The sequence below is a fragment of the Grammomys surdaster genome, unplaced genomic scaffold (genome assembly GCF_004785775.1).
Source record: "Grammomys surdaster isolate TR1022 unplaced genomic scaffold, NIH_TR_1.0 65, whole genome shotgun sequence".
Classification (NCBI taxonomy): Eukaryota; Metazoa; Chordata; class Mammalia; order Rodentia; family Muridae; genus Grammomys; species Grammomys surdaster.
Genome location: NW_021604567.1, coordinates 1,936,002 through 2,007,304, shown reverse-complemented (window position 1 = coordinate 2,007,304; position 71,303 = coordinate 1,936,002). Strand labels below are relative to the sequence as shown.

The 71,303-nt window shown below is 40.9% G+C and overlaps 3 protein-coding genes across 13 annotated transcripts in view; 2 read left to right on the top strand and 1 right to left on the bottom strand.

Moving 5' to 3' along the window:
• The window catches only part of Mycbp2 (MYC binding protein 2), a 227,615-nt gene extending 204,459 nt beyond the window's left edge, over positions 1-23,156 (top strand). For 5 of the 8 annotated variants that reach the window (XM_028771203.1, XM_028771212.1, XM_028771221.1 and 2 more), the window contains 15 exons: positions 1,308-1,388; positions 2,609-2,875; positions 3,336-3,619; positions 6,084-6,180; positions 7,588-7,707; positions 9,643-9,744; positions 10,443-10,571; positions 10,890-11,022; positions 13,238-13,341; positions 14,237-14,425; positions 15,100-15,207; positions 16,584-16,793; positions 18,687-18,794; positions 19,569-19,734; positions 22,328-23,156. In XM_028771203.1, the coding sequence (XP_028627036.1) occupies positions 1,308-1,388; positions 2,609-2,875; positions 3,336-3,619; positions 6,084-6,180; positions 7,588-7,707; positions 9,643-9,744; positions 10,443-10,571; positions 10,890-11,022; positions 13,238-13,341; positions 14,237-14,425; positions 15,100-15,207; positions 16,584-16,793; positions 18,687-18,794; positions 19,569-19,734; positions 22,328-22,443 (2,214 nt within the window). In that variant the 3' untranslated portion in view covers positions 22,444-23,156. The remainder of the gene's footprint in view (positions 1-1,307; positions 1,389-2,608; positions 2,876-3,335; positions 3,620-6,083; positions 6,181-7,587; positions 7,708-9,642; positions 9,745-10,442; positions 10,572-10,889; positions 11,023-13,237; positions 13,342-14,236; positions 14,426-15,099; positions 15,208-16,583; positions 16,794-18,686; positions 18,795-19,568; positions 19,735-22,327) is intronic. The other 3 variants (XM_028771228.1, XM_028771195.1, XM_028771178.1) reach the window with 1 other exon arrangement.
• A 10,734-nt stretch (positions 23,157-33,890) lies between these two features.
• Positions 33,891-50,991, top strand: Fbxl3 (F-box and leucine rich repeat protein 3). 4 transcript variants are annotated; one of them, XM_028772129.1, is made up of 5 exons: positions 33,891-34,031; positions 37,863-38,211; positions 41,073-41,195; positions 44,368-44,539; positions 50,263-50,991. In XM_028772129.1, the coding sequence occupies exons 2-5, from the start codon at positions 37,864-37,866 to the stop codon at positions 50,904-50,906; spliced, it is 1,287 nt and encodes a 428-aa protein (XP_028627962.1). In that variant the 5' UTR covers positions 33,891-34,031; position 37,863; the 3' UTR covers positions 50,907-50,991. The 4 variants fall into 4 exon arrangements, with proteins under 4 accessions (XP_028627962.1, XP_028627954.1, XP_028627972.1 ...); XM_028772121.1 differs by lacking the exon at positions 33,891-34,031 and adding an exon at positions 34,104-34,210; XM_028772139.1 differs by lacking the exon at positions 33,891-34,031 and adding an exon at positions 34,470-34,579.
• A 5,607-nt stretch (positions 50,992-56,598) lies between these two features.
• On the bottom strand, positions 56,599-66,640 carry Cln5 (CLN5 intracellular trafficking protein). The gene is made up of 4 exons (XM_028771377.1): positions 66,507-66,640; positions 63,831-63,996; positions 62,215-62,440; positions 56,599-59,057 (listed from the first exon to the last, which is right to left on the bottom strand). Exons 1-4 carry the CDS (start codon positions 66,638-66,640, stop codon positions 58,549-58,551), a joined length of 1,035 nt encoding a protein of 344 aa, XP_028627210.1. The 3' UTR covers positions 56,599-58,548.
• Between the last annotated feature and the right edge of the window lie 4,663 nt (positions 66,641-71,303).

Sequence of the window (71,303 nt, the reverse complement as noted above, 5' to 3'; positions counted from 1 at the left end):
GCACTGTCGTCACATGGAGCGGAGCTGCAGGACAGGCAGCTTGCCTCGTTCTCGATCCAGAAAGAAAGCCTGATGTTATTAGAAGGTTTTTTTTATGTTTTGGTTTTTTTTGTTGTTTTTTTTTTTTAGACGCTGTTAATGAGATTGAGGGTGTTTTCTTCTTTCCCTAGTCTGCTGAGCATTTACCTCAGAATGGATATTCTTACATATTTCTCTTATGTTAACTGCTTAACTGTCATTCAGTAGAATAATCAGTGCTATGAACTTTAATCAATGTGTTATTGGTATATAGGTAGTTTTTCAATAATAATAATGATATAGCAATAGCATTAGAAGATGATAGGTACACAGCACAGTATCTCATTGAAGATGATGGAAATGATCTCCAGTTAACTCAGGTGTACATATCTGTGATTATACCAAAAACTATTGAAATTGCTCAGTTCAAAGAGATATATGGCAGATATGTCAACATAGTTTTGTTTTAAAATAAAAAAAAATAAATGAGATGTAAACACAGCTAAGATAAAAATAACTCTCTGGAACAAAGCTGTGCATAATTTAGCCCACAGAAGGTAAAGGGCCACCTCCCTCCAGGATTTGCTTTCTTTACTAAATGTGGGACTGTTTCAGTGCCCATTTCTTCTTGAGACAGCCTTGGTAGTTGTATTAATTAATCTGTTTGCTTATGGAACTTGTTGGCATAAATTGTTTACAGTAGTATCAATATCTTTAATATCTGTAAAATCTATAGTAAAACCTGTTTTTATTTCTTGTGGCGGCTATTTGTGTGTTTCCTCTCTTCATGGGTAATGCAGATTGAGCTCAGTGGTTCTGAGGAAACAGTTTTAACTTTTATAGTTACTTCCTTTTTTTTCTTTTATTTATTTTATGTATATGAGTGCACTGTCACTTTCTTCAGACACACCAGAAGAGAGCATCAGATCCCATTAGAGATGGTTCTGATCCACCATGTGTGGTTGCTGGGAATTGAACTCAGGACCTCTGGAAGAGCAGTCAGTGCTCTTAACCACTAAGCCATCTCTCCAGCCTGGATTACCTCCTTTGAAGTTATAGAACTCATCTTTATCAGTGTGTTCCACATATTTGTTTTGATTTTGATTTCTTCCCTTAAGCTTCAATTTAACATAAATGTACTTCAACATACATACACATACATATATATGCATATATGTGTATATATATATAGGTATATGCTTAATTATTTCTCAAGGCACTCTAAAATGTCAAATATACACATTTTCTCTAAATAGTCTACTTCTTTATTTTTATTTTTCTATGTAAAGGCAACCTCCGATGCTGACCTGAAGGAACACATGGTTGGAATCATATTCAGCAGGAGTAAACTGACTAACTTACAAAAGCAGGTTAGTTACCAGCTGCCCCGCTGCCTTTGTCTCTTAGGTTGTCTAAGGACTTTCAGTTTATAAAATGTCCTCTAAATCTGTGAAGGCTTTGGAATGCTCCCTCTCCACTGGTCCTGTAGAATATGTGTCTCCTCCTAGAACGGAATGGGCGCATTGCCATAGCTGCATCACTTTGAAGTCGGGCATGGTGCCCTGTGCCTATGATCCAAGCACTTAAGAAGCAGAAAATTGAGCAGAGGTTGCAGCATGTGAGGCCAGCTCAGCCTATGTAGTGAAATCTTGTCTCAAAATAAAGGAGTGGGAAAGTATTACAAATGTGAACTCTCTTACTTCACTGTCTTTGTCGCTTCACTGTTATCTCTGTTTTCAGTAGGTGGGTAGGTGGCTACCAAGCACCTTTAGTGGGTTGATTGATTGATTGATTGATTGGAGGCAGAGCTTCACTGTGGTAGCCAGACCTGCCTTAAACTCACAACCCCCCTCTCTTGGGATCCCAAATGCTGGGATTATATTTGGGATCTGTTACACCCACCTGAGTACATTTTTTTAAATTTTAGTCATAAATAACCAGGTATAACAAACATGACTTTTGCATTTTATTATTTCCCTTTTTCCTCTTATTTTCTCAATCAGGAAGGAAAGAACTAAGCAGTTAATAATGTTAACTATACCAGTATTAATACTTTTAAACATAGATTCTTCATATACAGGAATGCCAGGTAACATTAAAAATAGCAATTGAGAATACGGATGGAAACCGGCACAAAGGCTCTGCGCTCTCAGCTATGTACATGATAGAGGAAGGAGGGCTTGAGTTTAATGATAGCCTGGTTAGCATAGGGTAGCTCCATCAAACAAAAAAAAAAAAAATAGGGAGATGAAAAATACTGATTTTTTTTTACCCTGCCTATTATTTTTTCATAACATTAAATCTCTTTTTAAAAAAAAAAACAGCATAAATTTATATTTTATTTTCCTGTCTCATTAACTTGGCTATTTTTATCAGGTGATTTAATTATTGAAGTTTGTATCATAGTTTCCCCTAGTTTGTTCCATTATTTTTAAGATGAGTTAAGAATATAATATAATGAAGAATATACTGGCAAAGAAACATATTAAGTCAGACATTAACCTGCATATTTTACATTTTTTTGTTTATTTTAGTAATAGTAAAGAAGACCCATAAATAAAATTTTGTATTTTCTGTTTCCTTCACATAGGTGTGTGCACACATCGTCCAAGCTATTCGCATGGAAGCCACAAGAGTCCGTGAAGAGTGGGAGCATGCCATATCCAGCAAGGAAAATGCCAATTCTCAGCCCAGTGACGAAGACGCCTCCTCCGACGCTTACTGCTTCGAGCTGCTCTCCATGGTCTTAGCACTGAGCGGCTCCAATGTGGGCAGACAGTACCTGGCTCAGCAGCTGACTCTACTTCAAGATCTCTTTTCCTTGCTCCACACAGCCTCTCCGAGGGTCCAGAGACAGGTGACTGTCATGCCACTTACTTCTGTTTCTTCCCTGTCACTTGAAAGTCAGAAGACCGTAAACGTGAACTTTTAATACTTTATGTTTTATTTCTGATCAAAACTTACCTCCATTTTTGTATCGTTTAAGATTTGTTCCAATTACTAGTGTAGTGTAATAAGTAGTACTCTGGGTATTGACTGACTTCTTTCCAAGAGATATATTATGCCATTTAATCCAGAACAAAGATAAAAGGCTTGTATTTTTTTTTTTTTTACATTCTGTCTTTGGTGTTAGCTACCTCTCTAAAAATGCTTAAGTCATATTCTTCTCAAAATTAAAAGTATAAATTATTAAAAGTATTAAATTAATTTCTGTTCTTCCCATAGTTTTTAAAGCTACAGAATAGTAGCTAAGCATATTTTAAATGATAAGTATAAAGTAGCGGTATTTAAATGTATTTTTTCAATCTTATAATCAGGTGACCTCCTTACTAAGACGTGTTTTGCCTGAAGTGACTCCTAATCGTCTGGCCAGTATCATAGGAGTGAAGTCTCTTCCCCCAGCTGACATCAGTGACATCATTCACTCAACTGAGAAAGGAGACTGGAATAAGCTGGGTATCTTGGACATGTTTCTGGGATGCATTGCCAAGGCACTCACTGTCCAGCTCAAAGCCAAAGGGACCACCATCACGGGGACAGCCGGCACCACTGTGGGCAAAGGAGTTACAACAGTCACCCTGCCGATGATCTTCAACTCCAGGTTTGTCATTCTCTCAGTTTTAGTATCGAAACTTAAAACATCACAAATTTTACCTGTTACCTCACTCACCAAATCACATTGGTGAGCAGCTGGCTATATGCATAAATGGAGTGTCGGGCACCAGGATGGCTCAACAGGGGAAGACACCCACATGCAAGGTTGGTAACCTGCGTTTGATCCCCAAGTTCACGAAGGTGTACTCTTACTTCTGCACACATTGTGGTATGGACACATCTCTTGAATGCATGCGCACCCTCACACGCAAATATTAATATTTTCAATTATTTAAAATTACTAAATTAGCTGAGCAGTGGTAGCACAAGCCTTTAACTCCAGCACTTGGAGGCAAAGGCAGGCAGATCTCTTAAGTCTGAGCCAGCCTGGACTACAGAGTGAAGAAAGCCAAAGCTATACAGAGACACCATGTTTCAAGGGAAAAAAAAGCAATCAATCAATCAATCAATAAATGAGACAAAATTAATAAAATTTTAAGGAGGAGTATCATAGAATATAGAAAGTAAGCTTTTTAGGTAACATTTGCTATTTGTGTATCTGTTGAAAAGGATTGACTCTCACTGTATAGAAACATAAATTTCAGGTTTATGTTAATGTTTTCCACAATATAAATAAATAATAGGAGATTATATTACCTAATACATTGTAATTCTTTTAAAACTCTACAAAGACAAATTATAGAAGAATGTTTGTCTAATCTTAAATTTTCAAAACAGTAATGCCAAATGTTATGTAGAAAAAGATTCACAGATTTGATACATAACAGTGAGTGTATTCGGCATATATACTATAAAAATTTTTCTAAATTGAAAGAACTACTTGGAAAATATCTACAACTACATAATAGACTATTGGCCATAAGATTAAAATAGTGTTTACAAAAGGGCAAAGGACCGGTAAGTGTCAGTAACAGTTTGTAGAAAAGGTTAAAGATGTCAGTTAACAAAGGAAGAGACACGAGGCAAATACAGATCCAACAGCTGAGGGAGGCAGCTCAGCTGGCCACATGCTTGCAGCACAAGCACGGGACACAAGGTTAGACTGCAGTCCATAGTTCTATAGCTGCCGGAACTTAGGCTAAAAGCAGTGGGTGTGAGCCTGTGTGCTATCCCCGAGACAGGAGGCAGAGACAAAGACTCCTTAAACAAGCCGCCAGCCAGACGAGTAGCACAGCCTGAGCTCCAGGTTCCATCAGAGACTCCCTCCACATAAGGAGGGATGGTTAAGGAAGACACCAGGGTTAGTACTGGGCCTACATAAGAACAAGCATACCTGTACATACCCCCTCACACACACACACACACACACACACACACACACACTTGTGTAAAAATAGTTGTTTAAATAGCAAAATATGTGTAGAGCTTAAGAACATGATGAAAGAATAGACATTTTTAAAGGATTTTGTTTATTTTTATCTGATGTGTATCAGTGCTTTGCTTACATGTATGTGTATGTACTACATGCATGCAGTACCCATGAAGGCCAGAAGGAAACACTGGCTGCCCTGGAACTGGAGTTACAGCTGTGTGCTACCTGCACCATGTGGGAAATTGAACCTGGACCCTCTGCAAATGCAGCAGATGCTTTTAACCACGTAGCCATCTCTCTATCCCCAGGCATCTTCATCTCATATCAGTGTTGGGTGCCAGTTACTTTCATATCTCCATGTGCACTGGAAACAGGCTGTAGTCCTTGGCCTAAGAACTGGATAGGAGTGATCTGGAAGTATTATACAAGCAAAAATATTAGAAAAGGAACATAAATAAGGATACTTGTTCTCTTGATACTAAAGAAAGAAACTTAGGGTAAAAGACTTTCTTTTAAAATACCTCAATTTTGTGCTAGAGAGATGTTTAGTGGTTACCAGGGTTTTTTTGTTTGTTTTTGTTTTTGCAGTCATTACTCCAGTTCCAGAGGATTATACACCCTCTGCTGGCTTTTGTGGGCTTGCATGCCTGGGTACATACACATGCATGTAAGCGTACACACATACAAAAATAAAAAAATGAAGAAAATAAGTAAATAACAAAATAAAATGTCTTAATTGGATAGCACACCTGTAATTCCAGCAGTCATGCAAATAAGGAAGGAGATTTAGTAAGTTAAAGGCCAGCCTAGATTGCCTAGCAACACCCTGAGTCAGAAATTTAAAAAAAAAAAGAAAAAAAAAAATGAAACCCTGAATCCTAGTGAGATGGCCCAGTGAGTAAGGGCACCTGCACACAAGCCTCCCAGGCTGAGTGTGAACCTCTTGGTACTCACAGTGGAAGGAGAGAACAAACTGAAAGTTGTTCTTTGTCTTTCTGAATCCCATAGCATACTTACACATACCTATACACACAAAATAAATTAATAAGAGTGTAATAAAAATCAAGAAACATTCTAATCGATTCAGTCAGTAAACAGTTCAGATCTCTGTGCTGACATAATGTTGCTTTCTCTGTAGTTACCTCCGAAGAGGTGAGAGCCATTGGTGGATGAAAGGCTCAACACCTCCTCAGATCTCCGAGATCATCATCAAGCTGATTAAGGATATGGCAGCAGTAAGTCCTTTTCCTGACTACAACCACGGTCCACTGAGCAGGAGGCTGCTTGATACAGAAAACAGTGTACTCTGCTAAATTAATAAGAGGACATTAATGTTGAAATTTTATTTAAAGACTATTTTTAGGATGCTCACTACTGTATCATTGGTCTTGTCAGTGAATGAGAAATTTGTCACCAAAGTGTGTTCATTTTAAACTTCCAGTTAATTTACCTGACAATTTAGGTAAGTTTTCCAGGACCTTAAAACATAAAATGTCTTCTTTCTAAGAGAAGAAAGAACTTGTGTTGAAGCATGTCCCTCCCCCCCCCAAAAAAAAAAGAACAAAAAAGATTCCTAGAAGTTTCTTATTTCCTGCTGTTCTGAGTGTTTAGGCCTTTAAATTCTTTACTTATGTCCTGGACTGCTATCTTAAGGTATTAGCTTTGGGGGGAAACCTGGGGTGTAAAGGACAGGGAGCTACTCCATTGAGTGCCTGGGTCCCTAAGGTCACTTTGCTCCCCTCTGCTTTGTGTCTTTAGAAGACAGCCTGAGGAGGAGTCAGAGGGAACATTTTAAAGGAGGTCTCACCAATTACCTATTAGCGGATTGACTACATATGAGACGAGAGATTCTGGGGAAAAGTTGAAGTTATAATTTTTTTCTTAACTGTGGACATTTTCATAGGCTTCATAGCAAATAGACATTCTCTAGGAAGCCCATTGAACTAAAATGCCTAAGAAGAATGTTTGGAAGAGCTGAATTCTGTAACGAAGTGTTGGTACTCATTAAGTATCTGTATAGCTGGAACTGGAAGGGTAGGTAGCTCAACAGTTGAGAGCATCAGCTGCTCTTGCAAAGGATCTAGGTTCAGGTTATAGTGCCCACAGGATGGCTCACAACTGTCTGTCATTCCAGCTCCAGGGGATCAGCATCCCCTACAGGCCTCCAAAGGCACACACACACACACACACACACAGACACATACACATACATACATATATACATTTAACCAAACATACATATAAAATAAAAATAAATAAAGTTTTAAAGGTATTTTTACTGGGGACTGTGCCCAGAATTACAGGGTGAGCCTGTGTGTGCTCTTAGGCTCCAGAAAGAACATCTAGGGCAATTAAGTTAGTTTAAATATTGAGGTTCCCAAGCATGGAAACCTTATTTGTACCTTTTATTTTTATCCAAATACAGAGGCCTTTAATTTTTATTTGCTTTACAATCATCAGAGTAGAGATTAGCAACTGAAATATTTCATAAGATTGTGGAAGATTTTTAGTTTGTGTCCTCCTCTAAAAGCACATGATCTTGCTATAAATATTCTCTTTGAGAGGTGTTTTTTCAGAGAAAAGGGTTTGCTATAATGACACAATACTGGTTTCTTAATAAGATATTCTTTCCTGCTCAATAGGGTCACCTGTCAGAAGCTTGGTCCCGAGTGACAAAAAATGCTATTGCAGAGACCATCATTGCCTTGACCAAGATGGAAGAGGAATTCAGGTCTCCAGTGAGATGTATTGCAACAACTAGAGTAAGATTCTGTTGTTGTTTTAAATTTGGTCTGTATCATTATATGTAATCAGTAAGTCAACTTAGCCACATTTTTAAGTGAATAAGTATTCATCATAAAATGAATTATGTATTAAATATGATAGCAATCACTGTTCACTGTTGAGTGTGTCTATCAACTTTTGTTATTATTTAGGAAGCTGAAGATATACTGGTTAGAAAAACCTAAATTACACAGTGTTTATTATCTTTCTACTGACCTGTTTACTGTAGCTTACCTTAGTCAGTCGAGTGGTAGCTGCGTTATGCTATGAGAGACTGAGGGTCCTTCAAAGACAAGACTGCCTCTGCACAGTCCTCCCAGTGAGAGTCCTAGCTCAGCTACTTTGCATGCTTTGTTTTTTAAAAACAATACTTGGGCCTAGAGAAATGGATATCAGTTCAGGACACTTGTTACAGTCTCACAGAGGGTTGGGTTCAGTTCCCAGTATTCACTTGGTGGCTCAAAGCTACTGTAACTCCAGTTCCAGGGGATTTAACACCTACTTCTGACCTTCACAGGCATGCAAATGGTGTGGGTGTGTGTGTGTACAGGCAAAATGCTCATGCAAATAAAATAGAATAAATAAGTCTAAAAATGTTTTAAAACAGTACATCCTAATTTTAGGTAGGGTTGAACTTTTGAGGAAATAAGACTGCATTCTTTAAATGAGACATCTAATTTTTAACATACCAGGTTTTATGAGCCATGCACCTACAAAGGTGATGCAAGCTATTACTGAAGAGGGAAGTATGACATTATTTTGAACCATACACACTACTAGAAATCATTTAGATTAATTCTCTGAAGTCTGTAAAAGAAGTAAGTTATATTTTATTAGAGCAGAGAAATCCAGTTTATGCCACCATGCTAATGGGTGTGACACTTAAAACAAATATGTTTTACTGTTACCCCCTTCCTACCACTCAAGAATTCTTTCATTCCACGTTCCCTTTTCACTTGCATAGATTTTCTTTCTCTCATTTTTCCATGTTTTATTACTGAATGGACATGTTGTTCTGTGTAAAACTGAAGTTCATTCTTTATATCCCTCAGGAATGTTAGTGTTTCATATACATGTGTCTTGCATGTATGTATATCTGTGTGATGATATGTGTGTGTGTGCAGATGCTTGTGTGCCCTTGGCACATGTATGAAGGTCAGAGGACAGCCTCTAGTATTGATCCTCATCTTCCATCTTGTTTGAGACAGAGCCGCTTCATTGTTTACAGCTGCTGCCATCAGCAGGCTAGCTGGCCTATAGGCCTCCTGGGCGGCTCTGCTTCTCCTCTTACACAGGAGCACTGGAGCACTGTGATTACAGGCATGCACTCTCTCGTGCTCAGCTTGACATGAATTCTAGCAACTTGCACTCTGGCTCTCACACTTGTATAGCCATCTGTCTCATCACCTCAGATTTTCTAGAATTTCTGAACTTTATTAGACATTTATTTATGGCAGTGCATACAAAGTAGATCTTTTGAGACAACAGAGACTTCTAAAAAACTGTTATTATGTACAGTAACCTAATATATACCCAGCTGCTTATGGAACTGCAAAACTAGCTACTTATCAGTTAATTTGGCGTATAGAACTTTGGACTCTATACCAGCTGGGAAAATGCACAGTAGTCATGTACAGTAAATACTATTCCTGTAAAGGAATTGATTGCACCATTGGTAGAGGATATCTTCATGTCAGATAACAGTGATTCTATACAGGAATAGTCATTTATTGAGTTGGAGTCTATGGGTGCATGGCACATATGCAATATCAGGAAAAGGCAAGAGCTGCTAAATAGCTATGCATTTCCAAAGGGAGCGAGCATTTATCTGTCTGTCGTCTCTGTCAGATTTCAAGCATTTCATAAGTGTGTTCCCATACATAATTCAGTAATCCAGCAGCCTTTCTCAACAGCTCTGGCTTGCGCTGGCATCGCTGTGTGTTCTCGATCAGGACCATGTGGATCGCCTCTCATCCGGGAGGTGGATGGGAAAGGACGGGCAGCAGAAGCAAATGGTAAGGTCAGGACTGTGGTGGAAGAACTTTGTTTTCTTTATAGTTAGTGATTGTTTGTGGGGAAAGACAGCATATCAAGCTCTTGGAAACTTATATCCAGTTTGCCCAATTCACCCCGTAAACCTACCTCATGCTTTAGAAAATCTAGGGGCTTTCATTTGATTATATAAAATCTTTATCCTTCTCTGGTTCATGCTTGTTAGCAAAGTTTGCAGCCTGGTGGATTTGTGCTAAAACATGGTTGTCTTTAGGACAAATAAAGCAGCAAACCAGTGAGAGGAACGGCGTGGCATACCCTCTTCAAGTGTAGTCAGAGGAGGCACAGAAGCTCTGTAGGCATTTCACAGGGGCATGATGGAGTTCTCTCAACATTTCTGATTACCTTTAAAAAAAATGTAATGAGCTGTGCTCATTTATTATTCATGAGATTTGGAACAACAGGGAGAATAGTAAGTCACTAAATAAAGTCATTTTCTTTCTTTAACCATTGACCCTGCATACACATTAATCTTATTGAATAATTCATAGAGATTTTGATAGTTCGGTATATACCTATAGTGGTTCTGTTTTACATTCAAATTCTAAAAGTCTTGCAGATTTTCGAATAAAGGCCTTCAATTTCATAAACATATTAGTTAGGTTCAATTTATCTGAGGCTTTCTTGTGAGTCTAATGTAGCATGTGAAAATGTCTTCCAGCCTATGTGTGATAACCATGATGACGGTGAAACTGCAGCTATCATCTTATGCAACATCTGTGGCAATCTGTGTACTGACTGTGACAGATTCCTTCATCTGCATCGCCGAACGAAGACTCACCAAAGACAGGTGGGGCTGTCTTCATAGCCACAACTCTGAAATAGTGTGAGAGCAAACTAGGGGAAATGGGCTTTGGGATTTAAACCCTCACTTGACCGTCAGTGGTCTCACTTATTAACTACAAACTGTGCAAGTGATTATATTGTCCAAGACTTAGTTGGCACCTTACTTATACACATGAAGCTCTTGTGAGCACAGGAGGGAACACTGGATATGCCTGGAACTTCTTACACTGCTTTATAAAGAAAGCTATTGCTGCTGAGTGATTACATTCATGCTTCTCCCCAGGAACTAAACACATCTACCCCTTTCTGTAATGGAACACAGGTCTTCAAAGAAGAAGAAGAAGCTATAAAGGTTGACCTTCATGAAGGCTGTGGTAGAACAAAGCTGTTTTGGTTGATGGCATTAGCAGATTCTAAAACAATGAAGGCAATGGTGGAATTCCGAGAACACACAGGTAAAAGAGAATTAAAAGTTAAGTAAGTCATAACTTAAAAGAGGGAGGATGAACTACGTCCATAATGTATGATAAGTCAGATACTGGCTGTGATGGTTTATATATGCTCAGCTCAGGGAGTGGCACTGTTGGGAGGTATGACCTTGTTGGAGTAGGTGTGGCCTTATGGGTGTGGGCTTTAATACCCTTGTCCTAGCTGCCTGGGACCTAGTATTCTACTAACAGCCTTCAGATGAAGATACAGAATTCTTAACTTCTCCTGCACCATGCCTGCCTAGATGCTGCCATGTTCCCACCTTGATGTTAATGGACTGAACCTCGGAACCTGTAAGCCAGCCCCAAATATATGTTATCCTTATAAGAGTTGCTGTGGTCATTGTGTCTGTTCACAGCAGTAAAACCCTAATTAAGACACTAGCTTATCTAACAGGAATAACTTTGAGTATGGTTCAGATGCTTGATAATGTCATTTGACCACATATGTTTGGTAGATACAGACAGTCATCTATGTTAGAAAGAGCATCAGACTAAAAGTTAGGAAACCCCATTTCCCACTAACCTGCTGTGTTACTTTTGTACTGTTGTGAAGAGATACCATGACCAAGGCAACTCTTATAAAAGAAGACATTTAATTGGGGGGTTGCTTACAGTGTAAGAGGTTAGTCCATTATCATCATGATGGGAAGCATGTTGGTACAAATGTAGTTGCGAGCTTTATATCTGGTTCCTCAGGCAGGCAGGCAGGCAGGCTGGCTGGGCCTGGCATGGGCTTCTGAAATCTCAGAGCCAACCCCCATGAAACACTTCCTCCTACAAGGCCACACCTCCTAATCATTCTAATCATTTAAAAACAGTTCCACTTCCTGATGACTAAGCAATATATGAGCCTATGAGGGCCATTCATATTCAAACCACCACGGTAGTCAGTCCATCAGCCTCTGATTGCCCATTGTCTTAGACTACTTACATCTTTGTAAATCTACAGTGTATCTTAACTGCACGGTCGTATGATTTTGTGCTACTTCAGAGTCTCTTCTACAGTTAGTACTTCTCAGGGCTTACTAAATAGTTCTGTGTACTATTGTAATAATAAAAGTGAGCAGCCATTGCCTTAAAACTACTTTTTGTACACTTGAACTTCAGACAGTTTTCATTCTATTTTTTTAATAAAATAAAACCTTACATATTACAATTTTAATGTACAAAACATGAAAATTCGTCAGTTTTAGCAAAGCTGCTGTCTGCCATTTGTCCTACTGACACATTTTTCCCCCCATTGGCCTTGAGCATAAATCTGAATAAATTAACTCGATATAAAGGAGTTACATATGCTACAACATATGCCTTTTCTCAAACTCAGTTTGTTTTTCTCCTGTAATCTGTCAATGCTCTACATTAATAAGTGTAATATTGACCTTTCCTTTTATATAAACACTCCTTTCCTTTTCCAAAGAATGTTCTGCAGTCATTTCTGGAATCAGTTAATGTTACTTGAATTTGAGTACCTGATTTCGAAAATGAGCAAAGTCATTAATCTTTGTTTTAAGGAATTCTGATTCTTCTTTCAATATTTCAATATATTTAAATTCTTTTTGAAATTGCAGGTCCTTGGGTAGATTTTTCTATTCTTCAAGTTTTATAATCCAGTCATATTCTGTGCTGTTATGTAATTTTGTTACATAAAAATATTCAAAAATCTCCCTTTATTCTATATATTCATTCTATAATAATTTTTTAAAATTATAATATTTATCTAGTGTTGTGCATTTTGGATAAGGGCTTGCCAGATTTACTCATTCTGCTATCTTGACAAGATATATAGTCTCTTAACCAGGCAGTGGTGGCACACGCCTTTAATCCCAGCACTTGGGAGCCAGAGGCAGGTGGATTTCTGAGTTCAAAGCCAGCCTGGTTTACAGAGTTGAGTTCCAGGACAGCCAGGGCTACACAGAGAAACCCTGTCTGGAAAAACAGAAAACAAACAAACAAACAAAAAGATATATAGTCTCTTTCTTCTGCTAAAAAGCTATAAACCAGTCAAGTTCATTTGATTTTAGATTTATCTTTATTTTTACCCCTTTGGTGATTATTAATAATTAGACCACCTTACACCCCTTAATAACTGAATGAAATCTAGTCTGCTATTTTCAAAATTAGCTATATTACTATATAAGAAGCATGACTTTATAAGATTTTTTCCTTTGCTCGAACCTAGGGAAACCCACCTCAAGTAGCTCAGAAGCATGCCGCTTCTGTGGGTCCAGGAGTGGAACGGAGTTATCTGCTGTTGGTAGTGTTTGTTCAGATGCAGACTGCCAGGTAGGTATCTAGTTAGAGGTTAGGCCATCCCAGGAGGGAAGAGTATATATATTCTCACAAAGCATTTGTATTGTTTAGTAGGGGTTGTCATTTTGCCTCAGTGCAGTTTTCCTTTGTCACAGCCCAAAGGTGACATTTTGTGGTGCTTGTTCATTACTATCATTAGTACTTAATTTTGTTCTGGAAACAGTTAAGGTATCTGACCACTTGGGGCTAGAGAGATGGCTCAGTGGCTAACAGCACTCGCTACTCTTGCAAAGGACATGGGCTTGATTCTCAATACGGGCCTCCATGAGCAATCACAAGCATGTACACGCGGACACGCACACACATACACAAACACATACACATGCATACACACAGTGCACAGACATACAGCAGGCACACATACATACACGTATAATATAAAATATACTTTTTTCCATAATTCTATTGTCTTTATTCATTTGTTTGCCTAAAGTAAACTTCTAGTGTCTGAAAACTTTTGAATCCCAAATATATATACTGTGGAATGTACTTGGCATTCCAATTATGAGACATGGGTGTGATTTGTTTGTTTGGGGTCTGGCCTCTGGTTTTGGAAAGGATGCCAGTGATGAGGAGATTTTTACATCAGAACTTTATGCTTCATGCCTATGTATGATGCCAAATCAACTAAAGTCATAGTTCGCTTTTTAATCAGTGCTGTTCTTTCATGTTAAATGAAATTCTTTAATTACATTAAAAGAAAAACACTGTTAATCCTAGTTTATATTCAAAGCATAGGAATAATTGTTGTTTTATTCTAATAAGTATTTCCTGTAAAGTTGTTTAGAGAAATTAATATAGTTCGTCTAACTCTAAGGTTACATGCCTTTTTGATCACTCTGAGATTGCTGTAATTCATCTTCAATAGGAATATGCTAAGATCGCCTGTAGTAAGACACATCCATGTGGACATCCCTGTGGAGGTGTCAGAAACGAAGAGCACTGTTTGCCCTGTCTGCACGGCTGCGATAAGAGCGCTACCACACTGAAACAAGACGCCGACGACATGTGCATGGTCTGCTTCACGGAAGCGCTCTCTGCAGCACCAGCCATTCAGGTTGCCTCAGCTTTGAATTGTGCCTACATTTTAACAGGAGGAGATAGAATCACATGTCTCAAGTAAAAAGATGATAGGAACTTTCTTTAGATGGCCAAGAAAAAAGGTCCTGTTCACATGTATTCATTAGTATATGCTGAGTAGAAATTCTGTTCCTTCATGTTCTGCTTCCCATTCTACAAGTCCAACCATTGGTGGGTTTTGTGAGCCTACTTATAAAGTGCTTTGAAGGGAAAAATGATTAGATTATCAAGTAGCTATCCTCTGAATTTCTGAAATACAGACTATGTTGTAGAATATATGCCTACTTTGTATGTAGCAATATATACATACTTCAGTACATACTAGATGTTAGTGCTATATTTGCTAAATAATAGTTTGTGACTTTTGACATTTATAATTTCTTTTCTCTATATGTTAGCTAAGTGAGTTTCATATTTTCCTGACTTAGCCTACTTTATATATGTAGTTGTTAATTAGAGTTGAAAACCTAGTCAATAATGAATGTCTCATGAGTAAGTTTTAACAGCCCTGACACGCCTTGGTACTGAAGTACTTGGTTTTTCTCTTCTCTATGTCATGTAGCTGTCTCTCCTACATTGGAGAGTCTCCCCATCACTTCGGTGTGGTCATGACTGCATCTGCTCACTCATGTCCTTGTTTCTCTCTTTAAGTTGGACTGCAGTCATGTATTCCACTTACAGTGCTGTCGGCGAGTTTTGGAAAACAGATGGCTTGGTCCAAGGATAACATTTGGATTCATATCATGTCCCATTTGCAAGGTGTGGAAAGAACCTGAACTTACATACTTTTATGTCTTTTCGTCTTTGTTTTCATCTCTGGTAGTTACCAGCATCTCCTGGAATCCTTAGTCTCCATTAGTGTCTTGTCCTTGTTATCCACATAGAACCTGAAAACAGCGGTGTAAGGTCTCTCTAGAGTGCTTGCTGTTGGGTTAGTAGAAGTGTATCCAGTGGTCAAATGTTCTCTTACCTAGACCTTTGGGGGTCGAATAACCCTGTCATTGGGTCACCTTAGACTGTTAAAAACCACAGATATTTACATTAAGATTCATAACAGTAGCAAAATGACAGTTATGAAGTAGCAATAAAAATATTTTATCATTGGGAGTCCCATTAAAGGGTCTCAGCATTAGGAAGGTTGAGAAACACCTTTGTGGGTGCGAAGGAACACATGGATTGTCACCTAATTGTCAGGTAAAAGCTGGCTAAATTAAAGTAAATATATCATATATGGCATGAGAAATGTTAATTTAAGTAACACTCTGTATTAGTGATCACTATTTCAGACCCACTAATTGTTAATGTCACACAGCCCTAAGGCACTAACAGAAAAAGGACCCTCTGGTGCCTGCAGGACTGATAATCTGCTATTAAATGTGAAATACTGACATTCAGTGCCTTTGGAACAGATGCTTTTAGAACGTTTCTCTAGCATTACAACACATCTCTATAAAAGTAGTAATGGAAGTAGGGAACTGCTTACACAACCTATAGTGATAATTAAACCCCTTCTTTAAAGAATATATCAGCCTTCCCCATTGCTTCTCTGTCTTACTTTGTAAAGTTCTGTTTTTTTTTTTAACCTTCCTGTTCACAGGCAGTTGCAATAGACTGAATATGAAAAATCTCAGCCCAGTCTTTGCTTACTTAGACTAGTGAATAATAATAAACTATGATAGTATTTTTTGTCTCGCTTCTCCTGGTGCCAGAGAACAGAGTCATGTGTGCAAGCCTGGAAAAGGCAGAGAAGATGGTATACAGAATATGATCACCTCTTACCTGGCACAACCCCATCTCCAAGGAGCCAAAACTCATCCACAACCCACACATGAGGTCATGTGTCATATCTGTAGCAAAAAGATAGCCTTTGTTCCAAGAACAGCTAAGACTGAAGAGGATGTATCTCAATCAGAAAGTACTAAGTCAAGAAAGGAAATGTTTTGTGCAGTCCTGATTCTCCCATTTTCCTTGTTCTTGCCAAAATCAAAGTTTTTGAGGACTTTGCATTAGTGCCTTATAGACACTGAGTTTTCTAACTAGTTCTCTCCTGTTACAGTGGTTGGCACTTGAGTGTACATTAAATGCTTGTTGGACTCTTTCATAAATGCTTCTGTTAAAAACATACTTTTTTTCAGAACAAAATAAATCATATAGTATTAAAGGACCTGCTTGATCCAATAAAAGAGCTCTATGAAGATGTCAGAAGAAAAGCCTTGATGAGATTGGAGTATGAAGGTCTGCATAAGAGTGAGGCAATCACAACTCCTGGGGTCAGGTTTTATAATGACCCAGCTGGCTATGCCATGAATAGATACGCATATTATGTTTGCTACAAATGCAGAAAGGTATGCTGTGGGGTATACTAAAGTGTTAAGATCCTGAGATTGCCCATATAACTAAGTTGAATTGTACAGTGACATATAATTATTCTTAAACTTTAAGCTAGAAATTAAAAAATAAGAAAGCTTGATGAAGTATTACAAATTGAAGTAATTCAATTAACTGGGAAAAGGGGAATACTTTTTACCACAAACTTTTTCTGAAGTGTGTAGTATTTCCATACAAAGGATACTTCCCATCATGAGTGATCTACTGCCTGGTACAACTGGTTCTTCCATGGCTGCCCTAGTGCCAGCCTCTTGGTCACTCGTGTTTTACCAGCACTCCTACTTAAAGTACTGTTCCTCCTTGTTTTGGGTGTTCACTACTACATTCATGACTTTACCTACCACTTGTACCATTATGACCTTCCAGATTCTTTGAGGTCTATATACTAGACATTTGAAGTTCTCACAGATACTTCAGTGTTGACATCTGATATGATATACATCAGCTAATGTGTGTCTGCAAAATCTGTCTCTGCCTATAGATTTCTGAGTCCTTGCTTCATGATACATCTTGAATAACTCTGTCTTCTTTTGTGACTATAGTATCTTCCTGAGCTTTTCTATGGTGTTCCTAAACCCCCTTTCTTTCCTTATACTACTGCAAGCAGGTTAGTTTTTGTAAATCTCAGATCTGCTTGGGGCATTCTTCGTTTCTAATCCTGGAGCGCTGTCTACCTTTCCTGCCTCACCCCTAATAACATACTGAACAACATATATTTCCCCAAGCTCAGTCACAATTGTTCCACCACTGTTGCCCTATGCTGGTACAGGCTGCAAACATTATAAACAAACATTGCACTACCACTGTGGTGACAGTCACATGCTTAAGAAGCCAAGCCAAGTAGAAGATACAGAAAACTGAAGCAGCTAGAATAAGCAAATTGGCCTGGGATAAGTTGGCATACTGGTAAAGCCACATGTAGCTGACAAATGAACATTTATAGACCCTCCATCGATGAAGCCTGTCTTTTGTCCTGTTTTTCTAGTACAGATGATAATAGATTGATATTGACTCACCTTGTTTACTCCCAGTTTAGACCTAGCTTTTTGACAGTAGACATACAGAGCATGCAAATTGTCCCAATTTCTTGGCCTCATTTATTTTGTACCCAAACAAGTAAAAATAAATTGGCCATCAAGATAGTTTCATTCATTCTAGTGCTCATATTAGATATTTAGCTTTTGAATATAGAGTAGATTTATAAGTTTGAGCAGTATTCCAAATAGAATTTCTAATTTTTTTTATCATTTCCAAAAATGTATGATCAGAAGATGTTTAAATTGCCTTTTTTGTTGTTTTGCTTTCCTGTTAAACTACAAATTTTAATTCTGTTCTGATTTATGCCAGGCACACTTAATTGTGTATAATTGTGACTTAGGAATTGCTATGCATGTTTTAAGCAGTAGAAGGGAATATGTTGAGTAAGATTTCAAAATGAGAAAAACTCCTAACTTTTCCCAGAAAAAGCATCATTTGAATGTACTACTTGATACCTTATTCCTCATACTTGTTTGAATATTGTATATTTTCTCATCATTTTCTTTTAACAGCACAATCTTTTAGACTCTTTCCTTCTGAAAGGAAGTCCAAATTCCAGAATTGAAATTATTTTTAAGCCAGGCATGGTGGTACACACCATTAATCCCAGCCCCCAGAGGCAGAGAGCTACACAAAGGAACTTTGTCTCGTCAAAACAAAACAAATGAATGATTAGCTTCATGTGTGCCCCTGACCCTCCCAGCAGTCATCAGTGTAGACACTGCTTACTTGGCACTGTGAGGGAGTGACACAGTCACTGTGGCCACACTGTGGCCTCCATGCTGTCTCATGACCACATGGTTTCTCCACAGGCATATTTTGGTGGCGAAGCTCGCTGTGATGCCGAAGCTGGCCAAGGAGATGACTACGACCCCAGGGAGCTCATCTGCGGTGCCTGTTCTGATGTGTCTAGGGCTCAGGTAGGCAGGTGTAGACACTCAGGAAGTCACAGCTGGGCCTGGAGAAATGGCTCAGCTGTTATGAGCAATGATTATCTCCAGGGAGCCAAAGTAGGGTTCACAGCACCCTCACCAGCAACTCCTAGCCTTCCATAACTCCAGCTCTAGGGAGTGACAGCCTCCAAACATATGAACACTCACACACAATTAAAACTAATAAAATTAAACCTTTTTTAGTCAAGATTTTGTCTTTAAAATAAGACCAATTTTCCATGCTCCCTGCCTCAAAACACACATAGTCTATTCTGATACATATCAGGATTATGCATGAATTTCCAAATTTGTTCATGAATGTTAGTTCTTTTTAATATTTTCATTCTATAGTTGTCATTCATGAAGTGATGAGACATTTATTTCATTTATGAACCTGCACTCAAACTTTTAGGCTTTCCCATCTTTCATGAAACTTTCACAGTACGCCTATGGAATTGGTAGATAGTAAAATATTAGCAAGCAACTTTGTAGCCCAATAAAACATTCATGAAGAAATGTAGTTTGTTTATTAATCAGATAGATTGTGTAGGGGACTAAACGTGAACTTGAGGCTTTGATTAGGACTTTTGGACCACACATTGACTCACTAATTGTTTATACACTGCATTTTCATTCAGCTTTCAAAGCTACATGTGCTCTTAAAATATTGATTAATAAGCTACACACTTCTTAAATTCACTATCATAACTATGGTTGAAATAGTTCACTATAATCTTGTGTTTCCCTTGTCTTTGGTTATAGATGTGTCCCAAACATGGAACAGACTTTCTAGAATACAAATGTCGCTACTGCTGTTCAGTGGCTGTCTTCTTCTGTTTTGGAACAACACATTTCTGTAATGCTTGTCATGATGATTTTCAGAGAATGACCAGCATTCCTAAGGAAGAACTCCCACACTGTCCTGCAGGTATGTTTTCAATATTTTAAGCCCACAATAAGCTATATAGTAATGAGTTTTAAAAACTGAGAACTCTGTTTCTAGTGTCAGTTTGAGGTTCCTGAATAAGACAAGAAGTTGAGGTCCTTAGGAGCTCTACTGAGACATCTCCTGGGGAAGCAAAGGAAAAGCAAGCCATGTGACGACATCTAAGGTCTTAAATCCTTAAATTCTTGGCAGAATCATGGGAAAGGATTATGTTTAATTCTTGGGTGGGGAGGAGAGACAACTTAACTGTGGTGCCTTGCATAGACTAGCAAATACCATACCACACAACACAGACTTTGTAGTTTTTACTTGATGACAAGGTCTCAGTAAGTTACCCAGGTTAGCCTAAACTCACTCTGTAGCCTAGGCAGAGGCCCCAAACCTACAGTCCTTCTGCCTCAGACTATGACTGGTTGGGATTACAGGCCTCTCCATCAGGCCCAACTTGTGACGTTTTGGCACTTCTGGGGTCTTTGTTCTCCTTAGGAAGATTTCTATAAAATATGAAGAAGATTTGATATAGAATACCTAGGAGGTGGCAGGAGAGTTAGAACTAGAAAGCTAAGGAAATTTTAAAAACCCACCAGAAATACAGAGGAAACCACTGTCCATGGAGATCAGGCAACAAACAAACAACAACAACAACGACAACAAAACAAAACAAAAAAAACAGAAAACACAGGAGTCTGAAAAAAAATGGTCAGATGTCAGGAACCTTAGGGTCACAGGGAAGGTAATACCAGAGTATACCAGGCTAGAGTGGCAGGTGGGGAGAGAGCCATGAGATTGAAAGAGGAGTTGTATGTGAGCTGTGTATGGTTACTGTAAATACACTTACCCAAGTGATAGATACAGCTTAGTTCATGCTCTGAAGTGCATCCTCCTACCTATGGCTTGTTAGAGTACAAATGATAGGTCCCCTCAACAGGGCAGCAGCCTCACCCCACACAGTCACCAACCTGCCATCCTCACCCGCTCACCAACAGACTACAAGAGGGCAAAAGGCTCATTACAGCAGTTATATAATAGTAAAATGTAAATGATACTAGCATCTAACAAGGGAGTGGCCTAATATTACTAAATGCTGTCAATTAGTATTTAAAAATAATAGGAGGAGGAGACAAATCATGGCGTCTGTTTGTACTGACGAGTGTAAAGCCTAAGAGAGCATAGGTGATAAATGCAAAGTTCAGATCAGTGTTTGCACTGGACTGCCTTCTGGAAGAAAGGGAAAAGTAGAGATATATACTCATCTAAATGTGCATCCGTAAATATTACAAAGAAACAAGAAACAAGTAAAATGCAACTGATCCACTATTGAGAACTGGGGCAAAATCTTAGAGATGGGAGGATAATCAGGTAACTCAAAGAATCCTGTAACAGTTTGACTTAAGTCACATGCAATATGTTGCCATTTGTCTGTGTCAAATAAAAATTGTTATGCTGATCTGAATTAAACCCCTCTTTAATTGGTAGCAGACTGTGAAAGAAGCAAATGGAGAATGCTGTGTGCGAGCAGGGTGTTGGGGTGACTGTCAGCAAGAGAAGAGCCATGGCAGTAGGGGGGAGAGCAGGGCGGGGGCAGGGGGCACTAAAGGCAGTGAATGCAGAAGACCAGAGACTATCAGAGATGATCTTAGTTTGAAGAGAAAGGAGAGCACTCAGCACAAGTTGTCAAGGTCTGGAAATAAGCAGGAACCAGGAGAAAGTCCATCATGCTTCCTGGGGACAGTCACCTTCCAGTTGAAAATTTAAAGGCAAACAGTGTCATCAGGGAAAACCCAAGTTTTAGTTGTGGGGTCAGCGGAGATGAGTGGTCAGGCCGAGGCAAGACTTCCATTGCATGCAGGTGACTGAGTTAGACTACAAAGAGGACTTGTCCTTACACAACTGTGACTCCCAGGAGTGAGTCTGTCAGTGTTAAGTGCTAGTAATGCTGGTTAACATTAACATACACCTATACTGTGCTGTTATTAACATATCATTTAAATATTTAAACAGAAAAGGGCAGGTTTTGCTTTTACATTTATATAAGCCTACTTGATTTCCAGTGTTTCTTTCCAGATTACTACAGTCCATTATTGTAACGTTCATGTTTTAAACTCATCTTGACTTTGCTTCAGATACTTAACAAATGGCATTATCAGTTTTCCCATTCTAATTAAGTTTGATTTTACTTGTAAAAAAAAAAAATCCCCCACAAAAATCTGTTATTTCGATGCATAATAATTTTCTGCTAGATTAAGGTTAGAGATTTTTGTGACTGATTTTGATCATTGCACTTTAAAACTTTGTAGCTCAGTGATCCTCTGAGTAGGATGTTACGGGTCTGGGGCCATTTCACTTCCTGTTATCTGATGTACATACATACATACATACATACATACATACATGTGTCCATAATGCCAAAGCTTGCACAGTGAACATATTTATGCCTAGAAGAAAATTGTTTTTTTTTTTTAGTTTGTTAGTTCATAGACATGTTAATTCTTTGAAAAACTTGATTTTTATTCACATGACATTGATGTGCATGTTTTAAAATTACATTCCTTTACCTCCTTCAAAATGTATACAGGTCCCAAAGGCAAGCAGCTAGAAGGAACTGAATGTCCACTCCACGTTGTTCATCCACCCACGGGGGAAGAGTTTGCTCTTGGGTGTGGAGTGTGCAGAAATGCTCACACGTTTTAGAACTTTCAGATCCTTTGTCTACAGAGAGGATAGCTGCCTTCATCCACCGGGAGGATGCAGTGAAGTTTAAACTCTGCTCAGGATAAGAACGGGACCATTTTTCATTCTGAAAATGAACCACTTACAGTGTAGGAATGATGCCAAATACCGTGTACATAATTCTTGCTACGAACATTTCTCCATTATTTTGGTTTATCTTCTTTAAACCAAGACATCAAACTTGTGAGGTGTTTGCATGTGGCCATTTCCGTCACTGGCCTGTTAAGCATTGGACATTTATAGATAATTGATATGAAAGGGTCTCCATACTCATGGACGAAGAATGATGCTGGCTTTCAAGCAAAAAAAAAGAAAAATAATCACTGTTTATTGTATACTGCCTTTTTGTAATCCTGTACAATTGCATCACGGGTGGGTATAAAAAGACAAATATTCTGGTTTCTTTCCTAGACTGTTATTTAAAAAAAAATTGTGTTAGTAAGGCCTATAAATGTAATAAGTATCAGACTGTATATAAAGCTATCAATGTTTGTCCTGTATAAGAATTACTAAATTACAAAAGCAGTTTCATTTAAACTTCTAGGTTAAGTTTGAGCCTGAAATTTTAATGAAGTGCAATACTGAGTGTGCCTCATTATCTTGCAGCTGTAAACATATTGGAATGTACATGTCAATAAAGCCACTGTACATTTTTATACAGTGATAAAGTCTAATATTTGTGTAAAGTATTTTTTGAAAAACAATTTAAACAACTTATAAAGCCTAAAACCCAGTTATAACACACTCATAACTTTCTTGTTTGGGAAAATAAAAATATCAGTAAAGCACACTGATAGGATCTTAAACACTAGGTAGAAAATCATGAAAATAAATGTCCAAAGCTACATTTTCTCATAGACACATATGCCAAAGAGAGAGAAGCACTTAGGAAATGTGTGTACATCAGTTTTAGCCAGAATTCTGCCTTTTGCATAGTTTATCAACGTAAGTGCACTAGTTTGTAACTTCTACAGACTCTAACATATGTGGACACGGCTCTCCCTTTATTTGTTACCTGTTTATTTTGCTGGTATTTGTTTGGCTGGTTAGATTTTCTTTCCCCATTTGGGTTGTGAAACTATTAAATTTTACATTTGTGTATTTCATGATACTAAGGAAAGATTTGGCCTATATTTTTAAATTTTTTCATTGTTGGAAATACAGAAATCAGTTTGCCAACATATAAATTATTAACAAATTTAATGGCCTTGGTTTATGTTAAGCAATTGTAAAGAGTTTAAGACAACATTGGGAGCCAGGGAGACGCTCAGTCAGTAGGTGCCTGCCATGCACATTAGGATGGAAGTCTTGTTTCCCAGAACACACTTTAGAAAAAAGCAATGTGTGGTAGTTCAACCTTGTAATCTCAGCTCCTGGGACGTGGAGATGTGAATTCCCACTACTTGGTGACTAACCAGTGAGAGACCTTGTCTTAAAAGAAGGCAAGGTAGCTGGTTCCTGGGCACAAAGGTTCACCTGAGCCTGCACATACCTGCAGACAAATGAGAACATGAGTGGAAGCCATAGGGAGGGAAAGGACAGCACCAGAAGAGAAGAAATGAGGCTCACCCACTCTGCACAGGTCCCTTAGTTCTATCTATCCTCAGCACCCCATAAGGAAGACATGGATGGTTGTGCACAACTTTAATACAGCACTCTGGAAGCAGGGTCAGAGATCATCCTAGGTTACATAGTAATTTTGAAGCCATCTTGGTATGGATGAGATTCTGTAGAGAGACTCTCTTGTACTGTATGGAAGCATCACTTGTGAATAAAATGTTGGCCTTTTACCTTAGGCAGGAAATAAGGAGTACCAGTGCAGAGAGGGAATCCTGGGAATAAAGTCAGCCATGAAGGAATTCATGGCCCAGACACAGAAGAAGACGGTTGTATGAAACTGAGGACCAGGTAACCAGTCATGTGGCATGACTTACAATAAAACAAACAGATAATTAAGATATAAGCTAGTTGGAGAACAGAGCCAAGCTATTGGACTAAGCATTTATTCTTATATAAGAGGTCTCAGAGTCGTTATTTCTGGGAACAATGTAGACAGTAGAAAAACATTCTCCTCAAAATGAATTTTTAATAAAAATTATGTGTATATATGTGATATCAATTCTGAACAGAGGTAACTAACAACTATTTTATAGAATTCTTTAATAAATTTTATAAAAACATCCAAGCCAAAAGCTTAAAAATTCATGAAAAAAATCATTACTGGTTTTTTTTTTTTTTGGTTATGAGATCATAACTAAAGCCATGGTGCTGTATTTTGAAAAATGACATTCACAAAATATAATTGGACTTCTCAGTGGAGACTCTAAAAGTCAGAAGAGCCTGGACAGAGTGCTACCTACCACAGGTGCCAGCCCACACTACTATACCCAGCAAAAAATTTAATCACCATAGATGGAGAAAATTAGACATTCCATGATAAATCCAAATTTAAACAAAATATGTTTTTATATCCAGGCCTACAGAAGGTGCTAGAAGGAAAGCTCCAACCTAAGGAGATTAACTGCACCCATGAAAACACAGGAGATAATCTCACACCAGCAAAACCAAAAGGGAGCCACACACACACACACTCAAACACACCACCATTTTAACCAACAATAACAACAAAATAACAGGCATCAACAATCATTGATGTAGAAATTGTAATAGCTGGCAAAATATACTTCCAATAAAAACTAATCAGAAGAGATAGAAAAGGATATTACATACTCATCAAAGTAAAAAATTAACAAGAGGACATTGTATCCATTAACGTCTATTCCCAGAAAACAAGGGCATCCAGTTTGTAAGAGAGACACTACTGCTGCTTAACTCAAACACTGGCCCTCACACACTGATGGTGGGAGACTTCACTATGCCACTCTCCCCAACAGACAAGTCTTCTGGACAAAAACAAAACAGAAATGCTGGAGCTAACAGATGCTATAAACTAGATGGACCTAACAGATATCTATAGAACATTTCACCCAAACACAAAAGCATATACCTTCTTGTTAGCATCTCAGGACACTTTCTCAAAGTGGACCACATACTCACACACAAAGTATCAAAAGATACAAGAAAACTGAAATAACTCTCTGCATCCTATCAGACCAGAACAGACTAAACCTAGATATTCACAACAGAAACACAGAAAGCCTACAGATTTATGGAAACTGAATAGCTCTCTACCAAATGAAAAATGAACCAAGACAGATTAAAAGAAAAAAAGACATTCTAAATTTGAATGAAAAGGAAGACCCAATATACCCCAACATGGGACAAAATGAGTGGCGCTAAGTACTGAGTGACTACATAACAAATTGGAGAGATCTCATACTAGCAACTTAGCGTCACACCTGAAAGCTCTGCAACAAACAGAAGTAAGCACAAAGGAGTCGATGACAAGAAACAAACAAATTGAGGGCTGACATCAACAAAATAGAAACAAGGAGAACAATACAAAGAATCAGTGAAACAAAGATTTGTGTGAAACATTTTTCTTTGAGAAAATCAACAAGATGGACAAATCTTTATCCAAATTAACTTAAAGATGGAGAGAAAATATCCAAATTAACAAAATGAGAAACAAAAATGGGACATAACAAACACCTAGGAAATTGTACAATCCATAGACTCAGAGAGGTTAAGATGGGACTAAGCTCTTGTAGGAGTAGGGGTGGGAGATACATGAATAGATTTTCTGGGTAGACTGGGGGCAAGTGGGTCAGTGGAGAGTAGGGGAATATAGGGTTGTGGAAAGAAGAAGAGGAGAGAGCTGGAATTAATGGATGTTTGAGGGATGATATGGAAGCTTAGTGCAGTGGAAACTAAAGTCGATCCAAATGAGTTCTCAGAATAATGGGAAAGATGGAGTCCCAACTAGCCATCTCCTGCGCCAAAGACTTCCAGTACCAGGACTGCATTGCATTCAGTTGAGTTGTTGGCCATGGAAATCTCATGGAAATCCCCAAACAAACCCAACTGTTGCTAAGACAATGGGTTGCTCTCCGAAAAGTGACAGTTGGGCCCCATTTCTGAGGACAACACTCACAGAACTCATTGTTCTGTGAGTCACTGTCAACCTGGTGCCTACATGGAGTCTCCATTCCTACCATATGGTGTCTTTCATGTGGGAAGATACTCTGCAGGCTCCCAGAAGAGAAACATAAACACCAGTCTAGCCACAAAATCTTTGACCTACATACAAGATGTGCTAGGGCAATGGTAGCACAGAACTTGTAGGAGTAGCCAACTAATGTCTGATTTGACCTAAGGCCCACTCCATGGGACAGAACTGTTACCTGACACTTCTTAAGTGACCAAGAGCCAGAGACTAGATAGACAAGACACCCAGGGTAAAAACCAAACACTACTGGTCAGAAAACAAAAAACAAAAGTGGAAAAAAAACCACCCTCCTAATGATATTTTGCTATACTCATAGATAAATGTCTTCTCTCCCCTCAGGGATCAGGGAACCCTGCAAAAGAAAAGGCAGAAAGAGTGTAAGAGCCAGAGGGGATGGGGGACACCAGAAAAAGGCCTTCTAAATCTAGTTAAGCAAGCCACAGAAGAACTCACAAAGAACTGAAGCAACAGGCATGTGGCCTTCACTGGTCTGAACCAGATCCTCTGTTACACATTTCAGGTTGGTATTTTTATGGGACTTCCTATGTGTGTGTGTGTATGAGGAGGTCTCCGACCCTTGTGCCTGCCCTTGGTGCTCTTTCCCTTCTTTTGGGTTGCCTTTTCCAGCTTTAATGTGATTGGTTATTAATATTATGTTTTATTTTGTCATGTTTGACTGTTAACTCCTAGAAGCCGCTTATTTCTTACGAGAAAGGGAGTAGAGTAGATCCAGAGGGGAGGAACTGGGGCCAGTAGAGGGAGGGGAAACTGTAATCTGGATATATTGTATGAAAAAAAAAGTCTATTTTCAACAAATGGAAAATATTAAGAGGACGAGGAAGAAGAGGAAGAGGTGGTGGTGGTCAAGAGCTTGATGTGAAATGTGGACGCTTCAGTGTGATTACAACAGTGAGTTGTCTCACAGCGTGTGCAGGCTCAGGGTTGTCTGTTTCCAGGAGACACGGGTAGGTTCAAGGATGAATTCACCCCTTCATCTACTTCCAGAAAAACAGGAGATTATAGTAAGGCCACTGAAAATATATAACTAACAATGTCTGGAATTGAAAGTAACCTGAAGGATACACATAAGCAAGAGGCTTCCTTTACACCTGAGACATACAAGAAAGACTCTGGGATCCATTGACTTCGCTGGCTTGACAGCTCAACCACAGTTTTTAAACTGTAGCGGAAAAATAAGTATTACGGTTTGTTTGTCATCATGACACAATGTAGAATTGTCTGGGAAGAGTCTCACTGCACAACAGAAGCAAGACAGTCGGACTTAATCAAGATTAGATTGGCCAGTGGAGGATTATTATGATCTAATCAGCTGAGGTGGGAAGACCACTCCACAGTGGGTGGCATCATTCCCTAGGAAGAGAATCCTGAACTGTATAGAGAAAGCTAACTGAGCTCTTGGGTGATGTCTTACTCTCTTCTTCTGACTATAGGTGTAATATGACCTGTTGTCTAGAGCTCCTGCCTTGTGGCTTCTCTCCCATGATGAATTATAACCTGGATCTGTGAGCTAAATAAGCCATTTTTCCCTCAACTTGCTTTTGCCAAAGTATTTGATCTTGGCATCTGGAAATGAAACTAAGACAGAAAGGTAATGAGATGCCTCCCAGAATGGCAGATGAATGTGTTGGTAATGACCAAGAAAATCAAGGGCACAACAGTGTGTGCTCAAAGTGACTTGTGACTGTACAAGGAAGCCATTCTTCATCACAGAAACCTTACGGTTTAGGGATACATTTTGACAAAGTACCTGGAAAAGGTGGTTATGGCCAACCCCTAGCTTAAACATCCATGCACAGATCATCCTGCTTGGATATTATATTAGGCAGAAAGGAGCAGAGGCACGATAGTTGGATTTAGTGAGTCTTTCTGTAAATAAATATTCCTTATTTTCAAGCTGTGAAAAAGCCATTTCTTCCTAACCATCTAGTCAGGTTGTTTAGGCTCAAGACCTCTCTTATTCTGCCCATAATATTTGTTGTTGTTATTTAATTTTTAACAATGTATTTTATTGGATGCTTTCTTTATTTACATTTCAAATGTTATTCCCTTTTCTCAGTTTTGCCCCCCAGAAACCCCCTATCCCATCCCTCCTCCCCCTACTTCTATGAGATGTTCCCCCACCCACCCAATGCCTCCCACCCTGGCATTCCCCTACCCTGGGTCATCGAGCCTTCACAGGACCAAGGGCCTCTCCTCCCATTGATGCCTGACAAGTCCATCCTCTGCTACATATGAAGCTGGAGCCATGGGTCGCTCCATGTGTACTCTTTGGTTGGTGGTTTAGCCCTGGGTGCTCCGTGGAGTCTGGTTAATTGATATTGTTGTTCTTCCTATGGGGTTGTAAACCCCTTCAGCTCCTTCAGTCCTTTCCCTAACTCCTCCATTGGGAACCCCATGGTCAGCCAATGGTTCTACCCATGTTATTTGATAAAACATTAGCAGTACTCCATTCATTTTCAACTTGGTGTTTACTAATTTGCTTGTTTTCTTAGATCTTCATTTTCTGCCTCTCTTCCCACCCAATTTGTTACCATGTTTTACCTGGCTAGAGTCACATGCTGCACATGACGACAGGACATACCAACCAATCTCCTAAAAACTGCCAAGAGCATGCCAGGCGGGATGGGATGGCAGGACATTTGAGGGAAGTCCTGACTCTTCTAAGTCCCTTGTACCCTGCTTGCCTGTGACCTTGAGTCAGCCACTTACCTTAGCTAGTTTTTAATCTATTTTTTCATAATAAGAATACCAAATCCAAACCAAATATTTATAAAAGTGATTTAATTCCACAATAAAATATTTGGGAGGTGAGTGCATAGATAAGGAGAACTTTCACTTAATATTAATCTCTAAATTTGGAATTGTATTTACCACCAACTGCAGGCGAGTTAGCTGTCTCATTCTGCTGTTAAAGAAATGAGCACATTCAATTTCTACAATGGTGTGCTGGGGAAAATAATCCCAGTTTGAGGATCTAGAGTTTCCTGTCCCTAAAGCCCAAGCGTGTTCTGCTATATGATGCTACCACTGCAGTATCATGGTTAGGATAGTAACTAGATACTGGTAATATGCACCAACTTGCAAGAGGACTATTATATTTTTCCAGGAGTTGTCAGTTTAGTGGGAGGGCTGCGGCTCAGCTCCCTCTGGGGTAGAATCTAGATCCATGACAGCCTCTAGCAAGAATGGGTAATGTGTCCCTGCTTCTGATTGAGAGAAAGCCACCAGGCTTTTCATCCAGGGAAACCTAGCAATAGTCCAGACATGGCCATTTCTAGCCAGACAAGTATGTTGTGATCGAAGATACCTTAGAATACCAACTATAATTTTAAAAAATCACTTCTAAAGGAAGTCTCAATGAAGAGAAATTATGAGATAAAAGTCAACGGCTGGAGAGATGATTCAGTGGGAATCATACCTGCTGAGCAAGCATGGGTACCTGACTTCTGATTCCCAGAGCCTCCATAAAAGCCAGACACATTAACGTCAACAGAAACCTACTATCCTGGTGTTCCTGGGGTAATTGAGGAGAGGAGGCAAGAGAATGCTGGGAAGCATACCTTGCCTGGTGTACACAACAACAGTAACCATAAGAGACCCTGCCTCAAACAACGTAGATGGCAAGATGCTGACAAGTACTGGTCTTCCCTGACTTCCACAAGTGTTCTACGGTATACACGCACTGTGATCACACACACGAAAACATACACACATCATATAACGAGAAAAACAGAGAGCCATCGAGATAGCTCAGCGAGTAAAAACACTTGTCGCCAAGCCTGACAGCCTACTCCATCTAAGGACAGGCTTAGAGCAAGGCAAGAGAAACAATCCCTGCAAGTTGCCCTTTGACTTCCACAGGTACACAGTTCACAGTTCATGAGCAGTCCAAGGTTGGACCCTGAGCCAGAAAAACAATAAATATTCATAAAACCTGAAATAAAACCCGTTTGAACATCAGTGTCTGATCAGTAACCACACATTCAGAGAGTCACTTCTAGGACCGGTTTCTCAGCTACAGCTTCTGTAACAACATGCCCTATATTTTCTCAAAATGAGCAAATTCAGTTAGGGCCCTGAAGAAACTGGTTAAGTTTTAAAAAGCAAAAATGAGAGAGAGATCGTGTCGGAGAGAGTTTACGAAGAACGAAGGCATTAGTATTCCTTACAAGTGCATGTAAACTATCTGGCGGCTTCCTTGATCCCTTTAATAAATATTTGAGCACCTGCTCCATCCAGGTCAGCACTTGACAACACACTCTGATGAGGGCAGGGCTGTGTTCTCAGTTGCTTAGTAACCCTGACTTCCTCTCAAGCGCTTGAATGGATTGTGTGACTTAATAGGTGCGTGGAACTGTGCTAAGCTCTGGGAATGAGACATACACAGAACACAAACACAAAAACTGCAGGTGTAGTTTAATGAGATAAATCATTTACTGATGGCTTATAGTGGCTAACCTTTGTGCTAAGGCTGGAAGGAGGCATCGAATAATGGCCTCCCCAAAGTTGCCACTCTTCATCTTTGGAAAGCATAGCTTGCAAATGGAAGGATATAGACTTTCAAATGAGGTTAGGGTGGATCAGCCAGTGTGATCAATGTCATCAGAAGGGTCCCAGTTGGGGAAAGAAGAAGCAGCAATCAGGTTCTGTCGGGGAAATACAAGGGTAGGGAGAGGGTAAGGAGGGAGGGAGGGAGGGAGAATACACACACAGGGCTTGGTGAAGATCCACTGTTGGCCTTAAAGATGGAAGAACAAGTCAGGCTTGAAAAACCTAGACACTCTGGAAAAGCAACTGAACAGGTTTCCGTCTCCAGGTGACACCTTGATTTTAGCCTGTTTTGGATATCTCATTTCCAGAATTGCACAAATACTTTTTTTTTCCTTTTTACTATTTTAAGCTACTAAGCTTCTGGTAACTTTACAATGGGCTTCACTTCCCACGTCATGTTTTGGGCTTCCCCAAACCTGTGAACTAGTTAGTATCCCTTTACCAGCTGAGTCTCCCAGGGAAAAACAGAAAATAGCCCGATGATATTTTTTTTTGGCTTTTTTGTATTGCTTACATGTAGAAATAATACATTGGGTGTATTGGATTAGGTAAAGTAAATAGAACGGCTTGTGTTCCCTTTCTGTTGGGCTATGCATGTGAGAGCAGGCGCCCTCCAGTCCTCTGGAGCTGGAACGGTTGGCAGTTGTGAGTGGCCCACTGTGGGTGGTGGAAACTCAAGTGTCATCTTGACCAGTGAGCCACTTCTCCTGCCCTCCTTTACCTTATTGTGTGTGTGTGTCCCTTGTGTCCTCCAGATGAGGTCAGGAGGCCAGGGAAGTCAGTTCTCCACATTCACCTTGGTTTCCAGAGATAAAACTCAGGTCAACAGGTTGGACAGGTGAGCCATGTCACCAGCTGGCCTTTAACTTTTAATGTGGTGCTATGACCCTAAATCGCACTGTATCTTGTAGATCCCTAATGAACAGTGCTCTCCTGGACTCTTATTCTCAATAGTTTTTCTCATTCCTCATTTGATGTTTTAAAATAAATTCATTAACTAATACAGAAAAGGTATAATGTGATATTTCAATTAGTATATTCTTTTAAAATGTTTAATATTTAATTTAATGTGTATAACTGTCTGCCTGCACGTATGTCCGTGATCCACTTTCAAGGGGCCATGAGATCTCCTGGGACTGGAGTTATGGTCGTGAACCACCCCTTGGGTGCTGGGATCCTCTACAGAAGCACCAAGTGCTCTTAACTTCGGAGCAGTTTTGCAGCCCCATCAGTTCATGTATACAACGCTTAATGCTTAAATCAGGTTGATCATTCCAACTCCTCAAACATATTTGTTTTTCTGGTTACAAACATTAAAACACCTTTCTTCTAGTTTGTTTAAATGTACAATATATTATGTATGGTCTTAAGTGTGTGACAGAACCTGGTCTCATGACATCTTTTTTTTTTAGAAGAGGAGGAGGAAGAGGAGGAGGAGGAGGAGGAGGAGGAGGAGGAGGAGGAGGAGGAGGAGGAGGTAGCAGTATATACTTTGGGTTTGGAGAGACAGCTTAGCAGTTAGTTCAGAGTGCTTGCTGTTCTTCCAGCTGGTTTGAGTTCAGTTCCCAGCGCTTAGGACAAGCGGCTCACACCTGCCTGTATATAACTTCAGCTCCAGAAAATCCAACATCCATTCCAGATGGGCACTGCACTCATGTGCACAAACCCACATGCAGACACACACACCCCCCACCACCACCAAAATAAAACTCAAGCTTATAAAATGAATAATAAATTAAAAAACAAATACATAAAAGCACCTTAAAGTTCAGCGTGTTTTTGCTGGGTGTGGTGGCACATTTCTTCAATCTCAGCATTGGGTGGGGAGAGGCTGGTGAGTTCCAAGTCAGACAGGGTTACAGAATGAAACTCAGCATAAAGAAAAGGGAGGAGAAGAGTAGGAGACGGAAGAGAGAAGAGGTTGGAAGGAGATGAGAAGATATTTACTTTGGAAAAATAACACAGAAGGAGCAGAAGTCACGGTATACAGCTAACCTTAACAAATTCTGTGAACTTTTCTTATTTTAAGAAATTTCAGTTATCTCCAAGTCCAAACTTTTAAAAAAACAAGTCAAATAAGTAGCATTTAAAAGACGCGTTGACTTACAAAACGCTCCACCAGGGGTCTTCTTTTAATTAGCCATCTGCTTCTTTACACTTTCCCCTATGTGTTTCTGAAAAGAATTTCTCCGATTTCGGGGTTCTATTTCATAAGCAAATAGTGGTTTTGAAAAATTTATGACTCATTAAAAATAGCCTTGGAAAAATGGAAATGCAAATACTGTCTTAAAGAAACCTGTGGTGATCGCAACGTTAACCACGTTCATTTTTTTTCCCCAGTGTGCAGACAGCAGCCTCCGAGGCACCCTTGGCCGCGCCCTCCTCGCGGAGGTGGGTCGCTGTCAGCTGATGTTTACGTCCGGTAGGGGTGGGTCAGGCTCTGCAGACACTCCTCCGCTCTAAACTTTCCGGTTTTAACCCTGGGAAAGACCTGCCGCATCTGGTTAACTCCAACCCGCCCACATTCCACCCCTAAAACAAACTTCTCCAGGGACAGTCCCCTAAGAGGCTGGAGCCGCCTCAGCGCGCGCGCCCGCCCAGTAACCCCCCCTCCTCGGCCGCGCGCCCGCCCCCTCGGGCGGAGACGCGCAGGGGCAAGCGCGCGGCCGCGAGCCCCGGGCGCCATTTTGGATTCTGTAACTGGGCCGAGGCTCGGGGTTCGCTGCTGTTGGCCGCTGCTCTCCGAGGGCGTCTCGGGCGGCGACGAGGAGGGGTCGAGACGAACGGACGCAGACTACGCGGGACAGAGAAGGGAAGCTTTCCCCCCCGGCCAGCCGGAGCCGCAAAGGTGGAGCCGCGTCGGCGCCCGCCGCGGGACCAGCGTCTCGGATGCGGGCGGAGCGCGGGGGGCCGCGACGGCGGGAGCGCGGAGACGGGGCCCCGGGAGGCCTCATGTGAGAGCCGCGGGAGCCGCCGCCGCCCGCGCAGCCCGGGGTGGTGTGTGGGGGAAGCCGCCCCCGGCAGCAGGTACGGCGGAGGTTCGGGGCCGCAGCCCGGAGTCGGGCGGGGAGGTCGGCGGCGGCCGGGGCGCGCGCGGGGCGCGACGGGAACGCCCCGCCCGGGCCTCGGTACATGTCAACAAGGCGTGGCGCGCGCTCGCTCGGCGGCCGCGTGTGGCGGGGCTGGGTGACGGGCTTCTCCGGGCTCGCCCTCTGCTGCGCGGGTGCCGGCAGCTGGAAACCCCGGGGGCCAGGGCAGGGCGTAGGACGCTGTCAGGGAAAGCAGGGCCGGGGAGGCGCCCAGCGGAAAACTTGGCGAACTTAGGTGCAGCCGCTCGGGTCGCGCTGCAGACCTCCACCCGGAAGCAGCCCGGTCAGGGCATCTCCAAGCCGCGAGGTGAGAGCGGGCGGCGTTTTGTTGGTAATGGTGCCTATTCCACTTGCCCAGATGTTTTATCGTTTGCTTACACGAAAAGGTTAATTTTTAAAATTTTCCCTGAACCTTTTAGAAGAATGTCTGTAACTCTAAACTCTCACCCACCCCGTGTTATCTGTATGCCCGCTCCCGGTTATCTATTTCCCCTGTGCTCTCAACATCTGAGAGTTAATCTCTTTCATATTCTTGGATTCTTGAATTTCAGCCTAAGAATGTGTGTTGGGGTTTTTTTTCCTACGAAAAGCAAAACAAAAGGGCGTGTGTAAATGTCATGCCAGAATGAGACTTTTAAAGCTTAAGTACAAAGGGTCTTTTTAAGTTTTGCCTGTCCAGAATATGTAAATGCCTAAGACAGTAAGGAAAGTTTGGCTCCTCCTTTCAGTTTGAGGAAATGTTTGATTAGCTCCCTAATTCTTGGTGCTGCTCAACTAGTTACTAGGTGTCCTTCATTACTTTGCTTCTTGGACACTTGGTATGAATACTAGCAAAAGTTCCTGCCACCATAGTTTGAGTTCCTGAAACACTGCAATAAAACAAAACTTCCAGGGCCCAGGTTTTCTATGCTTTAGAAAACCTCACTGATATTTATTGACCTGTTTTGATACACCACACTCTTCTTGTTCCGATATAAAGGACGCTTTCACTTCTTCTAGAAGCAGGATAAAACCTACTGCTGTAAATTAGTTGTATACTAGTGAGTGGTCAGAATTGTTCAGCTTTATACAGCAGAGCTTCATGTGTAGGTAGTTAAAGTAAAAGCATTGGAAATTTTGAATTAAAAAGACCAACAAGGAAAAGCAGTATTTAAAATGTTATTAGGTATTTATTCGTTAGTGTTATCTTTACACCTAATAGTGCATAGCACATTTTAACATTTGGTCTGTTCATTTTCTTTGCTAGTGACATTAATTTCATAATGCTTATGATAGTCCATAGACTTTTTAGCTATTCATAAACTAATAAATACTAATTATACTTTGATGATCCATATATTCAGTTTATATTTAGATCAAGTATAACTGTATACTTGATCTTCCTTAGTGTTGGTGATTTTACATTCTCTGACTTCCTCCTCCCAAACTTGAAAGTGGATTGAAATATACTTTTACTTAGATTGGACTGTGTTGGAAGGCAGAAGCAGTGGATCTCTGATTCCCAGGCCTGCCAGCCTCACATAGTGAGCCTGTCTCACGTACAGATTGTATAAACTTAGGCTCAGCAGAGTGTTGTTAAAGTATTGTGAGTAAGGCTGCTGTCCTTGTTTTGGTTTTGAATCTGTACACTGTAAGATGAAGTGTTTGACCTTTACAGTCTGTCTTTAGAAGATTTCTCCAGATGCAGCAGAGCATCCTGGCATAAGGTCTTGAAGTAGGAAGACTGTCATTCTTTTTTGTATCTCTGTATCTCAGAATTCTGAGTAGTTTCTATCAATAAGAAAGTTTGAGTCCTAAGTAGCAGACTCTTTGCTCATTGACCCAAATTGAGATGCTAAAATTAAAGCTAAGCCTCCAGGAGAAGTTAAGATTGGAAAATGGGTCATAATGACATGCTAACCCATAGTTGGACCTTTTTTTTTTAATTTTAAAAAATGGCACTGTTGATCATTCTAACTTTTCTCTGAATATACTTAAACATCTATTCATGGACTCATAAATAAGTTTGACTATTCCATAAAGCCATCTTGTCATCTGTCACTTTGTTTTCTGAATTCTCCTTTATCGGAGACTGTGCCCTTTGTGTGTGTATATACAGTTAGATGCAGGAACAACAGGGAAGAGACAGTTGGTCTTTGGAGGCCTCTTGGACTGGTGGTGTAGGTCGTGCCCTCTGCCATCTGTCTCTCCTCTCCAGCCCTCAGTCCTCCTTTGCAGATCTCCTGATGAGAAAGGCTGTATACGTGCACGTCTTCATACCACAGAGGACCAGAGTCTTACGTGACGATTTGTCACAAGTAGGTTGGAGTCAGGCCATCCTTTTGAGTCTTGTTTGGACCAGTGCCTGACTAGAATTGCTCTCTAAACAGTCATTGTAGATCCTAGACTAAACAGTAGTACCAAGGAGTGGTCCCAGTTACTATTGAGTGCAGTGTAAATCAAGTAACAAAGTGTGTCCTTCGGAACTTTGATTACATGAAGTAAGTGTATACAATGTGGAAAGAAAAAAACACTGGGAAAAAATAACTGGAACTTGTGTAATCCCACTGCCCATTGTTAGCTGTTACACTAAGTTAGTGATGCTCTTGCCAGTGTGTTTCTCCTCACCACTTCTCCCTCTCCGTATGTGAAAGATAATTTAAATTGTTCTTCACATTCTGGGGACAGTCACTTTGTGTGATGGCTTTCATACTGGGCTGAGAGATCAAAACTCTAATAAGTCATTTATCATAAGAACCCTGTATCTAAAGATCACCAGTTTGCAAACTGAAGCATCTTGACAGTCTTGTAACTTCCCAAAGTCATGGGGCTACTTTGAAGTGTAGCTAGGATTCAAACCTGGATTGCTTGGACTTAGAGCTTATGGTACTGTTTGCCATGCACATCTCATCTTTCCAAGAAGCAAATGGCATGAAGTAAGACTATGTGGAAAAACCATGAAGGTATCTTTCAGAAAATTGACGGAAAAAGCAGTGACGGTAATGTGTTGGGAGAAGAAACCATATCCCAGCTGAAATACAAGGCGTAGTCAGGTAGACTGCTATGATTAATCAGTCTAGTTCATGCTGTTACAGGTTGAGCTCAGGCCTGGAGTATTTAAGGCAAGGGCTTTACCATTGGGTTGTACTCTCAGTCTGGGTTTACGTACTTTAAAGAGAGATTGGGTATGTGTAGCAGTAATGCCACGTGTCACAGGCTGTTCAGTGCAGGTATGTTAACCACTGTTCATCCGCTGGAGTCTAAAGGTTCATTCAGACCTTCGTCTACCTCAAATTTGACAGGAAAAATGGCTAGGTTCACTGTAGGTGCTCCTTCACAGTTACTTTAAGTAGCTGACTACAAGTTTTGAGTTGTAAATTCATGGTTTACTTACATTATAAGTAGTTTTAAACATAAATATTTAAAATCACCTCAGGAGTGTTCATCTCCACCAGCGGTTTTCATTGTATTTTTATATTCTCCTTGAATTGTCAGTTCAGGTTTTCGTGCATATTTTGGTTTAACTGCACAAATGCAGACACATTTCAGTGACAGAATGAATTTGATTAACAGTTAAGTAGGATGAGGAAAATGATGGATTCTTTTGATAGGATGAAACGAGGAGGGAGAGACAGTGACCAGGACTCAGCAGAGGAAGGCACTGCCGAGAGTGCTAAGAAACCAAGGACGACTCGCGAGTGCTCGCAGCCTTGTGACTGGGGTAACCTTCTGCAGGACATCGTCCTCCACGTTTTTAAGTATTTGCCTCTTCTTGACCGGGCTCATGCTTCCCAAGTGTGCCGGAATTGGAATCAGGTATTTCACATGCCTGACTTGTGGAGATGTTTTGAATTTGAACTGAATCAGCCAGCTACATCTTACTTGAAAGCTACACATCCAGAGCTGATCAAACAGATTATTAAAAGGCATTCAAATCATCTTCAGTATGTCAGCTTCAAGGTAATACCTCAACTCCTCCTGTTAAAAGATAAGAGTATTTTTACTGGCTTCAATGTCATAACCAATACAACTTTTTAATGTCCTTAAAATACTTAACTTTTCAGGAAAAGTGCTTAAAGTTGTAAAATTACTGCATGCCTTAGAGTTCTTTACAAATATTTTTCATATTTACTGGAACTAAAATAGTCCTTTAATTTCTTGAAAGAGCAAAAGCAGCCACTAAGTGAGCATAAATAATTGACTGAAGTTTGAAGTTAATGGTGAATGGTTGGCAACAAAGTTGAGGAAAGAGAAAAATACCACAAACATTAGTGCAGTGGGTCTCCATCTGCTGCAAGACTCCTGGGTGGGTCAGTTACTTTATGAAGTAACAATGGAATAATTTTATGATTGGGGTCACCACACCATGAGGAACTATATCAAAGGCTCATAGCCTTAAGAAGAACCCTTAGAGAACCACTATATTAGGGCTGGTTTGACTTGGTTTTTGGTTTGTTTGTTGTTGTTGTTTTTTGTTGGTGGTGGTGTGGAGGTGCTGGTGTTTTGAGACAGGGTGTTTCTGCAGTTTTGGCTGTGCTGGAACACACTCTATAGACCAGGCTGACCTCAAACTCAATTGCCTGCCTCTGCCTCCGAGTGCTGGGATTAAAGGAGCCGCACTGCCACCACCACCGCTGAGTGTTGCTGGCTTTGGTACATTTTTATTTAAATAACCAACAAAAAACGTTAAAGATAATATAGAGACTAAGTAGTTTTAGAGTTTTTTTTAGAAGGAAACAGAAAAGGATTCATAGAAAAATGCAAGAGAGCTGTTTGCTTCATTTCAGTATTACAAGGGACACAGAAGACTCAGAGAAGAGAGATGGGTGAAGGAAGGGAGCATTTTGAGATTTGAATAGTATTCTATGAAGTCACAGTAGCTTGTGTCAGAACAAAGGTTCATCACATTGTATTTTGGAGAAGAGGAAAGAAATATGGGATGCTTGCTGAATCCCTAGCATGAATTTATTTTAAATATGATTTCTAAATGATAACTATGTTAAATGATAAAGTGGACTAGGCCTGCTGACTGACTCACGTTACCTCAGGACTTGGGAGTCTGAGGCAAGAGAATCAACAGTTTCACAATTTAAGGCTTTCCTGCCCTGTGTATATAAGACTTTCTCTCTTAAAAATGTTTAACATTAAAACCAAAAAACTGTAGTAAAAGGACAAGAATTGCCTGTTTGCCTCTATTTCCTGTTTGCTAAAGGGGCCAGAATAAGTCTTTACCAAGCAGTTGTCCTAGCCTAGAGCTTCAAGCCGTTACTAGATGCTGTCTTCCTTGGATGATGGGGAGCTTGTGATCATAAAAGTACTAGGTCATTAGGAGTAAGATTGCCAACTACAGCCACAGAAAAGAGTTATCGGGATACCTGTTCAGACCAGCCTGGGCTACAGAGTAAGTTCAAGACCAGCCAGAGATACTTAGCAGGAAGGACCCTGTTTCAAGAAGAAAATAAAAATGCCTAGTTCATTTTGAGTTTACTAATCACTGATAATGATTAGTATAGGTACATTCCAGACATACTCATTGATACAAAATATTGTTTTGTTTACCTGAAATTCCAGTTTGGGTGTATTATCTGTTTGACAAGGAGTAGGATTCAAGCAAACAGGTGTTGGGGAGCTACCCCTCCAAAAGGAAACCTGAAGTGCTTTCCCTTTAGTTTTGGTTGTCTTTGAGTTGCTTTAGAGTATTGTAATAGCAAATGCTATAGAAAGGAGATTGTAAAGCTCATTCCTGCACATAGTAGGCCAGTTGGGTCCTTGATGTTCTTTTATAGTTCTATGATACAACCCAGGTGTATCCAACATACATAACTCATAAAACCAGTTGTGCTTAACATTTCTTGTTAGGGATTTATTTGTGTGAGGAAGTAATTTCTAATGTAGAAAGCAAAGTTGCAGGGATTATTCTGGCCTCCTGATAATATTTAAGTGGTCATTGTAGGCTGAAAAAAACATATAATCAGATTTATCAGTCTAGAATAGTGCTTTTCAAACTGTTGAGTAGACTCACCAAGGAGAGTGAGTGTAAAGGCAAAAGGTGCTCAGTCCCACACACAGTTTCTCAGCCGCATGGTTTAAGCGTACGAATTCCATGTCTTCAGTACTTGGATGATTTTCATGTGGTCTGGGAGAACTACAAACAGTACATTAGTTTCACACACTGTAGCATTTAGGACCTCCTTTGGGATTCAGTCAAATACAAATTTAGTAAAATGTAATAGGTATTACATTTTAACATTTTTAGTCTAGAGAAGAACTAACGTTTCCCCTTCCAAGAGTTGGTGTTTGGTCGTGTTATTTTCTTCAGGAAATGTCTCAGCAGGAAGTGTGTAAGAACAGCTTCCTCTATGTTGGTTCAGATTATTTTGTGCTTGTTTAGTTGGACACTCTTATTTTACTCTCTGTTTATCTTTGTATTAAAAACATTAGAGAATTTCAAGTTGTGTGGTTCATCTGAAAATTCCAAACAAGTCGATTCTAGTTTCTTCTGATACCCTGTAACAGTTCATCATAGGCACTGTGTTTACATGTATTATTTGATTTAACCAAGTACAAGTTATTACTTAAAGGCAAAATTGATTGATTTTATAGTTATTTTGAAATGAGTCAAATTAGTCTTTCAGCACCAAATACATAAATGTATATGTATTATAATGAAGACAATTAGACTAAGATTGTGGGAGAGAGATAATTAAAAATCTGTGTCCTTTAAATGGTAGTGCACTGAGTTAGTAACTTTATTTCTTGCTTTTAGATAGTCAGAGAGAAATGTGGGTGTGTATGTGACTAAGCCGTGTTTTCTTTCTAAGGTGGACAGCAGCAAAGAGTCGGCTGAAGCTGCTTGTGACATATTATCACAGCTTGTGAACTGCTCTTTAAAAACACTTGGACTTATTTCAACTGCTCGGCCAAGCTTTATGGATCTACCAAAGGTATCTGCTGGGTCTGTTTATCATTGCCTTTGCGGAGGAATCCAGTGAAAGCCCTGCATTGTTAGTGCCGACATGAGGCGGAGAGGACAGCAAGCAGGATGTGCCTTGGAGATCTGGTGGTTGTTTACAGTCTTAAAAAATAGTATTTAGAATACGATTTTAAGGAATTTTACATTTTTTTTGTATGTATAAGCATTCTATTTCCATGTAAGTATGTGCACCTCATGTGTGTCTCATATCTGCAGAGACCAGAAAAAAGTGTCCTATCTCCAGGAATTGGAGTTACAGGCTGTTAGGAGTTACCCTGTGAATGCTGGTAACCAAACCTAGGTCCTCTACTAGAGCCTCTACAAGTACTTTAACTGCTGAACAGACACCTCTCCAGCAGCAGTAAAATATGCTATCAGGCATTCCTTGCTCTTCCTTGGTAATGTTACAGAGTAAGTGACTTGACAGAAGATTGTCTAGTAGTGGAGGTGCTAAAAGAGTAAGGGAAATAGACTAACCATGTCAGAAGAAGAGACCCATGAGCGCCACTTCATTCTTAGCTTACAGATGAGGTGGGTGACAATGCCAGTGTCGAGCAGGTGTACTCTGCTCAGTATGTAAATAAACCCTCTGGTAAGTGGACTAAACAGTAGTTTTAAGCAGAATTAATGTCTATATAGTTTGGATTATCTACCATTTAATTATTCTTATGAGGAGTTAACTATTGTTTGTGTTAGTCCTATACACAATTAAAGAACAGTCTACCATACAACTGTTCTTTTTAGAAACTTGGGGGTTGTTACATTTAGGGGCGTGTGTGTGTGTGTGTGTGTGTGTGTGTGTGTGTGTCAGTGTGTGTGTCAGTCAGGACGGCTTACAGGAGTTGGTTCTTTTTCTGCCATGTGAGTTCCAGGGTTTGAAGTTGGTTTGTAAAACTTGGTGCCCATAACTGTTCTCTTTGAAACAGAAAAATTATCAGAGACCCTTCTGAGAAAGCCCAGAAAGCTGCTCTCTGGCTTGCTGATGCTCAGGAGGTTAGCATACAATAGTGATGAGTGTCTGTGTTATTGGCAAGCACATCTGTGGCCTTACAAGTGTCCTCACCACTGACCTGCAGCCCCATACCAGCTAATAGCAATTTGGAAAAAGAAATTTTTTACAGTATGCCACAAAGTAAAATATATAGGTTAAAGAAAAAAACTTTTATTTTAGGTATATAAGTATTTTTGCCTGCATGTAGGTTTGTGTACCATATATGTACCTGTTACCCCTAGGGGCCAGAAGAACACATATAGAAACTCCAGAACTTCCTAGAACTGGAGTTGCAGACACTTGTGAGCTGCTGTGCGCGTACTGCGAACTGAAGCTGAGTCCTCTGGAAGAGTGGCCAATGTTCTTAACTGGTGGCCGCTTTTCCAGCACCAAATATGTAGGCTCAGGTCACAGTTCATTTTACTAGACTGACTCAGGAAGTGGTATTAAGTGTGAATTATAACTAGAAGGTCATTGTTCCAATTGAATAGCAGAACCCAATAAAATATCGTGAGTTCAAAACCTTAAATTTGAGTAATCTTGTACATTGTGAGATAGAATGTTTTCTCATGAGCACAGAAGAAATACGGAAAAGAGAATCTGTTGGATGTACCTGAGTCAGGTTGCTGTGAATCTTAGATCTGGTTGTGCCCAAATTTGAACTCTTACTCCTGTTCTAAATTTGGCTGAGGCCAAGTCTTCTGTGGACAGTCCAGAGGATTTTAGTAGAGATAGATGTTCAAGGCCTCTTGCTAAGAAACTGAACCGCTCTGATTGATACCTTTTGTACCTGCCATTATTTTTAAAATGTGGCTGGGCGGTGGTGGCACACACCTTTAATCCCAGCACTTGGGAGGCAGAGGCAGGCGAATCTCTGTGAGTTTGAGAGAGATCGTTGGTTACAGAGAGAGTTCTAGGTCAGCTAGAGCTACGGAGAAACCCTGTCTTGAAAACAACAACAAATTACTTCAATAGACTAAACGGTTAGAAAGCATATTGAACATAGTTTGATGTTTTGTTACCTGGCCTTTCAGTTTCCATATCTGTAGTGCTAGTTTCAGAACTGTTGGTGTAGTGGCCTTCCATGCTTACTGTTGTCCTTCTTTGGTTTTTTGTTTGTTTTTTGAAAAGATTGAAATAAGATATTCCTGTATTTTGGCTATTCTGAACAGAAGAGAAAAGAAATGTATGTGAGCATAACTTCATCAGGACAGAAAGGAAAGGAGTTACTGTGTAGTCACGGGCTGTGATCATGGAAGATGCAGTTGTGTGATTAGGATAGGGGATTCATGCTTAAGCTGTTTAAGCACAGTTTTAGAAATCAGTTGTTTAGACACAGTAAAGAAACAGCAAGCTAAGGATTGTAACCAAGGACGTGTTTCCTTATACCTCGTTGTCGGTTAGCAAGGCTTCCTCCTCTGGGACTGCTGTGGAGGATTTTCAGAGGTAGGCATAGGATGAGGTTGGCTCTGTACATGTGTGCTGAAGCTTGTCCTTTCTGTTCTTCTCTGAATTGTTTGTCCATTGATGATAGCTTATCTCAGCCCTGATTCTGTGTGCTTTAAATATGCTGTAATTCTTGTTTCCGTGGAATTCCTTTTGATCAGATCTGTGATCAGTAGATTATAAGTAAAATACATTAAAATCAAGACTTAAATCTTTGAGAGGGTTTTAAATTTGGATCTTTGAATGGATTCTGGTTGTTTAAAGACTCTGTATGTGCTTCCATGGTCCAGTCAGCCTTTGAGTTGACTGACTTCAGTTTTGATTATTATCCAGTAATGTCTGTGTTGGTACTCTGTTTTATGTGGTGCAGTGTACAGGACATCAGCTTCCAGATACATCGAGGTATGTGAGAAACTCTTAGTCTGGGTTAGACGGTTCCTCTTTGATCTCTGAGGTTGCTGTGAGTGAGGTGAATTTGGAGGCTTAAAGTGACCCTTTCTTCCACAGGTACAAAAGGCTTTTTTCTCAGAAATGGAAAGTAGCCCCCCCCCCTTAACTCTACTTTGGTAACCATATGCAGGGGCACTGCCTTTTAACACTTGAAATTCTTTAGGGTGCAGACAGACAGACAGTCACGCATGGTAAGAAAACCTTGTAATGTCATTTCTGAAGAACTGAAAAAGTGTTTTAATCTTTTGTCTTTCAGTCTCACTTTATCTCTGCACTGACAGTTGTGTTTGTAAACTCCAAATCCCTGTCCTCACTTAAGATAGACGACACCCCAGTAGATGACCCATCCCTTAAAGTCCTAGTGGCCAACAACAGTGACACACTCAAGCTGCTAAAAATGAGCAGCTGTCCTCATGTCTCTCCAGCAGGTATGTCATGTTTTACCAGACATATTTTAGTAACTGTATGGTTTCTCAAGTTTGTTTATTTAATGGTTCTGCTAATGAACTTGTAAATGAATTAGCAAAACCATTTCTTCTTCAAAAAAAAATTCAGTGTCCTAATGATAATAGCATAATACCTGCAGTGTTGTAGCTTAGACTGATTCATCTTATTTTTTAGTCATTTTATGTGGCAGACTGAGTAGAGCATGTGTTTGAAAATGGATAAATAACATGAGAAGAGAGGAAGGTTTATTAGCTACTCGATCAGGAGCAAAGACTCTGACAAAATCAGCTTAAGGATCGATGAAGCATCTCTTTTGGCTCAGCTTGAAAGTACTAGTATGGTTGGGAAGGTACAGTATAGGGGCATGAGGTAGGGGCCTCATTGGCTCTTCTGCAGTTTTGAAGGATAGGTAAAGTGGAGCGCAGCTATAAAACCTTGGGCCTTAGCCTAGAGATTCATTCTTCCAATCAGGCTTCACTAAAAGTTCCACAACATTCTAAACCAGCACTAACAGCTGTGACCAAACAAATGGTCAAGCATGAGTTTATGAGAGACATTTCACATTCAGACCACAAGGTGATGCTGCTGTAAGGTCTGTTTGAACTTGTTGAGATAAATAGAAATCTGCTAACTTTAATTGAGTTGTGGGTGTTTTGGATCAGACCAGTGACATAGTTACCTCTTACATAGAGGTGTGTCTAAGTATGGTTGCCTTTTTGAGAGAGAATGGTCTTTAAAACTTAAAAACTGTAGAAATAACTTTGTAAGAGGCCTTTCCAACTACTTTATGTAGAATTTTCTATGTATTAGTGCATCGTCCAGACTGAGATTTTTTAATTGCAAGTGATTTGTACTGAAAAGTATAAACACATTCTCCGACTCCTCCACTGTTGGAACCCCTCCATCTTCAGCCGTGTTGCTCAGCAGCGCTTGTCGGTTTGTGTTTCTTAGTATAACAAAGGATTGGGATGCCCTGAAATGAGGTCTGTGTCCTCTTCAGCGAATCTTAGAGTCAGTGTGGCCGAAAAGGAGCAAGACTGACTGGGTGCTGTGCTACCCAGTTGTAAGCAACTCACTGCACTGCTGCTGGACTTCGCTTGTTCTCTCAGATCACCCACAAAGAGGGTCTGGGTGATAGGAATAACTAGGTGTACTGTTGTCTTTACTTAGTCGTCTCAGCCTCTTCTAGATAATCACGAAAGGATTACAGAATAGAAGGTAAGAAGAGAATAAGAGAGCTTGGCAGTTATTTTTTATTTGACCTTGATCACATTTTATTGTCAGCTATGAGTAAGATCTGTCGTCTTAGGTTCATAGTGTGCAAGGCCCTTTGTCCCTATCCTCCACCCACCTTGTTTGCTCTTCACTCCCATGTCCTAGGAGCTGTAAGCCCTAGAGAACTGGACTTGTTTTGACCTCCAGTCAGCACTGTGCCTTGTGAAATAGTCTGTAAATTTTTTAATCTATTCATCAATTCATCATCATCATAAAACTTTTATTGAAAAAGAATTTATGAGCCAGGTGTGGTGGTACATACCTTTAATCCCAGCACTTGAAAGGCAGAGGCAGGTAGATCTCTGTGAGTTTGAGGGCAGCCTGGTCTACAAAGGAAGTTCCAGAACAGCCAGGGTGATTATACAGATAAACCCTGTCTCAAAGAACAAACAAACAAAGAGAGAGAATGTATGAACCATATACTTCACAAATCATGTAAAACATGATGTATTTGACTTGTAGTGTGCTGACAGAATAGTGTCTACGTTGTCATCACTGTGAATCTTAGAACATTGTCATCGTGACTGAAATGAAGCATGACTGGCAATACTACCCAGTTCTAAGCAACCACCATTGCTTTTCTGTCTTTGTAATTTGTCTATATTGGGTAGTTCCTACACATGGAGTTGTATTATATGTGTGTGTATCTGTTTGTGTGTCTTGTTTTCTGCTACTTAGCATGTTTTCAAGGTTGTTTGTGCTGTATAATCCATTAGAATTTCATTCCTTGTTGCTATGCAAAATCTGTTGCATGTTTATCTGGCGATCAGTTGCTAGGTGTTTGGGTTGCTTTCTACCTTTTGAGTAGAGCAGATACTGCTTATGTGGAAATTGAGTAGTTCTGTGTGGATGTACTGGTTCTCTGGGTGTATAGCTGACGACAGGGTTGCCAAGCCATGCAGTGGCTGTTTCTTCGCTTGAGGAACTATGCTACATGCCACACACTGGCTCCAGTATAGTTAGGTTACCAGAGCAACAAGAAGTGGCAAATCACTAAACAAAGATGTATTCTGGGAGTTCCAAAGGAAGATGTTAGGGAAGATTTACAGAACAAAAAGGACTAAACCCAAAACATAGGATGAGGGTAAGAGAATTCCCCTTGTATCATCCTCCATCTTCAGTAATGCTTATCTTTCTCATTACACCCATCCCGGACGGTGTGTACTAGTGCCATTGTGCTTTTGATTTGCACACGCAGCCCACCCCAGCCTCACTGCCACCCTTGCAGGGCCTCTCTCACTCTTGGAACTCACTGTGTAACCCAAGTTAGCTGTCAACTCACGGCGAGCCTCCCACCTCAGCTTCCCAGTTTCCAGGATTCCAGGTGCGAGCCATAATGCCTACATGCATGTTTTGATAATTTTATTGATGTTTTGAGTAGGATCTTAGTATGTAGCCCTGGCTGGCCTGTAATTCTATATAGACCAGGCTGCCCTTGAACTCTTAATGATGAACCTTCCTCTGCTTCCCGAGTGCTGGAATTAATGGCATGTGCTGCATGCCATTTGATGACTTCTCTTCATGTGCTTAATGGACATTTGTACATCTTCTTTGGGGAAATAGTTTGGTTTTTGCCTGTATTTTTCCCATTGCTTATTAAGTGTTTATCTTTTTATTATTGGCTTGTACTTGTCGCTATGCAGTTACATATTTAATGCCTATAACTGCTGCATTAGTTTACACTAATATCTGCTTATCAGATCTACAGTTTTGTAAGGCAGAGTTGTAGGCAGGTCTCAGATGGCTTCTGTGATTAGTATCTGTCAGTCTGGACTCGTATCTGGAAGCCCCATGATGGATCATTTCCATTCTCTCTCATATTGTGGGGTGAGTTTGTGTTGTTGAGGTTTGTTGCACCAACATCTCCGTTCACACTCAGTTTTGTGTGGTGAGAGATGGCTATTAGAGTCTGCTTGCTTATTTCTTTATTTTGACTTTATTATGTATGAAAAAATAATTTATCTAAACTTGTGCTGAGTCTAACTTCCTTTTCTTCAACTATCAATGAGTAAACTTGAGTCTAAAACAGCTCATATGTTTAGATTAAAACTATCTATATAATTTATCTTATATATCATAATATGATGATAGATATCCCTTGCCAGACCCACAGACAGTAGAATGTAGGATTTTGGGGGGAAGATGGCATTTTGAGAGTTATGACAATGGCAGCTCCTTTAGTAGTTTCTCTTGTTTCTATCTTTAACTTTTTCTGAATATTTTCTCTTTGTATTGAGCTTTTTGATGTTGCAGAGATGTGGTTAGGTTGTTTTGCGTGGCTAGGGCATATTTCAGAGTATCTAGAAGAACAGAAATTGACAGTAGCTAAATAACACATGGTCTCTTACTCACTTTTGCCTAAGTCTTATTTTTTGGGTCACTTTGTCTCTTCTCTTGATTATAGTGCCTGTTTTTGTTCACTCTTGTAAAGTTTTGCTATATTGGTGGTCTTGCTTTAAATAATAGTTATGTGCATAAACTTAGAGTCTCTTTATAGTCTAACTTTGCTATCTTTAGCTAGTTATATAATTTTTTCAATTCCTATTTTTAATGATGGTTCTTAAACTCTCTAACCTCCCTGGTAGCCCACCACCCACCAGGGGTAGTAGGAAAGACAGGATAATGGGGGAAGTGGAGCTGCTTAGAACAGTTCTTTGGAGCAGCTTCCATCTGTGTTGTCTGGAAATCAGCACCTCAGTTCAGTAGACTCGGGTTAGTACTGGGAAGTTCTTGGCTGTGCCTCTCGGAAAAACAAAGATCAGCAAAGATGAGAGACCCCACAAGCATTGCACAGCATTGTCCGAGCAAGCCAAGCTCTGTCTTTACCACTCCATGGAGTCCTATTTATACCCTCCAGACATCATGTGTTCTGCATGTGTCTTGGTCTCAGCATGTGCATCCAATCACCCAGAGTCCATGGAGTGGCAGGAAACTGCAGCACACCACCAGAAGTTTTTCTGGTGCGTTCCTCTATGGAGTCCTGACAAATGCAGCTTAACTACAGAATGTAAGGCAAACCGATACATGCATGTTGTTAGTAAAGAATCCTTCATCACATGTCCTTTCACGTGCTTATTTTAACAGAACATCTCTCTCCTGTGTCTGCTTCAGTGAAATGTTCTTTCACGAGTCGGCCTGAGCCTTGCACACCTGTGTCCACTTTAACGAAACGTTCCTTCACGTGTTTGCCCCAGCAAAATACCAACCGACTTTCCAAAGAACTCTTTTGTTCCCACTTCATAGTTGTCTCTACTTTGAACTAGAAATACTGCTTAGTTCCTTAGATGCTGAGTATTTGTGGACAAACATATTTAGTTCCTAGTATAGCTTGTGAAGTAAATAGCAATGAAAATGTGTGTTCTGTTTGTCCTGCTTCTTTTTAAATACAAGAAATGGATTGAGTGGCGTGATTGTTGGCTGTTTTGGACTCTTCTGTGGCAGAATCTATAAAGATACTTTGGAGTTTTTATTGCTACTTTTATTGATCTTTGGTAAAGTCATCTGTTTCTAGGATAATAGTTTGGGCAGACATGTCTTAAGGATGGGAGCATTTAAGAAATTGCTTTCCTTAGAGCTCAAAGCTCTTAACATTTTTGCTAATGTTGTTCCTTTGACACATTTAAGAGTGATAATTTCATATATCCTACAAATTTGATAAGCTTATTGCATACTGTTAATAGTTTAACTATAACCATTTGATGGAACTTTTCTTACTTTGTAAATATTGTGTTTCATTTATATGGTTGTATCATGTCCCCTTTCTTTTTTTTTTTTAAGTATAGAATAGAGTTTATTCAGGGTATGGGGAGGGGAGTTAAGAGGATAGTAGAGGCAGAGAGAGGGAGAAAGAGAACTTGCATGAGCAAGCGTTGAGGGGCTGGCCATGAGCGCATGGAAAGAGGAGAGAAGGGGGGAGCAAGAGAACAAGGGCTGTGCCCCTTTCTTTATATTATGATTTCATTTGAATTTCAGAAACTAGCCTCTAGTCTGTGTTCTAGTTGAACATGAAAGTTTTCTTAAACTGTGAGTTTAGTGTAATTTATTTTTATTTTTTTTTTATGATGTGGCAGCTGGCACTGCAAAAGACTGAGTTTGAAGCCAGCCCTGGGCTATATAATGAATTCTAGGGAGGAAAAAAACTGAGTGATGCCATACATTTCTAGGATAGATCCTACTTTTTTAAGGCATATTTTTAAAATGACGGTTACGATATTCTTGAGTTATAAATGAGCAACAAGGATATAGAATTGGTTTTACAAGATAAATATGAGTGAGTATAACTTCTAATTCATTATCACAACTGAATTTTTTAAAATTGCATTAATTGGTGAAAAGGGAAATGTGGCTCTTTTCTAGCACTTGATCAAACAGTTGAACATGTAAATTTTACAATAATTTACAAATAACTGGGCTTTGTCTTCCTCCGTAGGGATTCTGTGTGTGGCTGATCAGTGCCATGGCTTACGGGAACTGGCCCTGAACTACCATCTGCTGAGTGATGAGCTGTTGCTCGCACTGTCCTCTGAAAAGCACGTTCGATTAGAACATTTGCGCATTGATGTTGTCAGTGAGAACCCTGGACAGACACACTTCCACACTATCCAGAAGAGCAGCTGGGATGCCTTCATCAAACACTCACCGAAAGTCAACCTAGTGATGTATTTTTTTTTATATGAAGAGGAGTTTGACCCATTCTTTCGTTATGAAATACCCGCCACTCATCTTTACTTTGGGAGATCAGTCAGCAAAGATGTTCTTGGCCGTGTGGGCATGACCTGCCCAAGACTAGTAGAACTGGTAGTGTGTGCCAATGGGTTGCGGCCCCTTGATGAAGAGTTAATTCGCATTGCAGAACGTTGCAAAAATTTGTCAGCTATTGGGCTGGGGGAATGTGAAGTCTCATGTAGTGCCTTTGTTGAGTTTGTAAAGATGTGTGGTGGCCGCCTGTCTCAGTTATCCATTATGGAAGAAGTGTTAATTCCTGACCAAAAGTATAGTTTGGAGCAGATTCACTGGGAAGTGTCTAAGCATCTTGGCAGGGTGTGGTTTCCAGACATGATGCCTACTTGGTAAGGGACTGCATGACACAGGGCATGATACGTGAGTCGCGCCTTCAGTTGAAGAAGCTGTCTTCTAATAAAAGTTTATATGCTCTGGAGCTGATAAACTTCTACTGTTTTGTGGCACAGAAATTTGATGTCTTCGCTGAGCTTACACAGTGATGTTTGTGGAAGACCTACAGTTTGGTTCAGATAACTCATTTTTTTTATAGCCTAATAGCAATCAAATGTTTAAAAATTTAAAATGTGGTTTCCTATTTGAAAGTAATATCCAATTATGAAAATGAGATAATTCATAGTCTGAAAGAAACAACCTGTATATTGTAATATCTCAGAAGTATACTAATAGGTTTTCTAAAATGTTCTCTATGCATTTTTTTAAAAAATGTAAACTTGACATTTTAGGGTCTTCAGTTATAAATCCACCTGTTATAAGGTGTTTACTATAGCTCAGGAAAGGGAGCACTCTGAGAGAGAAATGTATGAGAGCCCTCGTCAAGACGCTGTTGAATGTTTTCAAACGTTAGGAAGCTGTTTTTAAAATACAGATATAAATATCAAAGTACTTAGAACACTGATAAATGTTGCAGTGGTTACTAAGGAGGGCACACAGAGCCAGGATCAAATCTAGAGAAATCCGTGGCGTAGGAGAGAGGTAGCACTTAGCTTTGTATAGACTTTAGGTTTCTTGTGTAATATGCTAAACCACATGCATTCTTTTCTGTTATATTACTAATGTTCGTGGTGCCTGAGGCGTTGTATGTAAAGGAATGCTTTACTCTCTCTTTTTAAGTCTTTATTTAAACTAGTTTTAAACTATTACACAATAAATGAAAATTTTACTTAAAAACCAAGTTGAAACAATTAAAGGTAGAACTTTAAAAATTGTTTATGAACAGTTTCATGAAAGAATATTAGTTTCCAGTGAACTTTACTGATGGATCATGCTTTAAGTTTGGAATTACATAGCTACAGTAAATACAACTTTAAAAATCAAAGAGTATCTGTATAGTTCAGAAACAATAAATTTAAACAAAGATATATTTCATAATAATTTGATTAAATATTACACAGTGAACTGGAACATTTTAATAGGAAAATACCTACAGTTTTGTGATTATCAATTTGGTTGAAACTGGTATTTTATATTATTTAAGTTATGTAGCTTTTCATATTACTTTCATATGAATAAAGGTAAATTCTAGACTTTGTAGAGTATAAAAAAAGTTTTCGTCATATATAGTTTTGGGGTTTTTGTTTTTGTTTTTGTTTTTGTTTTTGTTTTTGTTTTTGTTTTAGGTACTGTCTGAGCTTGGATTCTGGGCACTCGTGCTAACAGATATCTCTCCTGAGAGAAACCAGAAGAGATATACTGTAGCAAAGTTGTCAGTGCCTGCAATGGTTCTTTTTGGTAGCAGTGTGGCTTACAAAGTACCCTGATACTTATGAGAAAAGCTCAGTCTTACTTATTTCTTACTGAGAATAATGTGGCTTTCTACACCATTGATGCTTTTCAAAAGTGATGGTATTCTTTCAGGCACATACAGATGAGAAGGAAAAGACTGAGCCGGGCGGTGGTAGCGCACGCCTTTAATCCCAGCACTTGGGAGGCAGAGGCAGGCGGATTTCTGAGTTTGAGGCCAGCCTGGTCTACAGAGTGAGTTCCAGGTCAGCCAGGGCTACACAGAGAAACCCTGTCTCGAAAAACCAAAAAAAAAAAAAAAAAAAAAAGAGAGAGAGAGAGAGAGAAAAAAAAAAAGACTGACCCAGAGTTCCACATTAAAGGCAACTATTATAATATTTTACTCTTACTAAATAGTAAGAAGCTTTGACTGTACAGGAAATACTTGTGCTAGTTGGTGGTTGTTTTTTGTTTTGTTTTTCTTGAACAACATTGAAAAATGAATTTGATGGTATATAGTCAGTTTTACTAACCAAAGCTTTATTTTAAACTTGCTTTTTGTACAGATTGAATTACATGCTTGAATACTTTAAGTCACTTTATAAGCAAAATGCATAGCACTTAATTTGTTTATACTGTAAAATATATGTTAAGTGGTTTTATCAACTTGAGAATAAAGATAGTTACTAATATGGTTGTATTTTTATAACTTTAAGAACTAATCAAGCATCATTTGGTAGTCTTTTAAACAGTAGTAGACTTTTAGTCTTGTAAACAGTAATTTGAAGATACAAAACTAGGCACATTGATTCTGTTCTGATGTTCTAATACCTGTGAAATTTACCATAAAATGTAAGTTTTTTATGATTAAAAATAAGGAATACGTTCTTTATGTATTCAGAATGAAAGCTTTACTCAGAATTGTAACTCTTGGTTCAGGAGATGGCTCGGGTGAAAAGCTGGTGAATACTCTTGACAGTTTTCAGCATGCACATCATTTTACAACTACTTACGTAACTCCGGTTCCAGAAGATCTGAAGCCTCTGACATCCATGGGCACCTGAATTCATTTACATACACATACCTAGACACCCACACATAATTAAAACGTAAGACTATTAAAAAAAAAATCTTAGAGTTTTCTTTTGCCTAGCAAGCCGAAATCTCTAAGTCAAAATAGTTTTAAAACCATAGAAATGTTTCAGTAAACAGATCAGTTTGCTGTAATTGGCAATCTAGGTTATCTTTTAAAAATAGGTCTTGCTAAGCAGTAATATGTTACAGTAATCTGTTTGTAAAACCTGTTTATATTTGAGGCCATTCTTAATGTTAGCAAAAAGTTAAGAAAAGTATCACCTGTTTGCTGGCCCTAAACCTTCCTTTAAGGAAAAAAACAAAAAACAAAAAAAAAAAAAACAAAGCATTTTTACTTAGAGTAAAAGCTTATTCTTAGAATTAATAATCAACTCACCAAAATGTAAATACCTAAATAGTTCCAACAAGGAAGAAACTCTTGAAGGCACTTGGAAGACCATGAAGCTACCTGGACATTGAAGGGTAAATAGAAGTGTGTTTCTTTTTAAAAGTTGGCCGGTTACGGGTGGAACAGTTTTTAAGCTGTTGAGAAGACTAAGCCAGGAGGATTGCACATTCAGGGCCCGAGTGAGTTGTAAGGGAAAGGCCAGCCTGGCAACTTAGACCTTGTTTCACAAAGTTACAAAGGACTGTAGTGATACAGTAGTTCAGTGGGAGAACACTTCCCTTGTGTGTGAGCGTGTGTGCTTTGTGTGTGTGAGAGAAAGAAGGAGGGGGAGAGAGACAGAAAGCAAACACACTTATCCTCAGTACCACCAGACACGTTACATCTTAGAGAAACTGAAGAACATTGTTACTAAACACTTTCCTCTGTGTATATAATGTTTTGATCATGTTCACTCTCCCTGTCTGTCATTCACCCTTGCCAAACTCCCTTCTACTCTTGTGTCTGTTTTCCTCCCCTGAGATCCACTTAGATTAATCAGAGATGCTGGAATAAACAGGGTGGGAGGTTACTGAAACGTGAGCTGTTTAAGAGTGGCAGTACCACTTGGAAATCGACTGACTTCCCCCAGCATATAAACTACCAATAGTTTGTGAAGGGTGTGGCCTCCTGAGCCCCATCCCCATCCAGGACGAATATGTTTACAACCCCATCTAGGGCAGATAAACAGACTGCTGTGAGTTCTGGAGTGCCGTCGCCATGGCCTGCCCAGATGGCAGCATTTCATGGTGCCCCGTGCCATTCCCCTAGCTCGTAGGTTATTTCTGCTGTCTCTTCCATGATTACTGAGCCTTGGAGGGAGTGACATAGATGTTGTGTTTAGGGCTGAGCACTAGACCGTTACTCTCAGCGCTTTGACCCAGATATTAATCTTGTAATTTTTTTTTTCCTTTTGATTTGTCTAGGGAGCCACTATTGAATGGAGGTAGGTTCTGAGTATTTGATAGTTGTTTTACCTTTTAGCTGTTTTCTTCTACCTACAACAGTAAATTACCTGTTAATGAGCCAGGTTAGTGGTGGTGATATGTTTATTCCGAATAATATATTTATCCTGAAGCCCTAATATTCAAGCTCTTAGAAGAAATAGTACACATTTATAACTTGAACTGACAGAAATAGAGACATACTCCTATGGCAACAAAGTTTAATCTGTAGATCCCTGTTTTTAACAAAAAGCAGGACATAGAAATTGGCCAGGCAGTTTAGGATAGGAGACCCTAAAAGTAAAGGTTTTTGTTGGCTTAAAATCTGCAAACGTACTTCACCTTCTGCAGTTTCATCTTTGCCAAAGCCAGAGAGACCAGAATGGAGACCCATCTTCCTAGTAAACATGCCTGTCTGGGCTCTGTAAAGCAGTACAGACTATCGCAAGGCTGAGCCAATGGGCTCATCCATTCCCCATGCTTCAGGTTCTGCTTTAAATCCACAAGAACCCCTAGACTAGCAGTTCATGTTATCCCAGAAACTACTCTGCTACACAAGAACCCCACCTCTTTTAAGCTCCTACCTATGAATCTAGTGAAAGCCCTTGCCTATGAATTGCATTCATTTGATTTACATACACGAACCAGGAGGCCACTGACTCAGTGCAAGTGTTTTGTGATCATGAGCTTCAGGGGCCTGGAGCTGTTAAAGCCCCACGGAAGTGGACACTGCTTGCGCCGGGAGGTGGCGCGGGTGGAGACACAGGTCGCGGCCGTGGAACGGTGGTCCTGGGGCGCGTGTTCAGTCGCACAGGGCAGGGCAGACGTAGCCTCTCAAGTCGTGGCTAGAGCAGCCTCGGACGGCTGGGCCCGAGAGGGCGGGGAGCAGACTGGAGGGTCTGCCTCTGCCCCAGCCTCCAAAGGCAGGCGAGTGTTACAGCTCTTTTGGTTCCCTCTCTCCAAGGGCAGCCCCGGAGTGCCCACAGAGGGAAAAGTGTTACAGCTCTGTCCAAACCGCTTCGAACCTCGAACCTCGGAGCCGGGAGGAGAGAAGTGTTGTTGTCCTTTGAAGTGCGCAGGATAGCAGGGAGGAATCACGACAAAGCACTCCGACAGCCGGAAAGATCTCACATCACACACCTCTCTTACTTTTGAGCTTTGGGGGATATATACAGTTTTTTGGGGGAGAGCAGGTAACTCCTATTGGTTTGGTTTGAGAGCTTGGGAATGCCTTATTTACATGGAGGTGTTATTCCTATGTGATCAAAGGCCATGGACCACTCTGTGGAGGGGCTGTGGGGGGCGGAAGCTAAGAGAGCCAGATGGCTTTTGGGAAAGTTTGAAGCGGCCTCCTGTCCTACTGGCCTTCTTCAGACCAAGGTTTCCGGGGCTTCAGATCTTTCTACCAAGCTTTCTGGCTTTTTCTCATAGCCCACTGCCCCACACCGAAGCAGTACAGAAAGCCTTCAAAGTGAGATGGCCCATTCTGCCCGTGCCACTGATTCCCAACTACTGTTAGCCGTTTTGAATCACCCGTGCCTCAGCATTGTCTTGTACCTTGTGATTTCATTTCACAGCTTGATAAACTCTGGGGAAATCATGTGACTTGTGCCTCTGCCATCACCACCTGATTCTACTACTTTCACAAGCCCTTTTCATTTACTAACATTCTCCACAAATGACGCTTTTTCTTTAAAATTTTAATTTTTTTTAACGCGTTCACTTTACATCCTGCTTGCTGTCCCCCTCCCAGGCACCCCCTCCTCCAATCCTTCCCCATGCCCCATCCCCTTCTCTTCTGAGTTGGTGGGGACCCCACCTTGATCACCCCCCCCCCACCCTGCTACTTCAAGTCTCGAGAGGCTAGATGCTACATCTCCACGGAGTCACGACAAGGCAGCCCAGCTAGAACATATTCCATGTACAGACACCAGCTTTTGGGATAGCCCCCACAATGCTCTGTAACACCGTAGAATCTTATTTTAGAAGTCAAGTTCCTTGAGCATGCCCCACACCTCCCTTGTCACAAACCAAAGTCTGTGATTTAAAATGGCATACTAGGTACAAAAACCTCAACTTGTCACCTCGGGGCAGCTGGGAAATTCTACTTTTTTCACAGTAACTCAATATGGTATAGATTAGTGTTGCCTGCGTTTAGCCTCTAGATACAGTAGTAATGTGAAGATTCTTAACACCACATCCTGAAGACACTGAGGTCAAAGAGGCAACATTGTTGGGTTGGTACAGGCACTGTTATGGTGAATAGATAAGCCAGAGGCAGTGGTAGATGGTCCCCTTTATGGTCCCTTTATGTTTGGGGACAAGTCTACCTCTTTAGGGTAGGCAGAACAGTGCAGTGTGTGATCGTCCAGTCATCTGGGGTCTCTTTGGCTTTGTGGGGTTTATACTTTTAAACAATAGATTCCTAGACAAATAAGTTCAAAGATACAAAGTCTAAGCCCTGTTTTTTTTTCTTAAGTTTTTTTTGTTTTGTTTTTGTTTTTATTAGCCTGAACAGAAACAACACAGACTGGCAACATTTGGTGCATTGACACTGGTCTAAAGGCCACAATCTGAAGAGTGCTGAAAAACATCCAGTGTATCCTGAGTGAGAACACAATTCCAAGTCTCTTTATCTTGCTAAGCTTTGACTTAAAAATTTGGGCCAGCAGATACAAGCTGAGGCTTCTTAAGACAGTTCAACAATAGTGTACTAACCTCTCAAGAAGCAGCCAGCTATTTGGTAGAAATTAATAACTGGCACATTTCTATATTAAAAGACTTTTTCCATCATGCTAGTGTTAAATAGGGGGAAAAAAACAAACCGAGTTCAACTGATCAAAATACAGAACTCTGAGAGCTTGTCTCATGCCTCTAACAGCAACACAGTGAAACGACAAAGGTCCTTGACAAAATTCTGTCCTTTTCAGAAGAGTGTACTCTTTCTGATGATGGTAGGAGAAAAACCAGAGGACATAAACAGGAAGTCAGAAGTACACTTCACCTAGCCATGGCTGGAGCCAGATACCTCCATGGCCTGTTCTGAAGAACTGCTGAAGCAATGTGTACTGTCTGTCAGTTCAGAGTCTCAGTGATTACAAGGCTCGAATGGATGGCCTGTAATACACATCAGGCAAATTCAAGGATGACAGTTTGTGTTCTTTTGGTCCCAGTGGAGAAAAAAAAAAAAGATATACACACACACTCAGTGTGCTCTCCTATGCCTACATAGGTCCCCCAGTCTTCATATTCCTGGTAGATGAATCATTTTAGAGACAAGGACAAATCTAGAGCTATTAAGTTGCTTCTTTCACAACAGCCAAAAATTCTACTGTATTTGCCGTGTCTAGAGTCACTGCTTCAGTAATAGAGTCCAAATAAGGCTTTACGGTTATGTGAATACAAAGTAGTTAGACCTGGACCCCGAGGCTGTAATAACTATAGAAACAGCTATCCTTTAGATGGCAAAACAAAACAAAAACCCTTAAACTAAGAAACAGCACTACTGCAACAGAAAAAGTAGCCCAAGAAAAATGTTAACCTTGGGATCAAAGAATCTCCATAGCTGAGATCGAGTAATTTCCAATAAAATAAAGATTACAACCCATTCACTTGGGTCAATTCAATTATGGTTTCTGCTTCTTAGCAAGAGTCTTGAAATGTCTGTATACTGCACTTCCAGCAGTGAGCCCTAAGAAGGGAAGGTGAATAAAGACACCGATGTAGACACAGCCCTGGAAGAACATGGATGCTGGTGGCTGGAGAACGCCAGAGTAGAAGCTGTCACAAGTCAGTAAGTGTCGTATGTCTGTCTGCTAGGTAAGGGGTTTTCCTCGTATGTTATTTTGACAAAAGGGGATTTCATGGGTAAAAACCAATACTCAAAGTTATAAAACAGGTAGAACTCTCTGTGTATAACTACTGTGTCAAAAATTTTCAAGAAATTCAACAGAAAATCTTTGGTTGATGAATACGGTTTAAAGGGGCCATAAAATTTTTTTATGGCCAAAGCAAGAGTCTTGTTTCCTTTTGGCCCAAAAATAGATGTTTCATTTCCCAAGTAAATAGGTTCTCCGCTGTAAAGAAATATTTTTGTATAGTTTGTTTCTGTCTTCTTGAATTCTGTTCCAAATTCAGCCAACTTCTCATATGTCCTTAAGACAAAATTCGAACAGTCGTAGGATTCAAACCACGTCTGCTCCTCTTTTCCTGGGCCAGCCCGGACCGTCCATGTCTCGTAATAAATCCCAGTTTCATTATCCTGCTTCACCCACTCGGCTAGTTTGTTAAATGTGTTTCCTAGTTAAAAAAAAAAAAAAAAGAAAAAAGCAACAAAATAAACTGCTTATACAATGTTCTGATGCAATTAAGACCAAGATGGATGAATAAGAAACACTTTAAAACTTCCAAGCCTTGATCTCATGACAGGACTACAAGCTTGGGCACATTTTCTTCCATTCTTAAGGCCTTTGAATTACAAATACAAGATACAATGGGGATACAGAGAGGACTCCTAAAATTCTGTAAGTATTTAAGCTAAGGTCAGAGTGATAGTCAAGAGTGTCAGCATACATATTCCAAAGTCATTCTTCTCTACTCAAGTCCTGGATTCAGAAGCAAAGGAGAAAAGGGAAGACCTAGGAGTGAGGAAAGAGGAAAGACAAAGACGGTGTAGGAACAAGGGAAAGGGGCAATGGATGAACTGGGAAAAGCACGGGAGGCTTGGTGGGAGTGACTGCTGAGGAGCAGCAGTCCTGCCTCAGCTAAGCCACATGCATTCTCTCACACATGAGAATACCAGCTATCCCCTTTCCCTGTATTGTGCTTGTTGGGATGCTGCTGACAACACACCACACTAATGCCCCTAACCAGTCAACCAAACTGGCCACTGTTTGTGCTGGCTTCACAGACTACACAGACTCCTTGGTGGCTAAGTCTTCTCCTACCACCTTGAACCAGATCAGAAGAATCTCTTCAAATACTTAAGAGAATGCTGTTTTTCTGCACAGTGCAGCTCTTACCTGGGCATTTATAGATACAACAGCTCTAGGCCCCTGAATCTCACTACCAGCAAACCATTCTTGGGTTACACCAGACTGAGTTCCTGAAGTAAAGAACTCATCTGTCGAGGGAATCCACTGAATTCCTTTACTACTTTTAGGGACATAAAACTGCAGTATTCTAAAGTCTGCGTTAGGATCGGAGGTGACTTGGAAAAGCTGGACTTCCAAACACTGTGTCGGTAACATCCAGAGAAGGTCAGGGGAGGGGGTTAATCATAGGCAAGTTGAAGAATGAACTTACAAGCTTAAAATTCTAGCAGATGAAAAGCATTTTACAGAAAAAGTGATGACTGTTTGATTATCTGAGGAGGAGGGAGGGGGATGTGAACTGGCTCGGATGTCATGCAGAAGCCACTGGGTTTACTGGGTATTGCTGAAAGAGACGGGCTTTCATGGTTGGGATATTGGGGTCATGTGGCAGGCAGGATTTTCCCTGTTCAATTACACTAACATATTAGTGCAGCAGGAGCCCTGTGTTTGGACAGGGAAAAGGGAGGCGGAGCTAAAAGTTACAGAGAGAGAGAACCCGACTAGGGAGGAGAAGAGAAGGAAGGAATCAAGATGGAGGACGGACAGGAAGAAGATCACGATCCCGCGTGGTCTTAAATAACCACAGGTAGTTATGAATATCATGTAGAGATAGAATAATTGGGGTAACATGCCTAATCTAGTTGGGCAGCTTACATCTTTATCAAATGGCCCTGAAGTTATTGTGTCAGCATCTTGTGAATTGAGAATTTACCATATATAAATCCGACTGGTTAACTATAAGCTTCAAGAGTTTTGTTTTACTGGGTTACTGGAATGTGGGACCGCCGACCAGAGGGGTTAGGGCTGGAGAGAAGGAACTAGTGGCTCCAGAGACAAGCAAACCAGAGCTGGGAATACTGTGACCAGCTGCTGTAGGGGCTAGCTAGAGACGAAGGTGGCAGGACCACACCAGGGCTGAGAGTTGCTGGCAGTAGCACGGGAAGCCTGACAGTCCTTCTTTTTAAATATTTCCTGCAACAGGGTCATGTGAATTAGAAAATAGAAGGAAGATCAGAAATGTAGTGACCATATTAAAAGACTACAGGTTATTGGGCTGGAGACATGACTCAGCGGTTAAGAGCACTGACTGCTCTTCCAGAGGCCCTAAGTTCAGTTCCCAGCAACCACACATGGTGGTTCACAACCATCTGTAATGGGATCTGATGCCCTCTTCTGGTGTGTCTGAAGGCAGCCACATACACATAAAGTAAATAAAATATATACTCATATACATAAAATAAATAAAATCTTTAATTAAAAAAAAAAGACTGCGGGTTATGTTTAAAAGACCACAACTATAGATGTGGCCTGTTCCATCCAGCTCTGTGACTAAAAGTGTCAATCAGGCCCCTGGGCTGAAATCACCTGTATCAATTCCTTATCTGTAAAAGCCTAAGGGAAGTCTTAGCCTCCCCCACCAAATTTTGAGTCAGAACATCCTAAAGTGTTGTGTAAAAACCAATAAATACCCAGGTCTTTTCCACCAGCCCTGAGGCGTCACAAAGAGTGATTCTGTTTCAGCACTTCCCTTTGGTGGACAACCAACACGTATAAAGTAAAGTTCACATATGGTATGAGCAGGCCCTGTATTACCCAGAAGAGGCAATGGACCAGTAAGGTCAATGTGACCTAAGGTCACATAATAAACTACCAACAAAAGTTCAGAAGGCAAAAGAATCAGCAATATGTAATGCAGTGAAGGCAAAGTTAACTGTGCCATCAATCTCACAATACAAAACAGCAGAAAATGTTAAGAGAAGAACACTTAAACATCGTTCAAGAGGACTTGAAACTGTGGGAGGCAATGTACTGGAGTTCTTAAGAGAATTGCCCATAAGGCTCTCCTGCAGGACCAGAGTCCCATTTATTATCTGGATAGCTTTAACCTTTATCTCAGTTTCCCCATCTGTACAATGGGGAAGACTGTAATGAGTCTCTCAGGAGATGCTCGTAAGTGATCGAAGTTGAGTGCTCAGAAGATGGACAGACCCAGAAGCAGCACATCCTTAATATTTCTCCCTGTAAAAATAAGCTATAACCACAATTCTTTTCAGACACAGTTAAGAGGCCTCCCTAATAGGACATTTTACAGCTCCCCTAACTGTTACCTATTTGGATTCCAATTTAGCTATATTTGTTTCTCTCATGTTTATCACGGGCAGAGCAGATGAGGCACACATCTCCCAGCAAGGCTCTGCACCAGGATCCAGTTGGCTCAGTGTGTGATGTCACCACAAGTACAGACTACAAATGATCACCACGAGGCAGATGACTGAGATCTCAGTGAATGAATGAATGGAATCTTCCACTTGCACACTGATGCAATCATTAAACCCTACCCCGATGTTGTTGTTGAAACTTACCGGATATGGTTGCAACTAGCGACAACGTCCCGTTTTCCTTCCAGTGTTTATCCTGAATTCCTTCAAAAAAGCAGGCTGCCCCTTGGTTACACCAGAAGGGAGCGTTCATTTCAGGCCGGAGGTGGGGAAACGTACAGTTGCCAAGCTGGAAAAGCTCATACCATTCAACTGTGTAGTTCTTGCCAGTCAGCATACTCCTGAATCCAATGGCATCGTGCATAAGTTTCTGTGTAGGGACAACAGGTGTGAGATCCTCTGTGAGGTAACCATGGGCCCAGGTCACCCATGGGAGAGAGTTCAGTACACCACAAATGTGCACCAAGCATAACAACCGCTTAAAGGGGCTACACTTCTGTGTTACTGTCACATGGAGGTGACATCATGGCCCCTCAAGTTTCAGGGACCCATAACTTTGGTTCTGGCAACTAGGGCTCATTTCATCAGGGATGTGAGCTGTGTAAAGACATTTGAAATCCTCTCGTAGCTAAGTAATACAGTAAGCAAGAAAAGCCTTCAGGATTGTTCCAGGAAAGAGTGTGGCTACCTCTCAGGGTGATTCACTGAGCTGGGAAAGGGGCCTATAGCAGAACTTGGAGATCAAGAAGTGGTTCCTGACTGACAGGCCCTTCTCATTCTCAGGAGCTGAGTACGGAAGGGGAGTTTAGGTGATTGCAAGGCAGCTCCTCCTGAGAACACATGGACTCTTCAAGCCAACAGAAAGTCTTTATTCACAGGCCAGAGGGCTAACGTGGGAAACTTGTCCAAGTGTATAGTGTGTAGCCATGAGCCTTACCAACCTTGGCTTTACACACACACACAGACACACACACACACACACACACACACATGCACACATCCTGGGTAATACACTTCAATTAGCAAGAACAATTAGTAGTAAGTGAATCTACAGATATAAAAAAAACAAGGTTCATACATTTAGAGACTTCCCTAGAATTATTTACTGTGATAGATTGGATCTTCGTTCTTGTTTCAGCCAGTTTTGGAGTCTATATACTGAGCTTTTAGGTCAGGGCACATGTTACTCATGGCAACCTTTGCTCTGTTTTTGAGACAGTCACATCCTGTACCCCAGGTTGACTCTGGAATGGTAATTCTCTTGCTTGGAATGGAAGCAAGTCCCGAGATTACAGTTTCACAGTGCCATGCAGACTCAGCGGTAACTCCTTCTGACTACCAACTTAAAGGTCTAAGAAGTACACCATAGGCTGTAGAGATGCCTGAATGGATAAGGTGCTTGTTATGCAAGCATGAAGACCTGAGTTCAAATCCCGAGCATGTACCTAAAAGCCAGTCATTTGCACTTGTGTCTGTTACCCCAGTGTTGAGGGGAGGAGACAAGCTCACTGGCTCATTGAGCAGTTTAGACAAGAATGTAAGCTTCAGGTTAAATGAGAGACCCTGTCCCAAGGGAATAATATGAAGAGTGACAGCCACCATCCTCCAGTCTCTTCATGTTTGTGAATAGGTGCACACACACACATAAACCACCCAAAGTTATCTATAAATATGACCTAGTAACCATTTGATGACTCTTTTATGTCAAAGTAATAACTAAATCACTTAAGCAAAGTTACAAGATCAAGATGCATGCTTACAAAGCGTCCCAGGAGGTCTCCATATTTAAATTCCCAAATAGGAGCTTGTAGTCTTAAGACTTCGATGACGTCATTGTCCTTCATAACCGGGATGGGTGAGCCAGTAGGGCAGAAAGTGTACTTAGCTTGACAGTAGGGATCTGTCTTCGGACGGAAAGAGAAGCGCCTGGTAAGACAGAGAACCATCAAATTACATCATAAAAGGAACTGCTCTTCAAACACACTTTAGAATCGCAATTTTCATTTCAGGCTCGCTCAGCACCCCCCCCCTCTCTCTCTCTGTGTGTGTGTGTGTGTGTGTGTGGTGTGTTACATGTAGTGTGTGCATATGTACAAATGCCTTTCCTTGACTGCTTTATATCTTTATTTCTTGAAACAGGCTCTATCACTAAACTGGCCAGCCAATGAGCTTCAAGACTCCGCCTTTCTCTGAGTCTCCTTCCATAAGGTCAGGGTTACAGGTGTGCACTGCCATGCTGGTTTCTGAGGCACTGAGCCGTCTCCTCAGTCCTCAGCAATTTTTTTAGGGAAAACATTCAAAGCCTAGATCATAGTGACTTGCTTTCATACAATCACTTCCAATGATGCGCTAAATATGAAGTCATTAACCAGATTTTGTATTTAGAAATAAACATTTGCCTAATATTTACTGAGGCTCTACCATGTACAGAAGAACTACACTGAGGAGAAGGGAGACAAAAATTGTAACCTTTCCCCTTCCTCACCAAACTTGGGGTTGGAGCTTGGAAGATGTTAAACAAGTCAGAAGGTAGCTTCTGTAAGAACAAAACTAAGGAAACAGACCTAAGGCACATAGGAGTAAGAAATCAGTTTCAGCTGTTGGAGACAGGTAGAACTATTAGGTGAAGGTACCAGAGAAGAAAGGTAGGCCAGGAGAAGAAGAATTAGTGTATGACACACAGGAAATACCTCAGTGGTTTTTAATCTTCCTTAATGCTGCGATCCTTCAACACAGTTCCTCATGTGGTGACCCCAACCATAAAATTACCTCATGGCCACTTCATAACATAATTTTGCTACTGTCATAAATCATAATGTAAATCCCTGATATGCAAGATATCTTCTATGTGACCCTGTGAAAGGGTAGTTTGGCCCCCAAGTTGAACGGCTGAAATACCTGAAGAGGCTACAGACACGAATTCAAGAGAAGAGCAGACAGGGATCCCAGTCTGTCGTGGCAAGTATGAAATGGCATGCAACAGCCCTGAATGCGCTCTGAGGATTTTTAAGAAGCAGATCTGATAGGGCCGAATACAGAGAGCCACCTTTATGGTAAGAATCAGAAGAGTGGCTGGGGTTAAACTGAGGCTGATGCTAGTCCCCAGGCTACAGCAGTGCTCAAAGCAAAAGACCCATGAGGACACCTCAACTGGAACAGACTGGGACCATGGCTCAGCACACACACACGCACACGCACACGCACACGCACGCACGCACGCAAGCACACGCGCGTCTCCCTGGTCACCTCTGTGATGGGCAGCACTTGTGCAAAGGAAAGAGGAAGAATTCTGAGATCCTAAAGGTTCCTGCCCGAGTATTCTATTACAGTCTTAACGCGGGGACAAAAACCTTCTGCTCTAACTTACATCTCTATACCAGTTGTCAGGTGGGAACGTCAAGTTCGGGCTTCTTCAGAAACAAAAAAATCAGTCAGCCTCCCATCTCCCGGTATTAAATAAAATACTTTGAGATTTACAAGCTTTCTTGTTTTATTAGGTATTTAAGTTTTTTTTTCTTGTGAATATTTTCATGAAAATCAACTTCAAAACGTAAACTTTTTTTTCTCATATACACTTAGCAGACAGAACCAGTTCATGAACAGAACACACGAATATTTAAGTTCAGCAACAGCTGGTTTTCACCAGAAATGAGAGTGCTACTATCATTTCCTGTTTTCTGTTCAGGGCATGTATGCATGAAGATTCTGAGTAACTCTCCTGAGACCACACAGAGCATGAGCAGATGGAACCAGATTTGGTCTGCAGCTTTCAGTACTAAGAACCCCTTAGAGGAACACGCACCATGCCATGATCCTCTCCCCTTATGCTGTTATGCAAAACACTTGTTTTCAAAAGCTGCAGCTCTTTCCACTTCACGATGTCCACACCAGCCACCACCCCAGCCACCCCTGTCCCCCGCGACTCCGAACCGCGTGCGCTTCGTGTTTCGCAATTCCCCACGGGCTGTCAGAACTCAGCTAGATCAAAGACTGCAATCAGCTTCTCAGGTCCGGAGCCCTACCTACCTCCGGGGTGAAGTGGACTAACAAGGTGATCCTGACTGGCCCAGGGAGGAGATTCCCCGGGCTTGGTGTTTAGATCAGTAAGGACACATCAGAGCAAGCGGCTCCCTGTAAATTCTGCCCAGATGTTATGCAATGACATCTAACGATAAGGCATGAAATAAAGGCAGGGTTTAAAACGTTTTAACTTGCTCTCCGAGTCAGTTAGTTATACTTAAAAGTCACTCCGTGCAGTAATGTCACTGCATTCCTCGCAGGACTCTGAATGGCCCTGAACCGGGATCGCCAATAGCCAACTAATTAGAAACTATGCTCGCAGTGTCGCCCGCCCCGTGCCCCGCGTCCCCGAGCGCGCTGGAGTATCCGATCCGCGCTCTCCAGGTCCCCTCCCCGCCCCTCTCCGTCTCACTCACTTGTAGGGCACCGGCCAGCGTTGCCCAGACGTCGGGGACGCGCCCAGAGTCGCCGCCAGCCCGAGCAGCGCCAGCGCCAGCGCCAGCGCCAGCGCCGGGCGCCAGTGCGCTCCGCGTGGCCCCGCGCGCGGCATCCGCGGCTCCCTCAGATCCCGGCGGCTCCCGGCCCCGGCGTCGACCTGGCGTGCGCGCCACCGCGACGACGAGACAGCCCGGCGCGAGCGCAGGCTCCGGCGTGTGACCTCCGGCCGCGTGACGCCTCCACGGTCCTGGCCCGGGCGGAGCGCCTCTGCTCCACCGCGCGTGCGCCGGACGCTAAAAGGCTCACTCCTCCCGGAAGGAGCTTGAGCCTGGTGATGCAAACCTCGCTCCAACCTGGTGGGTGTGTTATGCCTCTAGCGAAGGTGCTTTCAGTCCTCCCTGCAGCCACCACCAGCCAAACCATAACAACAATAAAACACTTATGAACTTTCTTGACTCACATGGCCCAGGCCAGTCTCCAACACAAATCTTCTGCTTGGAGACACTGGGTGCTCAGAGGAAGAAAAAAAAAAAAAAAAAAAAAGGACATTTACAGAAAATGATTGCCCTCACCTGGCCGGAGAATGTTGCAAAGATCAGCAATAACAAGATGCTTTCTGTGCTGCCACTGGCATCACCAGACTTGGTCTGCTCTGCTCCGGTTTTGCTACACTTAGTATTAAGCTGTGCCCTCATGACTGTCAGCCCACAGTCCTGGCTATTGTCGCCTGCTTCCTCTTTAATGATGATGTCCCTTTAGTCCCTGACTTTCAAAGTTTAAGACCGACCAATAGAGCTAGGTTTAATCCATCTATCCTCGGGTCCTCCTTGTCCAGTTAATATAAGATTATTAAAAGCATCACGTGAGACAATGGAATCGGGTTTATCAGACTACCGCACTGCGAGATAGCAGCCAGGAACACTCAGGGATGCTGGGGAAGGATGGAAAGAACAGAGATGAGACTGAATCAGGCAGTATTTTGGCGGTTTCCTAGCAGAGTCACTATGTATATGCGCACAGGAGCTGCATGAGGTATGAACTACAAAGTGAACATAGGATCCTCTTTGCTAGCAAATTCTGAAGCTCAAGAAGAGACAGAAATGTCGTATCAAAAGAAACCCTGTATCAAAAGCTTTGGACCTATCTGGGTTATAGTGAGAAGCTGATTCTCAGAGATTCTCCTGCCAACGGTTCTAGCTGTTTCATCCTTGCTGATATATTTTCCAAAAGAAAAAAATTTAAGTCTGTAAATTTTAGGAGACAACGTTTCTCAGTGACTGAAAAAGCAGGATATCATCATGATACTTTAACTTCTACTTGGGTGGTGGGGGAATACAGACGCTAAAAAGTGCTGTCCTCCCAGAAGGAGCTTGAGACTGGTGAGGTATTTTTACTCCAGGATGATAACTACTCAGGCAAAGTTGTGAATTTCAAGCTCATCTTTACGTTCTCATTTCTAACCCTGTGAACTGAATGAATCACTATTCTGAGAAGGGTCTCCAGGCGGCTAAAGGTTCTGTTGAGAACACGGCATACTTCGCCCCTGATACTAATTTTCTAACCATATTTTAACCAAAGAGCCAATGATATTTTAACTAGGTGTGTAGGCCTTAGATATACTCACCTGTTTTATAGACGCTTAACTGCCCTAAACAAATACAGCAACTGTATTATAGCCTCTACTTTCAGGTGTTTTTATTGACAGTTTCACTTGCCTGTCACAGCGTACTGTCAAAGATACTTCCAAGCAAATAGGTCAAAGATGAGTTTAAAAGTGCAGTTTATGGTTGAATTTACTAAGGTTTGAAATTACGATAGTTACTCACGAGGAGAATCTATATATGACACTTAAACCCCTAATTCCAAATCTAGAAATTTATAATTTACGATCTTTGACCATTTACACTGAGTCTTTTAGATAGTCTTTAAGCTTGCACTAATTTATTGAATATGATTTTTACTTTCATTTTGAACAGTTTGGAGTCTTTCTCAAGAAAACCAGTTTCATAAAAAAGTGTCTCTCTTCTTTATATGATTTGCCAAAACATATTGTCTGGACATGGAGGAACTTCTGAAATCCCAGCACTCAGGAGACTGAGGCAGGAGGATCTGTAGTTTGAAGACATCCAGGTCTATAGAGCAATACCTTATCTAAGAACAAAACCTAAAGAACGGCAACAAAGAAACCAATATAAGTCCAGTTGTCGGGACTCTAAACTGAACTGTGCCTCAGAAGGCCAAACTAAAATGGAATTGCTTGTCCTATCTTTTGTGTAAACAAAGGGAATTAATTTTTTGTGTGTATGAGTGTTTGGCATGCATGTATGTCTATGTATCATGTGCATGTAGTGCCCTCAAGCCGGAAGAGATCGTCAGATCCCTGTAGAACTGGAGTTACAGACAGTTCTCAGCCACCAGATGAGTGCTGGGGATTGAACCTGGGTCTTCTGTAAAAGTATCGAGTGCTCTCAGCCGCTGAACCTTACCCCTGCCTAAACAGTGAAACAGTAAACAGAGAAACCCCCTAAACTGGAGATTTATAACAACCAATCAAAAGGAGCCTTAAGTCAGTCCATGTAACACAGCAGTCTTTGGTGGTGGTTAATCATCACGGTCAACTTTACTACACTTAAAATTACCACAGAAAACGCACTTCTGAATGACTCTCTGGGAGTGTATCCAGAAAGTTGGACTGAAGACAGAAGCCCCACACTGAATGTGGGCAGAACCATCCAGTGGATTCGATCCTGGACTGAATAGAGGAGAAAGCAAGGTGAACACCAGCATTCATCTCTCTCTGCTTGGTTACCTCCATGGCCATCTGTCTCATGTGCTACTGCCATGCCCCCTGCCATGATTAAGTATATCCTTAAACCTGAGCTAAAATAAACCCTTTCTTCCTGGAGCTGATTCTGTGAGGCATTTTGTCATAACAGAGCAATCAATGCATCATCCTCTCTATCTGAACTCTTCAAAAGTAGCCTGATGTTACTCTTTGAACTTCTCTTTCATTCTCCTGCCATAGTTACCTTACATAAACCAATCTCTGTGCCACAACAACAAATCTAATCTATTTTGGATGGGCTGCTGGCCAGTTTATGAATCACCAATAAAAGCCAAATAGATTTTTAAGACAAATGTGTGGATATATATTCTCACAAAGTTTGCTGAACACAGCAAAAATATGTTAGTGTCAAGGTTTTGACAGAGATGGCATTTGCTAAACATACCCTACATCAAAGCTATGTTGAAGGTGTTACTTTCTGAATTTGTACTTAAGTGGTGTTGACTCAGAGACACTGAGCAGGTTTTCAGAGTCACATCAGGCAATGATGGAGACAGATCTGACCCCCAGCACTCAGGACCAGGCCAGAGTATGTTTTTTTCCACGCTCACTATTCTTCATTCTCCTTTTCCTAGCGATATCCATTGACGCAAGTGTGTTTCCATGAACAGCTGCTTTTTCCTCTACTTGCAACAGATGTCATATGAACTTCTAATCTGGGCTTCTGACACTGCTAACATTCAGCCATGTGAATCTCTTGCCAGATCAAAGGCTAGAGGCAGCCTTCCAGGTGTGCAGCCTTACAGGTGTACATCCCACCAGGTACGCATCCCACCAGGTATGCATCCCACAAGGTATGCATCCCACCAAGTGGGCAACCTTCCAGGTGTGCAGCCTTCCAGGTGTGCTGCCTTCCAGGTGTGCATCCCACCAGGTATGCATCCCACCAGGTGTGCAGCCTTCCAGGTGGGCAGTCTTCCAGGTGGGCAGCCTTCCAGGTGTGCAGCCTTCCAGGTGTACTGCCTTCCAGGTGTACATCCCACCAGGTATGCATCCCACCAGGTGTGCTGCCTTCCAAGTGTGCATCCCACCAAGTATGCATCCCACAAGGTATGCTTCCTTCCAGATGGGCAGCCTTCCAGATGGGCAGCCTTCCAGGTGTACTGCCTTCCAGGTGTGCAGCCTTCCAGGTGTGCATCCCATCAGGTATACATCCCACCAGGTATGCAGCCTTCCAGGTGTGCAGCCTCCCAGGTGTGCATCCTTCTAGGTGGGCAGCCTTCCAGATGTGCAGTCTTCCAGGTGTGCACCCCACCAGGTGTGCATCCCACCAGGCGTGCAGCCTTTCAGGTCTGTAGTCTTCCAGGTGGGCAACCTTCCAAGTGGGCATCCTTCCAGGTGTGCAACCTCCTTCCACCCATGGTTTTGAGGAGCTCAAGTTAGACTTCTGCTTGGGTGTAGGTTCAGGTTGTTACTAAACATTGGAAACATAAGGCCACAGTGAATTCCTGCTGGAAGACATGGAACTAATAATTTAATGGTCTGATAAGAGGCATCATTCCTGGAGACTGCAGATTTTATTAATAATGAAAGGACAAATTTCTTTCATATATCTTATGTACAGAAGAGATATAGTTTGTTCTAGCCAAACAAAACAAAATGAAACAAACAAAAAACAAATTAAATCCAGTTGTTACTATTTCCTGCGGTCATATAAAGAAAAAACGAGACTTATGTCTCTGGAATTGTTTTTATTGTGAGACTCAAGTTACAAATACGGAGTGCAATGCATATTAGCCAATACTACTTTTTCAAGACGTGGGACTGTTATAAGACTCCTAAGGCATTCTTTGCCTCCCAGTTTTGGTAAAGATGAAGCAGAGACACTCCTTCCAGCCCCCTGACTCAGTATCCTTAATTAAAAATACTTCAAGTTCCAGCTTTGGAACTTGAGCAACTCAAAATTGTATTGTGTACAATTAAAAACAAA

Bases quoted from the DNA above. Each gene is read 5' to 3' on its own strand.
- Cln5 (XM_028771377.1), bottom strand. From the start codon at position 66,640: ATGCCGCGCGCGGGGCCACGCGGAGCGCACTGGCGCCCGGCGCTGGCG. The intron at 63,997-66,506 runs GTGAGTGAGACG...CTGTCTTACCAG, and splicing joins CGCTGGCCGGTGCCCTACAA to GCGCTTCTCTTTCCGTCCGA. The intron at 59,058-62,214 runs GTAAGTTTCAAC...TTTTTTAACTAG, and splicing joins GCTAGTTGCAACCATATCCG to GAAACACATTTAACAAACTA.
- Fbxl3 (XM_028772112.1), top strand. From the start codon at position 37,834: ATGAGGAAAATGATGGATTCTTTTGATAGGATGAAACGAGGAGGGAGA. The intron at 41,196-44,367 runs GTATCTGCTGGG...TTTGTCTTTCAG, and splicing joins GCTTTATGGATCTACCAAAG to TCTCACTTTATCTCTGCACT. The intron at 44,540-50,262 runs GTATGTCATGTT...CTTCCTCCGTAG, and splicing joins TCCTCATGTCTCTCCAGCAG to GGATTCTGTGTGTGGCTGAT.